The sequence below is a fragment of the Brachycentrus maculatus genome, unplaced genomic scaffold, assembly GCF_059751285.1.
Source record: "Brachycentrus maculatus isolate JH-2025_06_01 unplaced genomic scaffold, ASM5975128v1 h1tg001628l, whole genome shotgun sequence".
Lineage (NCBI taxonomy): Eukaryota > Metazoa > Arthropoda > Insecta > Trichoptera > Brachycentridae > Brachycentrus > Brachycentrus maculatus.
In genome coordinates this window covers 1-60,853 of record NW_028282247.1, presented here as the reverse complement: position 1 = coordinate 60,853, position 60,853 = coordinate 1, and the positions used below count along the sequence as shown (strand labels likewise).

The 60,853-nt window shown below is 36.6% G+C and overlaps 1 protein-coding gene across 1 annotated transcript; it reads left to right on the top strand.

Moving 5' to 3' along the window:
* Window positions 1-36,049: 36,049 nt before the first annotated feature.
* LOC148298767 (uncharacterized) lies at window positions 36,050-59,359 on the top strand. The gene is made up of 3 exons (XM_088276653.1): window positions 36,050-36,127; window positions 58,750-58,807; window positions 59,144-59,359. Exons 1-3 carry the CDS (start codon window positions 36,050-36,052, stop codon window positions 59,236-59,238), a joined length of 231 nt encoding a protein of 76 aa, XP_088132779.1. The 3' UTR covers window positions 59,239-59,359.
* The last annotated feature ends 1,494 nt before the right edge of the window (window positions 59,360-60,853 follow it).

Below are 60,853 nucleotides of genomic sequence, written 5' to 3'. Positions count from 1 at the left end.
TCCCAACCCCAACCCCAACCCAACCCCAACCCCAACCCCAACCCCAACCCCAACCCCAACCCCAACCCCAACCCCATCAAGCCTGAATCATCCCAGTCAAACATGCAAAAATAAACATATATACATGCAATCCTAAATTAATATTAATTAAAGGGTCATACCTCTTAGAAATATGTTCGATGTAGTCATATTCAGGATTGAGTCATAACATAAACACATTATCAAATTTCAATTCTTAATAATAATCACTCATACTAAAGATAGATCAGTAACAAACGAACTTATTTGTAAAAAAATCTGTTTTTCTGTTGTTTCTGTTGTTTCTGTTGTTTCTGTTGTTTCTGTTGTTTCTGTTGCTTCTGTTGTTTCTGTTGTTAATTACCTAATGAAATATTCTATTTAAATACTATAGACCATGGACATAAGATGTGTATGATGATGCATGGATTACATAGATAAATATTGTCCATATAAATATAGTCAATATTAATTATTTAGGGAGAGAAGGTAAGCCAACACTCAAAACTACTTCCTTTATTTGCAAGTTCTTTCAATCTTCAAACTCCCAACTCCCAGCATACCTAAACATAAATTCTGCAACAAAGAGACTATTCAAATAATCGTTTCATTTGTCATACTATCTTAATCACACTCTAGTTTATTTTAATTCAGATTAAAAATGGAATGTCCCTACAACTTCAATTCCACCTAGATTCACAGGTTCTCTAATTAGAAGAATATTAATGATTTTATTTAAAATGAGCATCTTAGATATGAATCATCATACGATAATTGGAACCATTAGCAAAGTAATTGTGGCAACAAGCTTGATGAGAATGTGAATTGAAGGGCCTGCAGTGTCTTTGCATGGGTCGCCTACTGTGTCTCCTGTGACTGCAGCGAGATGGGCTTCACTTTTTTTCATTCCTTGGGATTCGAAGTATTTCTTGGTGTTGTCCCATGCACCTCCTCCGTTGTTCAAGAATAGGGCCATAAGTATGCCAGTTGATGTCGAAAACATTAAGAAAGCATAAATAGCTTTGGGGCCGAGCAATTCTTGATTGGTAATTTCGCCGATCCACTTGAAAAAGAGTGACACAAAAATGGGAGCAAGAACCGACAATAAAGCTGGCTTGACCATTTCTCTCTGTCCTGCAGCTGTCACAATTTCCACACATCTAGTATAGTCAGGCTTGACTCTTCGTGCAATGACATCCGGAGTGATTTGTCTTCGAGCTTCAATGATTACATCTTGAGCTGCACTTCCCACTGCTGCTATGGCCCATGCAGCAAACACAAATACGGTCATTGCGCCTAGGAGACCTCCGACAAAGACTTCCGGAATTGTAATATCGACCGAAGATATTTTGATGGGTGACACCATATTGACCTCATCGATGAAAGCACTAAACAATAAGAAACAAGCTAAGGCTGCAGAACCTACAGAGTAACCCTTAGCATTAGCTTTAGTGACATTACCAACTGCGTCTAGTCGATCTGTGATAGCCCTGATACTCGGATCGTCAACGGACATCTCCACTATTCCTCCAGCATTATCAGCAATCGGTCCAAAACCACTCATAGCTAGCACGAACACTCCAGTACAGAACATACCCATTGTGGCGATTGCTGTTCCGAATAAACCTCCGATAAGATTTCCTTATAAATCAGTAATACCTGTAGCACGACCAAAGTGATAAGAAGTGAGAATGCCCACAGAGATGATTAGAACAGGAATCCCAGTCGATTACATACCGACTGAGAGACCTGCAATGATGTTTGTCGCGTGGCCTGTCTCAGAAGCTCTTGCAATTTTGAGAACTGGTGCATACTTATAATCTGTGTAGAATTGAGTGACAAGAATAAACAAATATGAAATAGCCGCCCCTATAATACCGCAAATGGAGAACATCACCCACGCCCTTGGGAAAACAGATGTTCTTAGAAATACGAAACAGAGTAAGCAGAATCCAGATATCCCAAAAATCACAGCAACTAGATAGCCTCTCTTCATGACATCCAAAGCATCTTCAAGTTTTGATTAATCTGTATTAAATGCATATTTACCCTTATCATCATAAGTCTTCACGAAGTATAGTCCGATTGTTGAAGCTACCAGGTCAAGTGAGTGGAGAGCTAGAGGGAAGAACATGTAAGAGACTGAGTGATAGGTGTCGAGATGGGCCATTTTTGAAAGTGAAGCTCCAAGGATCATTGCTGATATGATTTCTGCGGTGATTGATTCAAATAAGTCAGCTGCCTGCCCTGCACAATCTCCAACGTTGTCTCCCACCAAGTCTGCAATGACAGCTGGGTTTCTTTCATCGTCCTCAGGGAAATCCTTTTCAAGCTTTCCAACCAGATCTGCACCAACATCGGCAGCTTTAGTATAAATGCCGCCTCCTAGTTGTGCGAACATAGCCACAAATGAAGCTCCAAACCCAAAGCCGATCATCAAGAGAGGAATCATTTCCAAATGTCCCATAACTGAAATTCCGTTGGCAACCAAGTAATTGAAGAATACAATGAAGAGCAAAGACACTCCAAAAATTGCTAGAGCAATGTTGATTGCAGCCCCAAAGTAGCCCCCTGCAAAGGCCAGCTGAAGAGCAGTGTTATAGCTATTAGTAGCAGCTTGAGCCACTCGGACGTTAGTTCTGATCGAAACCCACATTCCCGAGAATCCAGAAAGACTAGAACATACAGCACCAAAGCAGAACGAAAATCCAATTAGCAATGCAAAGTTAAATCCAGCAATAGGAGCTGAATGTTCGTTGAGAGGGAGATTTAGAGGGTTGGATCTGATTCCATACATCACAGATATGAAGATAGCAAAGACGAATGCAAATTTAAATATCGTGCCATACTGTTGTCGGAAGAATCCCTAAGATCCTTCGAGAATAGTCATTGATACTTCATTCATTTTTTTGCTACCGGTTTCGTGCTTCAGTATCCAACACAGAATCTATACTAGCTTCATGTTTTACATAAAAAGAGAAGGCTATGGCGCTGATACTCATGAACAGTGCAGCCTTTGCATATTGGATCGGCAGTGCGTTCGGCGCAGATTCTTGAGCAAACGTAAATGCAGCACTTCCGAAGAAGACCACAGCAACAGATAGTGGTACTGTTGCAGGAATGGATTCGAAAACTGACTTACGGAATTCAAATTTTTCTCCACTCATACGTTGGTGATATAAATAAAAAATAATTTAATTAAAATTAATTAACAACCAATATAAACTCTGTGATCTGTTTATCCTCATTTATACCTTAAATTAATTTCATATTCATGAGCCCATTAGAAAATGATCAAGGAATTTAAATAAATGTCTGATTTTAATGAAGCAACAATAAACTAAAGTAAATGCATTAGAAAGAGCTGGAGAATAATATTAGGACTATTGTTTGTCATTTTAAATACGAGATTTAATAAAATTGGCAATAACAACAACAACAAAATAAAAATATAAATCGGATTGGCAACAACATATAAGATTGACAATAACATAACATCACATAACATAATCTAATATTGACAACATATAATACAGCATAATACAATATTGACAATATACAATACACTATAATCTAAAATACATAAAACATAAAACATAAATAAATAAGAATCCACAAAAATAAGCAAACCCTTCAACTTTTATTTTTGAAACCCTCTATAATCTTCTTCTGTTGTTTTCTAATTTGTTCACTCTTGCTGTAGTTTGTCTGCAATTTCCGAAACTCTATCTCCATGGTCCGATATTACTATAGCTTTTACTTTTGTTTATGGCATAATCTTTTGTATCTTTCGAGCTATTTTTGGAGATTGTTAATCTTTTTTATATCTTTCATGTTCTATAATTACAAATTCTTTGAGGAGTTATTCATTTCGAATGATTTATTGTTTAGGGATTGAATACTTTTCTTAGAATTTTGTCGCATTTGTTTATGGTTGCTTCGGTTTAAGGCTTTGTTCTGGGAGTTATTGTGTTCAGAAGCGGAGGATTTTCTTGATTTTACTGACTTTACCGAGTTGCGTAAAGATTATGTGCTCTTCTTTATGTTCATTACTTGATATTTAGGCTTATTTTACTGTGATAAATGCTTGTAATTCATTTTCTTGTTTATGTTTTAGAGCTTTTGATAAATCTGGTTATCATCGGCACTATCTTCTTCTTCTTCTTCTTCGAGCTAAGCCTGTTTGTTTACTTTGCTGCTTTTATTGTTTTCAGTTACTTTCTATTTACTCTTTGAAAGTCTTCTCAAAACAAATTCAGGTTCCTCACTATCCGAAGAACATTAGATGTCTCCCATTTTCTTTTCAAGCTCGAGTAGTTTTTTTTAGAGTTCAGATATTTCTGATTTGGCAGTTTATTTCTTATTTCCGAGGTTCCATTGTTTCGTGTTGGGCTCAGCCTTCTGCTAGTTTTTATAAACGCTACTACTCTCGAGCTCCCTATCTAAAAGTTAATGAGCAAGTCTGAGTCTATCTCTGCTCGTTGTCATCACTCGATATTTAAATTATGAGTTTGCTTCGAATTATAACGCACACTGCAATGCAATGATAAATCTAATAAATTCAATTCATATGCGAGTATAAATTAAATACTAATTTTAATTTGTATTGATTTAATGGGTTCTCATATGGATTGTTTTTACACACAGATGTAGTGCGACAGTATTAGATACTCATTTTAATGGTTGAATCTTTAAATTATCTAGGCATACCTGATAGATTGAAAATTATGAAACAACTTAACTGATGCATTACTACTTAAATTGCTCCCAATTAACGGGTAAATAGCTTCGAAACAATTGGCATGCATGCATGCATGGATTTCTTCTTCCTTGTGAGCAATACAATAGCACTACAATGTCTCGATGGTTCAAATTAAATGTCGTTCATTTAACGACTTTGGTGATTTTAATTGCTATAATTACTTATAATGCCCATTGGAGATGATCCACTGTACTCATTCAAATGCGCATGCTGCTCTTTCATGGCCAATTATATTGCTGGAATATTTCATCCTCTCTAACTGTTGAAGACTCGCCTGCAAAGTAATTTTTGTATGAGGCAGGTCATGATGGCAAGAGCTATGGGAATATAGTCCCTAAATACGAGGGCATATGGAAAGGTTTGCAAAAGATCAAAGCCAATGAAGGGGTTCAAGGACTTTATAAGGGAATTCATTTTACCATGATCACACAAGCAGGGGCTAGCGCCATATTTTTCTGGATGTAGAAATTAATCTAAATCAAGATATGAACAACGAAAAATATCTTACGAAGGGAATGGCTACAGTTCTTTAAAGGCAGCATCCCTCGCGGGAATCTAAGCCAGTGTCATCGGCACCTTCATTACCCAACCCATTTGGGTCATCAAAACGAGAGTCCTTCTCAATACTGAGCCTGGTTTTTCGTAGCTCAAAAACACAATTTCAAAAACACAGTAAATCTGGAATCAAAACAAATTTAAAGGATTTTACTCAGGACTATCAATGAATTTGATTCTTTCCTTGACAGGAGCCCTTCAAATGTACTCATATGAAGGCACAAAATTATTGTACGAATACTTTGATGTGTCGAGAACGACTTGGGGCGAGAAGAATTTTGTAAGTGGCGGGTTTTCTAAAATATTCACAACGGTAATTATGTACCCTTTTACAACAGTCAGGACAAGAATTCAGCAAAACCAATATACTGAGAATATTGCAGAACCCAAATACAAAAGTGTAAGATAAGTGGTTGCTAAAATAAGTCAGTAAGAAGGAATTGCAGGCTTTTATAAGGGATTGAGCCCAAACTTATTGCGAGGAATCCCTCAAAGAGGGATTTATTTCTATTTCTATGAAGTTTTTAAGTCTTGGACACTCAATTCTTATAAATTTGCCTGATCACTATCTCAAAGCCACTAATTCAGTATTACTTCATAAACATTAAATCTAATATTCTGAATCAGGAGGTACTTTTACACTTCTTATTGTTCGATTTTAATAAATTAAGTAATAAATATGTCTATATCTATACATTTTCAAGAGTATAATGGCGCTTATTTTCAAATATCAATCTGAAATAATAATTTCCTTCAAATATGTAAATCCGAATTGAATAAGACATTCTGAAACAAATTGACGAAAGTCCCAATAACTTTAAGCTTTTCTTAGAGAGAATCGCCGACGAGCCCATGGCAATAAAAGCTTTAGTCAACATTTTATAATCGAACCGAAACAATCTACGTATAGCATATATTGTTTTTAGATTTGAAACAAAAATGCGCAACAGCAATCAATTTTATAATCTAACAAAACTTCAAGAAAAATGATAAAAATCCTGCGTTATGGGCAAACTATTTAAACTATGTTGCAGCAAATTCCCATATCGATTGGAAAATAGCAAAGATATTTCAGAGATCTCTAACAGCATTTATGTAGAGCTTCGAAGGCTAGTTTAATTGCGTGATTAAATAAGCTTATCCCCAATTTGCAGATCATCACCGCATTTTGGCAGAATCTGCCATCATCAACGGCTGTGAATTCACAGCATAAATCCGATTTTAATTTATTCAAAATAGTCTCTCAGATTATATTCTTCTGGGTCATAAAATCTTGCAGGAATGCTTAAAGTTTTTATAGAACCAGTAGTAATAGGGTGTAATTGCGTACTTCAGTGATTATGCATTGGAGTATATGTTGTCCCTCAAATAAATCATATACTTTCTCAGAATTAATGCCAATCCTGGCTCTAATTGGTAAAATCTCATTACAGAAATCTCCACCGACAATGCCCTATTCGACATCTTTCATGGATTTCTAAACTGTGGAAAATTGACAACAAGCTATTTCACCCTGGATGGCACGCTAATGAAGAAATAAGCCTACAACAACATAAAGCAGTAAGCCTACAGCAATATGAAGCAGTAAGCCTACAATAAAATGAAATCAGTCGCCCTATAATGTATTTGTATGTTAACAAAGGCTACATATAGATATTGAATCGATACCATAAACGCTCGACAATATAGTAATTCGACCGCTTTCCAGTCCTCCAGTTCCTTTAACAACAACTACCAATGTTCTTGGAATAAATCGCAACCATCCCAATAAAGCAGCTGCAGTTAGATTATAACTAAATTCTTTGTATGTCAGCCCTTAAGTTCATCAGGAAAGGAATGGAGTTTGTGTTCATGAATAATTATCTGTATGATCACTACAAGTTTGCGTATTGGAAGGTTATCTATCCTCTGCTGAAGATCAATGATGAGGAAATTAGGGAGTTCTATGATGATTCGTAAGGGTTTATCAGGCAGACTGAATCCCTTGTGGAGTAGTTTTAGTCATCGGATAATGCTATTCAGAATTATAAAACTGAAGCTGCCATGGCTCTATAGGCATTAGTTGAGAACATTGATGGAGCACTAACTTATGTAACTCACGAAGTGCTGATAAGTCTGGAGGACCTTCTCCTTGGGCGCATTATGAGGAGCTAAGGCTGCACGAAATATCAGATACAGATTACAATCTAGGAGTGCCTGACCATTCTGTCGATTCTGAGCTCGAAAATGATTGCAGGAAGGAGAGATTTAATTGGGAAAATTGCACATTTTTTTATCGATCTATAGGCGGAAGTGCTCTCCCTGCAGAATATAGACCGGGCTCGTCTGTTCATTTATCTGAGCTACGTGTATGAAGATATATTTAAGGACTCGACAAAGGGTGAGAAATACTTCTTCCTCGCTGCGGACAGTCTGTAACAAGAAGAAACTTTGGCCAAATGCGCACTTTCCTTTTTTAAGTAATACCGCCATTTGTAGGAAGCAGCAGTAGTCTGGGAAATTCTTATCGATTTAATCTGCAAGACTGAATACTCTGAGATCCTGAGTCTCATCGCAGATATCACCAAGATACGAGTATTAGATCTGACCCATGAAGCAATAACCAAGATCCTCAAGAAATGCTTGCAAAGAATACAAAATGATTTCGACGAGCAAATGAGACAGGCTCGGATTGACCATCCAATTGCTTGCATAAACAAAAGCTGCCCACTACAATGTCTACGCGCTATAAGATATATTGCAAAATAGTGTGATCAGAGAGCTCATGGCGAATAGCTTCAATAGATCATTTGGTCGCTATTTGATGTGATGAACGGCTTCTCGATTATCGAATACGATGACGAAGTAATAGAGATATTCAATATCGTGTGTAAAAATCAATAGAAACAACGGAAAGAGTTGGGGGTATAGTATTTTCAATACTTGGAAAATTTTAAGAAGTATCACATAAAGTAAAGAGCGATCGGGTAGCTCTTTGGAACTTATATTATACTTGTGAGAAATGGCTAAAGGTATTTGTTATCGGACGCAGGGTAATAGTCATTCATGAACATCGTTGCAAATATACTCATTATTGTCGATTTCTGCAGCCAGGAGAACATTGTTAAGGCCTTGCATTTATTGCAGTATCTTGTTGTAACCTTCCCCAAACAAATCAACCATTGGGAGCTGTTTGAAAGAACCTTTCAATCCTGTAACATCATGTTCAAAACAGTCAGCTAGCAGTTCGACGAGTCCAGGATCCGTCAATACAAAAATGTATTTGGGAATTTTATGTGTCTATGGGCATTGGGCTCCGTCTTTGAAGAGTCAGCATATAGAAAGGGGGAAGAGATCTTTTGGAATTATTCGAAAAATGTAATGTTCAAGGGCTTCACCAGCAAGATTATTGCCCACGCCATCGCACTGAAAACAAAGATCCTCTGCGACTCAAAAGAAGTAGACAGAGCCATTAGATACATCATATTCGGAGTCAGGCTGGTTGATTTCCTGGGCCACAATCCCCAAAGGCAACTATCTGAGTAATAACAGCTATTAGTTGTATTTAGTTCCAAGGATGCGCATTCAGAATTAAGAGAGTGTTTCAAGGCTTGTAAACAGCATCTGAGTAGCATGGACTATGACTACCTGATGAAGTAAGTCTAAAAATAAATACCAATCGGTTCATTAAAGGAGCTGTTAAGCAAAAGCACCGTAAATGAGCAAGTGAGGAAGATTATGAAGATATCGACAGTATGAGTTATCGTTGATTTATCATTTTATATAACTTCCTCTTTGAGATGTATGTATGTAATCATAGGGTTTACTTTGTGTTTGAGGGTGTTGAATTGTGAGGAGATTGAAGAAGTATAGGATATTAAAATAGGTTCATGATGAAGATCTAGGATTGGTCACTTTAATTGAAATGTTGTACTATTCTTTATGGTATATGAAAATCATTGAATTATGCGTTGTCCTAACAGCTGGTTGGCTTGCCAGGTTCCTTTAATGATTTGCTAATTATGACGGAAAAATGACCCTGGTCCGTGGATCATATCATCGCTAAACTGCCCTTAGAATACTTCACCATTGCTCAGAACAAGTTTCCCCTTTCCATTTTTAAAATCTTCAGTAAAATGCCCTTCATAGTATTCCCAGTAATCATCTATCCTATTGAAATCGTGAAAATCGAAGCCTTTCTCATCGCCTCCTGTGATGCCGATGGGGTGTTCGTTGAATAGCTTGCCGAAACCATGAAACTTATCGTTTTTCCAATGTCCTTCATAGGCAAGTTTTCCCGACTGATAGTAGAGCGAACCGAGCCCATCCATTTTATCAAAACACCAGCTGCCCTCATAGAATCCTCCATCCTGGTAGAAGAACTTGCCATGTCCATGCCTTATCTACTTTATTTTATACCCCTCATAACGACTTCCTTGCTTATAAGTTTCGATCACATATTCAGGCTTAATTTCTTGAATTTATGTCCGACCTGCTGCCAGTTCTTTTGAGAAAACTGCCTGTTCGATTGATACTTGTTGTAGTTCTGATATACTCCATTTGTTATGACTCTAACTTTGGTGGCTCTGCAAATCAATGGAGTTGTTCATGCGTATCTATCGTGACTCCACTTCTTTTGAAATAAGTGAGTTTTGCATAATGTTGAGATCAGCCATATTTATAGGTTTGACCTATTATTTATCTAGGAACTTTGATATAGAAATGTGATTGTAAGGGGTGTGATTGTTTGCTTAGCTTCGAATCAAACCTAAAAGTTTCGGATCAGTAAACAAATTCTCGTTGTTTATGGGCTTGAAAGATGGAAAGCTATTGAAAGCGGGCGTGAATGAAGGGATGTTTGTGTTGAATATGGGGGTGAATATGGGCGTGAAGGAGGGAATATAGCTGTTATGGACATAGTTGCTATTGTAATTGTTGCTATTGTAATTGTTGCTATTAAGGCTGTTTTAGTAGTTGAAGTTGGCTCTGTCTATGTGATTCTTGTTATAAATGCTGTTGTAGTTGCTGTTATAATTATTGCTATAAATGCTCGGACTGATATACTCGTTAGGTTGATATACAAAATTAGGTGTTGGCTTACTTATCCCTGTTGGCATGAAGCTACTGCTATATGCAACAGCCTTTGGAGGGGAATAACGAGTGTTTGCTTACAATTTTTCGGCCAATTTATTCGGACTTGAGCTAAATCTAACAATAGGCTTTGCATTTGATTTCGAGTATGTTCTATTCAGAAAAACTTGATTCTGATGAACGAGGGTGCTCGGTTTGTAATTCTAATTACGAGTGTTTAATTTTGGGGTATTGGACTTGATACTATGGCTCATCGGCCTCGTATATTAGTAAATAATCGATTTGTTTTTGGCCAACGGATGGAAAATGGTCTGAGTATCGTTATCTAGTGTCTTGTCCTTTTGTGGAGAAATGCCCTAATTATTCTTTCGTGCATATTGCTTCAAATCAATCCAATCGGGTCGATCTTTTTCGTCCTTCTTCAGCATCAAATGCAACAGCTTCTCAAACTCAGATCCATACTCTTTTCCAAACTTATCAACAGACTCAGCTAAAGCAGCCTAATCCACTTTCTCATATTAGTTCTTAAAGCAGTGACTTTGTTTAGAGAGCAACCCGCACTCTAACAATATGATTGCCATAACATAGATATCATTTTTATAAGGATTCGAGTATGAGTTGCGATTTTATAGGGATTAGCACTGTTGGGGAGAGAGATAGACGGATTATGATGAAGGCGAGAGATTTTGTGTGATGCTTCTGTTGCTGTATATTCGTTCGAAGTTAGTTTGAGATGAAGTTGCGAGTGGATCGCTCACTTTGACCATGCCCTCGTTGTCAAGCAGAATCGATTGGGTTGTGAGAGACTAGTGCTTTATTTTGTGCTACTGTAGGGTGCTCATGCCGAAGATGCAGCTCGCAAAGATCGACCATAGCTATTTTTGCTAAAATTTGCGGCCATTGATGGCCCTTTCATGGACCTACTCGGATAGAAATCGATAGGGGTACTCCCATAACGCGTAAACCTTGAAAACATTGGAGCAAAGGTTATCAAACAGCTTGCCTTCCATTTCTATAAGTTACAATACAGAATGTACGGATGAGCCGAATCAGATGTTCGCAAACGAGCATCTTTCTTTTTTCGTGGGCCTTTAAGGTGCGCATGTATATGTTTTCTTGATTGAATGTAAGTTCCCTGAGCAAATACTATTTTTCGGTATTGATATGAAAAAGGTATGTCATGCTTTTTTATTGGTTTACGAGGAGAACTCTGTATTGAGCGAGTTAAGCCTTAAAAGGGGAGTACTCTGAAGTGCCCATTTGAATATAAAGCAACTGCCGAGTTTAACTATAATATTGTGCATTTTTTATAAGCCATGAAATATATTATTCAAATTTTAGGATCATTCTTATTGCATTAACTGGGCAATCAGCACGGAGTTTCAAAGTCATAAAGATGAGAATCCGAAGAATAATTAATTATTCGATGTCGGCGTGATGATAATCCTTAAAAAAATTTAAGTTATGTATGCTCAATAAAAAATATATTATTTCATAGAAATGTATAAATACATACTTTCTATATTCTGTTTAATGGACGAGTAAATACTCGCATGTATCGAAGTAACCAAACAGAATACTCTTCATTTTTCTTTTTCACTTCCCATTATAAACACAGTTCCCAGTACAGTTCAAAATAAAAATAAAAAATGACTATTTTGTGTTTTATTTATTCTTTGCATTGGCACATTCGTTTCTGTATAAATTAGATAATTTGCTTTACCTTTATTATATTATAATTCTTCCATTCTGAGTATGAAGCTGAGTTTTCTATTTCTCATAGCAGCCATTTACTGCCAATCCTTCGTCAATTTAGTTTGCAACGGGGATTTTTAGGCATATTCGGCATTCGGGATGTATTTTCAATATGGATTTCAATAATCCAACAGTTCGTGTTGGTATACTGATACAATGTAGAATTGGTAAGTGAAAATGTTCCCAGAAAGAAGATATCTATCGAAGGTAGCCGATTTAAGGACAGTTAGGAAGATTCGTTTGTGCCAAACTATCGCGCTGGAGATCGGGCATAATTACACATTGGGCTTCGATTTCTTTTCTATATAAGGTATGAGTAATATGAAATTAAGTGTGGAAATGAATGGTAAAGTGATCGTCGCCGAGTTCTTACCAAAGGAATGGACGTAAATTACGAAAAAGGTAAATATCATAGCGAACAGATAATACAATAAGATTTGCTTTCCTGAAACTCACAATATCTTCGATCCTTTTATGGGAGGATGTTTAGATAATGTCACAATGATTGAGTATCCTGTTTCTTCTGCAAGCGTCTAAACAGACCCATCAATAGATGAAAATACGACGAATAACACAACAATGAATGGAAACGCAACGATGAATAGCACAGAATTATAGGAAAGTTTGTCGAATAAATCAAATTTGGATGAAAAGATAGAAAAGCTTAATATTTCGATTAACTTAATAAGTTATGTGATGGAATTAGAAAATCTTGTGATTTTTCAAAGCGATTGTCCGTTTGACAGAATCCCTCCGCAAAGCCTTTCGAAAGACAATTTCGATATTTCCTTTGAAGGATAAATTCAGGAGAATGTTATTTTTTAGAAAGATGAGAACGGGCTGCTCGTCATTAAAGTAAAAGTGTTGCGGAGCTACGAATTATCACAAATAAAAATTATAACCAAATCGGATTTCTTACAATATATTGAGTTGATCTTCCGAGTCGATGACAAGCCAGTGCAATTCAATGTCTTATCAGAAAAATAGAAGAATCTGCTCATAACAGCATCGTTGGTCTCAGAAACTTTAGCTTAAACCGTATCGTCACTGCAAAGGTTTCTCTCAAATTCACTTAGTTCCTTTTTCATCATAAGTCTCCTCAACTTTTGGAACTTAAGTCTGATTTACTACTTTGTCCCCATCAAACTACTGCCGAGATTCACGAAACATATCTATGAGACCATGCTCAAAATATTGTTCATAAAGGGCAGCCTTCTGACGTGGATCTCTGATTTGCTTGGATACAAAATTGAAGTGAACGTTGAGGACTCACTGCCATAATATGTGTCAAAATTCAAAAACGGATATTTGTGGTTCAGAAGCTTCGGCATTTCGAGTAAGCTCATTCTGAGCAATTACGAAAACGTTGCTTTGTTGCTGATCCTCGGAATCAAACTATTGCTGGTAAAACTGCTGCTAAAACTGAACCCTTTCCAAATAGTCACGAAACTGAAAATCAAAGTCAACTTTGCGATCATAGTTTTGATGTAAGTCATTGCAATCTGCCCATTTGTCATAATCTCCTCTGCCACTGCAATTCAGTACAGTCCCACAGATTTAATAAATAAGTGCGAGAAAATAGGACACTATATCCTTCTCTTTCTAATGGCTTTATTGCTGCCCATGTTGCTTGTCTTATATTCGAAAAGTAAAGGTAAAAGTAAGTGTAATAAAAATGAAAATGAATAGTTTCACGAAAACAAAAACAAGGAAGGCAAAAGAAGTGAGTTTCGACAATCGGCTTCAAATATGTCAATGAAAAAAATATTCACAGAGATATAAGTGTAAATTCTGAGAGCTGAGGCCGTTGAAAATAGACAGAGGCGGAATGAACACTACTGCCAAATCATTGAACTTCTAATAAACATCGCAATTCCATCGCTGATGATAATTGGATCGACCGCAGCCTTTCTGATAGGGACTTCGGTGATCCTCGCCTTTCGGTTTGGCTTTTTGGTTTAAAGGAAAAAGAGAGTCGGTAAGAAGTTCTTTGTTTCAGAAGTGGCGAGCAACCTGATTTGGATGGTTCACCACGCCACTTTCTGCCTTTTGGAAATTCTCGATTGTAAAGTTTCAAGAAAGCTCCTTTCGGCGGAAGTGATGTTGGAAATATCGAAATACTGCGGGTTCATTTTATTGGGAACGGTGTTGGTTGGAGGCTCATTCGAAATCTTGAAATTCGTCCTGGGACTGTTGGAGGGCGTTTCGAATGTTGTAAAGAATGTTTATAAATTGTGTTCAAATAACTCAGTGGCTCCTTCGCTCAACTTCGAAGGATAGCCAACCCATTCATCTAAAAATACCGCTGAAGTCAAAGCATATTCTTAGCGCAATAAGTAAGAGCGAAGTAAAGATTCCAGAAAAGTAGAATAAAAGGATCGAAAGAAAAACGAGCGAAGTAAAGATTCCAGAAAAGTAGAATAAAAGGATCGAAAGAAAAACGAGTGGAGTAAAGATTCCAAAAAAGTAGAATAAAAGGATCGAAAGATAAAGGCATCAAAGGCAAAGGAGGAATGCTCTGATTAGGGAGACTAAAACTTTAAAGAGTCTCATAAACGTAAAACGAAAAAAAGTAGAAAGGATACTGACGGCGAAGGCGATAAATTGGCCGAATTAAATAATGGTATCAAATTTCATTTGACTTCGAAGAACATCGATGAGGAATCGCCACCGAAATAAAAGTCGCATAAACTCTTCCAAAGCCGATAAGTTTTATAAAGAGGTCATATCAAACCCTAACCAAAACACAAACAAAAGTAATGCATTGGGTCACAAAACACATCACTCGCAAAGGCTTTTACATCAAAAAGCATTAAAAGGTTGGATGAATTAGACAGATTAAAGGTAGCTCCGGGCGAAACGTGGCTCGTCAAAGATGTAAAAAAGATCCAAACGAAAACCGCGGGCAAAAATAATAAAGTGAAATATGACTCCGAAGCAAAAGGAAATCATCGGAAAATAGGACAAAGGCAATGATTCATTATTAAACTCATGCTTTACGACACTGAACCATGCACTCAGTAATTGCAATTAGAATTCATCTTTCATTTCCATTATTAAATTTTTATGGGGAAATGAGAGTCTGATTTGTAGTTTTGTGTGTCTAAATAGTCTGAAAAATAAATGCGATTTTCATCACTATGACAGAATTATCATATCATCAAAAAAAGGTCGGTAGATTCGGGTAATAAATTTCTTATATGACATTGACTCTTACAATCAATCATATAAATTAGAATAGGCGCATACTCCCTTCGCATTCTCTGAATTACGGCTCAATTCTATCATTTTTAGCCGACAAATTCACTCAGTTCCGTCATTGAAATAGTACAAAATTGCTCACTAATCTGAATGCGTCTAAAACAATATCGTTACAGCGATAAGCTGATTAACATAACATATTAAAACTGATAAGCATAACATATATCTATCGACAATCAATTCTGCATCTATTTATTCATCCATTTCCTCCATATTCTAGCTTAGATTTCGGTATCAAAATCCTTCTTTCCATTTTTAAATAATATCGAATGGAGTCTAACCGCAGTAACCACTCGACCTTAGTTTTAAAAACTAAGTATCGAGTGGACAGTTGTAATAATAAATATACTCAAACAAAAAAAACAATATCTGTAAAAATAGCGTATTATAGAAATAAAACATCAAATAACTATTTTGCATTTGTTTAATTATTTTTTACGTTGACACATTTTATCTTTCTAAATGAGATAATATTCTTTTTCTTTATTATATTATAACTCTTCCATTCTGAGTATGAAGCTGAGTTTTCTTTTTCTCATGTCAGCTGTCTACTGCCATTCCTTCACCAATTTAGTTTGCAACGGAGATTTTTAGGCATATTCGGCAATATCAGCCGGTGGGGATGCTTTCTTCGGGTATCAGAAATCAAACACTTCCTGTTGGTATACTGATAAAATGTAAGATTGGTAGGCGAAAGTGATCTAAGAGGCAAAGCATCTATCGAAAGTCGCCGATTTAAGGACAGATAAATATATTCGCTTGTGCCAGACTATCGCGCTGGAGATTGGGCATACTTACACATTGGGCTTCGATTTCTTTTCTGGATAAGGTATGACTAATATGAAATTAGGTGTGGAAATGAATGGGAAAGTAATCATCGCCGAGTTATTACCGAATCCATGGACGTTTATTGCTAAGAGAGTAAATATCACAGCGAACAGATAATACAATCAGATTTGCTTTTCTGAAACTCATAGCTTTTTTATTCTTAATATCCTTAATCATTTAAGAGGTGGGTGTTTAGATAATGTCACAATGATTGAGTATACTGCTTCTTCTGCAAGCGCGTAAACAGACCCATCCATAAATGGAAACACAACGAATAGCACATCGATAAATGGAAATACGACGATGAATAGCACAGAGTTATAGGAAAGTCAATAAAATAAATAAAAAAATGCTGAGAAGAGATAAAAGAAAATTATTGTGATAAATTTAATAAGCTCTGTGATGGAGTTAGAAAATTTTGTGATTTTTCAAAGTGATTATTCATTTGACGAAATCCCTCCGCAGGTCTTATCGAAAAGCAATATTAATGTTTACTTTGAAGACTAAATTCAGGAGAATGCTAGTTTTTCGAAAGATTAGAACGGGCTGCTCGTCATTAAAGTAAAAGTGTTGCGGAGCTACGAATTGTCACAAGTTGCAATTATAACCAAAGAGGAGCTCTTATTATAGGCCGAATTTGAGTTAACCTTCATAATCGATGGCAAACGAATACAATTTAATGTCTTATCAGAAAAATAGAAGAATCTGCTCATAACAGCATCGTAGGCATCTGAGTCTTTAGCTTAAACCGTCTCATCGCTGCAAAGGTTTCTCTCAAACTCACTTAGTTCCTTTTTCATCATCAGCCTCCTCAACTTTTGGAATTTGAGTCTGATTTACTACTTTGTCCCCATCAAACTACTGCCGAGATTCACGAAACATATCTATGAGACCATGCTCAAAATATTGTTCATAAAGGGCAGCCTTCTGACGTGGATCTCTGATTTGCTTGGATACAAAATTGAAGTGAACGTTGAGGACTCACTGCCATAATATGTGTCAAAATTCAAAAACGGATATTTGTGGTTCAGAAGCTTCGGCATTTCGAGTAAGCTCATTCTGAGCAATTACGAAAACGTTGCTTTGTTGCTGATTCTGGGAATCAAACTATTGCTGGTAAAACTGCTCCTAAAACTGAACCCTTTCCAAATAGTCACGAAACTGAAAATCAAAGTCAACTTTGCGATCATAGTTTTGATGTAAGTCATTGCAATATGCCCATTTGTCATAATCTCCTCTGCCACCGCAATTCAGTACAGTCCCACAGATTTCATAAATAAGTGCGAGAAAGTCGGACACTACATCCTTCTCTTTCTAATGGCTTCATTGCTCCCCATGTTGCTTGTCTTATATTCGAAAAGTAAAGGTAAAAGTAAGTGCAATGAAAATGAAGATGAAAATTTTCACGAAAAAGAAAACGAGGAAGGTAAAAGAAGTGAGTTTCGGCAATCGGCTTCGGATATGTCAATAAAAAAAATGTTCACAGAGATATAAGTCTAAATTCTTAGAGCTTAAGCTGTTGAAAATAGGCAGAGGCGGAATGAACACTACTGCCAAATCATTGAACTGCTCATGAACATCGCCATTCCATCGCTGATGATAATCGGATCGACCGCAGCCTTTCTGATTGGGACTTCGGCGATCCTCGCCTTTCGGTTTGGCTTTTTGGTTTAAAGGAGGAAGAGAGTCGGTAAGAAGTTCTTTGTTTCAGAAGTGGTGAGCAACCTGATTTGGATGGTTCACCACGCAACTTTCTGCCTTTTGGACATTATGGACCGCGAAGTTTCAAGAAAGCTCCTTTCGGCGGAAGTGATGTTGGAAATATCGAAGTACTGCGGGTTCATTTTATTGGGAACGGTGTTAGTCGGAGGTTCATTCGAAATCTTGAAATTCATCCTGGGACTGTTAGGGGGCGTTTCGGCTGTTGTAAAGAATGTTTATCAGTTGTGTCCAAATAACTCAGTGTCTCCTTAGCTCAGCGACGAAGGAGAGTTAATCCATTAATCTAAAAATGCTGCTGAAGCCAAAGCATATTCTTCACGCGATAAGTAAGAGCGTAGTAAAGATTCCAGAAAAGTAGGATAAAAGGATCTAAAGCTAAAGGCACTAAAAACACAGCCGAAACGCTCTGATTATGGAGACTAAAATCTCAAAGAGTCCCGAAAACGTAAAACAAATAAAAGCATAAAGGAGACTGACGACGAAGGCGATAAATTGACCAAATTAAAGAATGCAATCAAATTTCATTTGACTTCGAAGAACATCGATGAGGAATCGCCGCTGAACTAAAAGTCCCACGAATTCTTCCAAGGCAGATAAGTTTCATCGAAATCATATGTAAAACCCTAACACAAACAAAAGCAATGTGCAGGTGCACAAAACACAACTCTCGCAAAGGCCTTTACATCAAAAAGCATTCAAAGGTAGGACGAATTAGACAGATTAGAAACAGCTCGGAGCTCAATGTGGCTCGTCAAAGATGTAAAAAATATCCCAACAAAAACGGTGAGCAAAAATAATAAAGTGAAATATGACTCCGAAGCAAAAGGCCATCATTTGAAAATAGAAAAAAGGCAATGATTCATTATTAAGTATGTTTACTGTATACCGAAATATAAACTAAAGAATTGCAATAAATATTTATCTTTCATTTCCATTAAATTTGTATGGGGATGGGAAATAAGAGTCTGATTTATAGCATTGTATATATAAATATTATTAAAAATAAAATGCAATATTACTGCAGCGTTAATCGTGTTCGACCATTTTGATGATGGCAGATAATCATAGTTTGTCTGGCGTAAATAATGTAACTGGGTGAACTCTGAGGTAGTTACATGAATTTCTTAAATGTCTTTCTAATCTCCGAATTGATACATTAGATTTGCTCTTTGAATCTGTGGCAATTTACGAACCTATCATTGAGATTGGCATCCGAAGAAAGGGCAAAATAAATATCTTAATATGCATAGTGTATTTATAGTTTATAATGTATATTGTATAATGCGTAGTGTATAATGGAGAGCAGCACAAATATTAATATAATTCTGATAGCATGCAGAAATCAAATGGATACACTTATCTTTAATCGCTCCATCTCTCAGTCTTAGAGGCACTAGGAAACCGCAGTTTCTTGACATTGCTCACTGTAAATTATGATAACATATTAGGAGATTCATACTGAAATCAGGAGTATGTCCGCAATGCAACTACAGTAGCCGAAAGAGACCAATCTTAACGCTGAGTCGACTCACAGTCATAGTATTACTGAACTGAGCGGAATGGCAGTATAAATGGGTAGTAAAATTGCTGAATTTCTAATGGGCTCTGAACAGACCACTAAAAGAGAAAACAGCTTACCTGCATAATAATAAAAGTAAGAGCCAATCCTACGAAAATCAGAACTATTCAGTAATCTGCTCTAACTGTTGGCATCCAATTATGCCCTATTCTCTGCACTCCATTCGAAAAACAACGGGCTCTTCGCTACAATAGCTACAGCAACATTAGAAATAATGCACTGCCAAGAACATCTGACCCGCGAAGACACGAAATCGAGTGTGAGCACGGTGTACGGCCCAATAAGGAGGATGGCAGACAACTACCTGAAAATCTATGATGGACATTATTGGAATCAAAACAGACTGCTGTCTCGTAAAGTAAGCCCTCTCCCAAAATCAGATCAAACCTAAATGGCATTTATTTATCGAATGTATTTGGGGATGACAATTATATGGGCAGAAGAAAACCTCAACCATTAAGCAAAGACAGCCAAGGTTAATAATGAAGAGCAAACGGCGCAATATGCTACCAAATTGCTCAGCAGACTTTAAATTGCATAGGATAAAATTATTGTGAGTCAAAGCTGCTCGTAATTCAGTATCATTCGATAGCTGCTCACAATCGCCATATAATACTTTGCACGTTGGATTAAGAACGTCATGGACGACTAATGCAAACACAGATAATGGTAAAGCAATTGCAATAAACTAATGAAAGTATTAGTAAAGTATTCTTTTGTGGATTCTTAATACCATCTGATTCTGCTGAAAGAGTTCTCGCGCAGGCTCGTTGCCGATGCTCAGCCCATAGACTTAGTTCCGAGCAAATTATTTGGTGTGATTCTCGATCTCCGCAACAATAGGACATTTTAATAGTATGACCAGGCGATACTGTAGGCACTTACGGAGGTCATATCATCCAATTTCAGAAATCTGAAGGACCGATAAGCGAGTCAAAGCAGTCGAAATAGCCAAAGTAGCCAAAGCAACTGCGACACTCAACATCATGCTGCCATATCCAAGCTTCTCATGCGTTTCTTCCATGTGGAGTAAGAACGGCTGGGAACAGATTCGAACAAATAAGGACTGAGATGTCTGTTAGAGTGGCTGCTTCAGCTCTATCATCAGCGCGACCTCAAACGTGAATCCATTCGCTTGTTTTTCACCGTCCTCTCTCTGTCGTCGGCAGAATTGATGAGCAGTGACAACTCGGTGTTGGAGGTGTTCGTGCAATGGAGCATATCGACTGAGTAGTTAGCCTTTCAATAGTTTGAGTATATACTTTCACGCTTTTTGTCATTGAAACCGGCTGAGCTCGAGTGTGATATTCTGAGCCTATCGAATGAAACGATGAAGGCCGTCAGCCAGAGCAAATCTCCCATTGCGAACTATCTGATTGACATTGTGCTGGAGCATAGGGCCAACACGCGCGAAACTATGTCCCCAATGAAGAACCACCTCAGCAAGGACATCATCCAGAAATAATTGCTCAACGCCAACGAGAGACCCTACATATTCTACAGTGGCACCCTCATCAGCATTTTGGTATCGAGCACCCCATTGGTAGAGAGTGATTTGCTAACAGCTGTGGGCGCGAAGCCGGCAGAGACACCCAGAGTCGTCATCAATGTAACTCGCACCTTATTTTAGAACAATGCTGAAACGGTGAAGCAAGTCCGAGATGCCACTACATTGCTGCTCTTCAATGGGCATCGCAATGGGATCATTGATTAGTAGTTCACATAAAGGATACTATGGTTAGGCGCATTGCTCGAAACTGACCGCATACTCGGCGAGGATGCCACACACTCTAACGGCAATAATGCGAAGCTACTTTCCTATTATTACCGAATAATATCTCAGACGGATCGCAATTTCACACACATCCAACGATGTCTACAAATCTTCAAATGCGCCAAGAATAAGCTGCCTACCTTCTATTGCTGCAGCCTTGTCCTCAAAGTCTATGATTAGCTGTTGACGAACTAAATCGAACATTAAGAGCAAATCTCTAAGCTCAAAATGGTCTATCAAACACTTACGGTTATCTATGAATATATGCTCAACAACAAATATGCGCAATTAATTTCGAAGAGTACGCATACACTCAAAATACTTTTGCTCATCTATAAAATTGCATATAACTGCAGTGACTGCAATGGGCCGCAGTTGGAGAACAGCCTTCATATCCAAATAAAAGACATAGTAAGTAAAATGATGGGAATGTGGAGTGATCTTTGCACGCGGAGCTAAATCGACTGCATTGTGTACCAATTTGACATGCACATTTTTACTGAGCCCATTAACTAATTGCGCCTGAATAGCTTTTAGGCAAATCGAAGCAGGAGTTGCTCACAAGTGAGATAGTGTTTGGCTTTGATTTCAGAAATAGTAGCCCATAACACATAAAACGCATGGCATTAGCCGTATATTTTGCATCCCTTTTCCAATTAGCTCGAAATAATTCTCATAAACTCCTAAGATATCGTTAAAAGCACTTCCTCGAATTTGCTGCTCAGAAGTGTGAGTGAGGGCAGCCTCAACAAACATAAAATGGAACAATAGTTTATGATATAATTCAACATCAAATGCAACTTCCATTGCGATAAGCAGAGCTACATTTAGTTTTACGCAACAAGCAGCGCTGGCGAACATAAGTACCGCCTTTACTTTAAGAACAGTTCCTTATACTTTTGCGATAGGGTGTCCAAAGCCAAACTAAAGACTGTCACAAATTTCGACTTAATGTCACATTCGGAGCTCGAAACCAAAACATCTGCAATAAACTCCGCATTTCACATGAGAATAGTTGTGAAGGAGAGTATGTTTCTTGTGTTCATCAATGGCAAATAGAAAATAAAGCATTCTTATTCCTTCACTTGCCTAGAAAATGTACGGTTTAAAATGAATGGCGATATTCTGGTCTCTGAAGTCAATTGGCATACTGCAAACAAAGCGAATACTCAACCCCGTCCTAATGGCATCCACAAAGAGTTCAAGTATGAAGTGTACCCTCAGCAGGCAGAAATCAGAATGACGAACAGCTATGGCTTTTAAATGGGTTCAATATGTGACAAATTCCCATTGGAGGAGCTATGCGTCTATTTGAACACAATACTCGAATGTGGCCACTATAAAATGCAGCTGGCTGAATATTATGAAAGATGCCACAATTTATGTGTGGAGTGGATTTTTATGTATAATATAGGCGCGAAGATGAAGAAAAAGGGTAAACTCAATCCCGGCTAACAGTTTAGCAGTTCAAGGTTCAAGCAATAATAAACGTGGGAGTATTCGTACCAAAAGTTTTAATCGCAACAAGCAAATGACAACTCAAAGCTCGCAAGTTCACAGAAAAGAGCAGAACTGCTCGAAGAAGCAATTTGCTACCTCTTTCAAAACATTATTAAAAAGTTCGATGAAAGCAATTCCAAAGGATAATCCAATCGAGCAGCCCACTCTATTTAGAGTCCTCCAAGCATTCGCGGAATTAACAATAAAAACATCCACAACACTAACAACAGTATTCAAAATGATATGCAGTTCTATCTCCCAAAAAACTTAAATATCTATCACAGCAATGGCCTCACTTCCAACCCGTTCTTTGTGTTGTTTCTGGCTGCAATTTTCAACGAGGACTTCTTCAGGAAAGTTGCTGCAGTCGATCGAATGGCCATCGTGGAGCATTTATAAAAAATTGTAATTGGAAGTTAGGAGTTTATGCAAAACTTCTAATCTCGGAGCATGCGACTATTTGAGAGGATATTTACCATACACTAAACGACACACAATGATAAACCAGATAATTCTAACCATTCTGAAGACTAAGTATGCAGCAGGCTGCTTCGCATTTCGGCCTACATCATTAGCAATCATGAGCCAAACAATATCCTTCTTTAAAAGGTCAGATATTTATTATACAAATGCGTAAAGAGTTCGACTCCTGCGATCCTTCAATTCTTCTCAGAAACCATGGGCCGCATTTTCAGCATATAACCAAAAAGAGCAAATCACAATGGTGTATCCCTTATTCGAGTGGGCGAATATGTGTGCAAACATTTAAAAGAGCTGCATTTAATATTTTCCTTCTTCGATTTGAAAACAAAAATTTCATTGCTGAACTATTTGCTCTGTTCTAATGCACAGCAGCTGAACACTCTCTTTCATTAGATAACGGAAGAGTAGTTTGTTGCTCTGAGTGACTGGCTGCTATGCACTTTTAATGGACTGATGGCCGACTGTTTTGGTTTGTTGGATAACTTCAAAAAGCATAATAAATGTGACAACAAAACTGAACAGAAGAATAGTATAAAGAATGTAGCGAAGGATGGGAAATATGATCAGCTGATGGCAATGGTGGAAGGAATCATTAAATTGAAAACCATGCTACTGAGCCAATGCACATTAATCATGGAAAATGACAGTAAAACGGTCTCATAAATGCATTAATAAATAAACAAAATCCTTGTGAGCTTCTTTAAACATACGACTCAATAACTATTAGAATGCTCATCGCAGGCTTAACAGCATCTGAATGAGAAAGCGCTGTGCAAGTTATCCACCTCAAACAGACTCATTACTCTCATTGTAATGCTTTTGCGATAAAGCCAGGAATTGGGCGACTGCGCATAAAGTTGCATGGAGCTGCTTTAGCTTAGCATATCACATGTGCTGGCTTTAAGCAAAGCTCCCCAACTCCGATGCCTGACTGCCCTTCGTGTTGAGCTCAGCAGATGCCACTCAATCGAGCTTTTAACGCAACTCTACAAATTGAAATGCATTTCAGGCCATCTCCAACGAGTGTACTCGTTGAGCATATTCTTGCAAATCAGCTTCGAGTTTCTTGTGACTGTCGAGTTCGAGTGTCTGCCTGAGTCGAAGCAATACAACGACATTGGGCAATCCTTGCATCACTATTTTTAGTCTTTGTTTGATTATCAGAGCACATGGTATAAGCAGATGGTCAGGGAAATTAACGGTTGTGATTTATTTCTGTATCCTTTTCCCAAAATCGAATTCGATGATAATTCCCGTGAGCAGTTGTCTGAGTCTTACGAGCAGAAGTATCGGAGGATCATTAAGGAAATCACCGATCAATTGCAGTCGAGCGAGCAACTGTAGGAGTGCACACCAACAATGGAGATTTGTGGAGGCATATACTTCAAACTGCTCTGCATAGTGTCCAAATTGATGAATATGTATCATCGGATCGACTTCTCTCCGCAAATCAGATTCCTTATGGAAACGATTTCTCAACAGCAGCAGAAGCCCACTTCGACTCTCCATAAATAAAGAGATGCTATTTATCGAGCGACTTCTGATTTTAAGGAGGTGCGGGTCGGAATAAAAGAAAGGCATTAAATGCAGTTGATCATCAAGCAATATGAGCCGTAATATGAGAAGTACTATCTTCTCAAAGATAGTAAATGCGCTTATGTGGGAAGGGCGAGTATTTGTTCGGGGGATACTCCGAACTTGTAAAGCAAAGACTATGAAAGGATTGATGGTTAAGGCAAAGAACACTCAAACTAAGCCTCGATTACCGAAAACAACGATTAAAAGCAATCCTAACGCAAATTGGGGTCGTTCATCTCAAATAAATTTCTATCATTGACTGCAAAACCAAAGCGAGCAATACAAAACGAGCCAAAAAGTGTAATTTCCCCTAAAATTGACTACACTCCGTACTTCGTTGACTACTTTTTCATGCAAATTTGCATGTTCCTCGAAGACAATTCGGACTCCTGCGAGCAGCCCACTCTGAAAATAGTCTAAAAGTACTCAAAACTCCTCTTAAAATACTTGTCGAAGAACCAGTGCATATCCGAGGAGATGCGCTAACAAAATATCAATCATTAAATTAAATACAAATGCTTATCGCAACTGCTGGGAATATAAGATAGAGAAGAACTCGAAAGCAATCTTACTGCTAATCTGTCGCCTCGATAAATTCAATCTTTAGAAAGCATAACTGCTCCTCCTCATAAAAACAAACATTAGAGGAGAATACTGCGCAATCCTTTTAAATCTATGGAACATTTGTTTACCTCTCCGGCTCGAAAAGGGAGGAAGATGAGCCATCATTTTAATGCTGTTGAAATAAGTGATCCAAAGAGCAAATTGGGGCTGTTGGCTAATTTCTAAAATAAAAAATTTGAAAGCTGGGTTTCGTAGGCGAAGGCCAAACAATTGCATCGCTTTTTTCGAAGCTAAACCAAATAACTATTAATGACTGAACTGCTGCATGGCTACTATACTATAAAATCAGCGAGGTTAGATAGCGACAGTCCCGAAGCATTCAAATAAGACTTAAGCAACAGGAAAAAGATTCACATTTTCATGAATTAATACAATAAGAAAATCATAATGAACAGCTTTTCAGCGTAGAAATCCCGAAGTTTAATAGGATCCATCCAAACACACAAAGTTTATCCTGTGACTTCTTTGGAGAAAGTCGGAAATTCTATGAAATTCGTGAAATTCAGCAACATGGCATCTCCGTTCATTGAAATCTCTCAAATAGGCTCATACGAGCAGAGAAAAAGCTGTTCAGAACGCATTTCCTCTTTCGAGCAGAATCAGTAGCCTTCGAGCAGTCAATTTCCAGTTGCCACCCAACCCTCATCCCAATATTTGAGCAATAAGCCTGAAACCTCCGAAATTCCTTCCTAAACATCAGTTTCCTTATAAGACAGCGACCATCTTTTCAATAGCAGCACTGCAATCTCCTCGAGCTTCTTAGCAAATCGCATTTAATCTCCATAAATACGATCATCAGGAGAAAATCATCATCGATAGTCAATAGTCTGTGTGCTCTAATCATAGGGATAAATAACAGCAAACTAAAACGATGAATTCAATATCTGCGAAGTTGCAGTCCAAAAGGGTGTCTATTTTTGCCACTACGAATTCACTTCTGAGTTTCTGCTGTTCCGAACACAAAAATAGAAAAAAGTGGAAACTCCTTCGATGAAACAGCTCATCAAAAGAGGAACTCCAATTATGAGCATGCTCTTCTCCAACGCCCCTGAGACGATCAGCATCGAACTGGCCAAAATTACTGAAATATTTTATAGGAAATACAACCAAATGCAAAAGAGTGCGCTATAATTTTTTATGAGAGACAACACTTCGTTCATTATTGTGCTGTACTGCGAAAAGCGCGTCAAGCATTTTCTATTGAATTGGGAGAGCAAATGGGAGAGCGACGACAGTTGCGTTGCTGCTCCAAAACTCAATTACCCTAACACAATTGGCAAGCAAGGCAACCAAAAGGCGAAGAGAATAAAAATAGTCGAAGACTTTCAGAAATAGTTTTAGAAACAGCAATACACTGAGAGCTGGGCAAACGGCCTGCTCTCGAACTTCGATTATCTGATGCTGATCAATAAATATGCAGGGAGGTCTCTCAGTGACATTAATCAGTACTATGTCTTCCCCTGGGTGCTCCAGGACTATACCAGCAAATAGCTCAACATCAACGATTAAAAGATATATCGGAACCTGAAGAAACCCATTGGAGCGCTGAACCCTGCCAAGCTCGAGCGATACAAACAAATAATGAGTACCCATTCAACACGCTCATAGTAATAAGCGGGAGACTCTTTCCTGTATGGTTCTCATTATAGCACATCTCTTTTCGTGCTTTACTATTTAGTCAGATTGGAGCCATTTACGAGCTTACGTAATTTTTCATTTATGTGCAGATCGGGAAATGCAAAGTGGTTCGTTCGATTCGCCTGATCGAATCTTCAGCTCGGTTTCCATTATGTGGGACAGCCTCATGAACGAGATGAATACGAGTGATATCAAGGAAGCGATTCCTGAGTTCTATTACCTCCCTGCATTCTTAAAAAATGTGAACCAAATCGAACTCGGCACAAAACAGTCCAAGCAAATAGTCGACGACGTGTAACTGCCTCCTTGGGCGTTGAATTCGGCGGAGCGGTTCATTATGGCCATGAGAGCAGCCTTAGAGAGGTATTCATTCCTTAAAGTAGCGACCACGTCAGCATGAACTTAAATTATTGGATCGACTTGGTCTTTGGAAAGCACCAGCTCTCAATATAGAAAAATAATGTCTTCCATCCCCTTTCCTATGTTTAGAATATCAGCATTGATCAATTACCGCCGGAGAAGGTTGAAGGAATGATAGCCCAAGTATACTACTTTGGGCAGAACCCCTGTCCCCTTTTCGCCAAGGAACATCCCCGCAAGAAGCTCAAAATCGGACGCGAACTGCTGAGTCAGTAACTAAAGCTGGTTCGAGATGAAGAAACATTGGAGAAGAAGTTCTATTTTGATTTACAGTTATTTGAGAGTTCGGGAGCGGAGAAGGAAGTTGCCTTAGTAATAAACTCAATCGGGAAGTCTAATTCAGAGGAGAAGGGCTATACAGTCGTGTTGAATTTGTCTGAGAAGTCTCCTCAGAGCCTCATACGGAAATTACGCAGTGATTTTGCAGCTAGGAACTCAAACATCTTACTGAAAAGGACAAAATCCCTAGACTTCAGCCTTCTTCCTCCGAGAAAGAGCCCTGAAATGTCAGGCTAGATAAACACCGGGTCCTGCTAGCTCAAAATAACTATAAAGAGCGAGTAGTGGGAGGAGATAATTCACACAATCAAACTTCAACATCCCTTTACAAAATTCAAACTCAATTAATCGCTACTCGCAGTTTACGGTGCTTCGGGGTGCGGAATTTCAGTTTATCCCACAGCATACAGAAGCTAATCTCGTGCATTCTCGAGGCCACTTCTGCACCACAGTTGCTCCGAAACAGTCAGCGAATGCTACCTATAAAATGGATACTTCTTTTATCTCACATCTTCCGGGATGCTGTACTTATGTGAGCTGTTGAGGAATCGCAAGAATAAACTCCTATGCTCCATAAAAAATGGAAAGAGGACCAAAACAGCGTCGATGGTGGTTTCAGTCGGAAGTAAACTGCCCACAAAATTAAGTAAGTTATATTATAAGCTTAGATCAAATTGAATACAGATTTTTGTTGGTTGGGGATCTGAGGAATATTGTAGTGATTAATTATACGCATCAGGTTAGTCTTTGATACTTCATAGTCATATGATTGCTTATGCTTATGTTTATGTTAATGTTTATGCTTCTGTATTTGCGCTTTGATAGTTTATTGTCGACATATGATACATATGATATAAATCCGCACATAATGATTATCGATGTACTGAGCAGAGTTATTTAATGAAATTTAATTATGCAAAGCCTTAAGTAATTATTTATTTATTGTGCAGGTGTGAGCTAACACTTTCCTACAATATTGCCTGCTTATTAAACTATGCATTTCCGACCAGTTATGGTATGCTGAAATTGCCACTCGCAGGATGGATGGGTCAACTTTATTCATTAAAACATACATATTTATAAAATGGATGCTGGTAGCTCAGATCCCTCCCTTCGCAAGAGTTCGATTGAACACAATAATCTGCAATCGCAAGTAACGCCTCGAAGAATATTTTGATTCAATTCCTCGCTCACTCGCGAATTAATTGGAGCGGGGCAAATACTTACGAAGATATGGCCTCGACTCGAATATTTTATCAGTATAAATTATTGTTGAATTCCGTACAATTGTAAATGGTACAATTGTAAATCGTACAATTGAATTGTAAATGGTACAATTGTAAATGGTGCAATTGTAAATGGTACAATTGTAAATCGTACAATTGTAAATGGTACAATAATTTTAATATCTTTATCGAATCTTATATTCGGAATACCTATGATGGATGCCAATGCTAAGAACCATTGCACTGTAGGCCGGCTCTTCCAAAGGAAGAAGAGGATCTATGAGCCAGATCCCACTGCCAAGATAGTCCCACTTCCCGCCAAGCTCGAAGAATACATCTGCGAGCTCAAGAAGAAAGGGCTCAAGGTCAGCGGTGTCCAGTATGCTCTATTCTCGACGAAAAACGGACTTCCCTACCCTGGTCTCATCGCCACTCGCGACCTTAAGGCCAATTAGATATTCGTGAAGGTGCCCATGGAGTGCATCTTGTGCACAAGGCATGCCTTCAATAGCGAAATCAGGAAGTACTGATGCTTTTACTTAGAGTCTTCGAGGATAATGCCCATTTCTATGGCCGGAATAGCAGCCGCAGCTCCTGCATTTAACAAGACAGCTCCTGCATTGAACAAGACAGTTCGAAGCCCAGTCGGAAAAGGAAGCAAAGGGGGAGCAAGAACAATAAGTAGCTGTGGCAAGATCGCATCCTATTGACCTTCCTACTCTTCGAGCACCGGAAAGGGAAGTGCTCGGAGTGGTACCACTTGATCAGAAATTTGAATAAGGAAATTGACTACGCGATATTCTGGCAATAGCAATAGCTGTCCATTGCCGAAGATCATAAGCTGATGCAGGTCGTGAAAGTAGAGAGAGATCACTTCGAGCAATAGGCTCAGACCGTCATGCAAATCATTCAGAAATATCCAACGTAATTCCAAATTAAGACTGAACTCGATACTCAATCGCAGTAGCAACTCAGCAAACAATTATATGAGGAAATCAAATGGCTGTACTGCCACATTGTCACGCGATGCTTCGGATCGATATTTTAGTATACTACCATGGTACCCTTTGCTGAGCTCTTCAATCATGAAAATACCAATGTAACCTATAGCCTCGTCACTGAGCAACCCCAACCCTTAGCATACGAAGAGACGCAACCAATGACAGTGCCCTTGGATCAAAGGCATGGCGAAGATGAGAGCAGTGACGAATCGATCAATTAATCGGATTACGGACTCAATGAGGGTGATTACATATAATTAGAATTGTAAAAATGTAAGGACTCCCCTCAAAGCCAATCTTTGACAGATCTGAGAAAAAACAATAATTACAACCTGCTCTCTCGTCTTTAGAACATCAAACAGCAGAGTCTGACACTCATAAACTTCAGCGACCCTGTGAGCATCGGCTATTTGTGTGAACTTTTCAATAGAATTGCATAATTTGAGGAGTTTCTTGGGTAGGAGCCAACGGAACGCAAAGGCACTACTGAAAGTATTTAAAGAGTTAAAGAGGACATGCTGCTGGAGATCGGCCACATCAACAACAAGTACATTAGCAGAAGGAGAGGGTTTCGCTTAAAAAATAATCCCAAAAATAAAGAGGTCTATTTTTTGTATCAGAAAAGGAAGCGGGCCGAAGAAACAATGAGTGTTTCTGCCTCTGTCATTACAGACTCGTAAGCGAACATCTCTAAGGAAAGTAAATCGTAGCTATCCACAAAATTGTTGGGTACAAAATAAGAAGAGTTCCCCTCAATTTGGAAGGCCGATGTTCTGAACACCTTTAACATGCAAAGCTCAAAAAACGAGCCAACATTCAAGAAAAACTCGCAAGTGTATTTCAACTATAACCGACTCTCCAATAGCCTCCTTTTGATTCGGTATGGCATCGCCCTTTAATACAACAAATACGATCATTGCTTCTTCAGAGTTAATCTCGAAGATGTTATGTATGGAAAATCAGAGCAATCGACGTAGCCGGCTTCACATGTGAAACAGGAAGGGGAACAACAACACTATAGCATAACTTTGAGCATTTCTCTGAAGCTCAAATATTTTAAAGCATTGAGCGCTACTGCACATATCTCAAAAGTAGTGAGTTTCAAGCTAAAACGCACAAAGTTCTGTATGTAGCTGATCGTTTTCATTCGCGGCCTATTATGGAAATGGGAATAGGATTTGCCCTCATACTTCAACATCACGGACATAACCAAATAAAAGTATGTGCTATCAGCCATCAAGGATCAACTCATAGCATTTTCCAAAGAGAGACACCGACACTCCCTCGAACATAATTAAAAATAACTTTCTAATCAGAGTTTAGGGTACCACGAGCACTTTTGTTTGATTTATAAGGTCGAACAGCAGCGTATCATCGCCCACCACATCGAGATGATCGAGTATGCTCTCAAAGTCCTGGAGAAGGTTCAACAAGGGAAGAAAATGCACCTTGTGCTCTCCGCCGAGAAGGATCCTGAAAGGCTCACAATGCAAATTCTGTTGACCCATTATTTTAGGAGCTTGGATTTGAGGAAGGGGCCTTGCATAAATGAAAACAGTACTCTGAGTCAGTGACAATTGATATTTATTTATCCTCTAAAATGTGTCTATGCCTATGCAGATAATAGGATCATAAAATTTTATGCAATTTACTTTATGTGTAAGTATGGCTGACGATAGTGCATGTGCAATGGCGATTATGCTTATGCTTGTTATTCATCGCCTGAACTCTTCGGTTACAGGAGCCAAAATCCTCGCAAAGTGCAAAAACAGTATCGAATTGATTTGAGCAATCCCTGGCTGCTGACTATTGCACGGTCAATGTTCGGTTGATTCTAACATATTTTCTATCTGAAGGCCGCAACGAATGACTAATTTATGTGAGCAGCCAGCAAATGAGATAAATAATTCAACTCATTTTTGTAGTGATGGGAAAATAAAGGAAATTTTCAAAGCTTTGAAGGCTTTTCGGTTTTCTGAGTCGCGGAAGATGAAAAAGAGAAAAACTGGAAGAAGATTCTGAAACTCCTACCTTTTCAGTGATATTATGCAGAAATCCAACTATCGAAATTCATTAGATTTCGAACCTATAAATCGAAGATCACAGTTAACAATAATAATATCTGCATTAAATCTGACTGATATCAACAAAATAAATTCACTCAGTTCAGCCATTGAAATAGTACATAATTGCTTATTAATCTGCTCGTCTCAAACAATATCGTCACAGCGATAAGCTGATAAGCATAACATATTAAACTGAGAAGCATAACAGATTTAATAATAATATAAATCAAACAAATATATGAGTAAATAAAATTAAATAAAATTGTCATTTTTATTTGTATTGATTATTCTTTGGGGTTGGGGTTGGGGTTGGGGTTGGGGTTGGGGTTGGGGTTGGGGTTGGGGTTGGGAATTATAATTCTTCCATTTTGAGTATGAAGCTGAGTTTTCTATTTCTCATTGCAGTCATTTACTGTCAATCCTTTGCCAATTTAGTTTGCAACGGGGATTTTTAGGCATATTCGGCAAAGACAAATTATGCGAATGTTTTATATGGGTTTCAGCAATCGAACAGTTCATGTTGGTATGCTGATAATCTATGGGTTTGGTAAGTGAAAGAGTTTCCAGAAAAAAAACATTTATCAAAGGTAGCCGATTTAACGACAGATCGGAAGATTCGTTTGTGCCAAACTATCGCGCTGGAAATTGGGCATACTTACACATTGAGCTTCGATTTCTTTTCTGACATAGGTATGAGTAATATGAACTTAAGTGTGGAAATGAATGGAATAGTGATCGTCGCCGAGTTCTTACCGAAGGAATGGATGTATATTGCAAAGAGGGTAAATATCACAGCGAACTAATCAAACAATAAGATTTGCTTTTCTGAAACTCACGATATCTTCAATTATTATTATGGTGGATGTTTAGATAATGCCACAATGATTGAGTATACTGCTTCTTCTGCAAGCGTTTCAACAAACACATCCACAAACACATCCACAAACACATCCACAAACACATCCACAAACACATCCACAAACATATCCACAAACACATCCACAAACACATCCACAAATACATCCACAAATACATCTACAAACACATCCACAAACACATCCACAAATACATCCACAAATACATCTACAAACACATCGATAAATGGAAATACGACGATGAATAGCACAGCGTTATAGGAAAGTCCATAAAATGAATAAAATAATACTGAGAAGATAGGAAAGCTTAGTATTTCGATTAATTTAACAACTTCTGTAATGGAGTTAGAAAATCTTGTTATCTTTCAAAGCGATTATCCGTTTGACAGAATCCCTCCGCAAACCTTTTCGAAAGACAATTTCGATATTTCCTTTGAAGGTTAAATTCAGTAGAATGTTAGTTTTGAGAAAGATTAGAACGGGCTGCTCGTTATTAAAGTAAAAATTTTATGGAGCTACGAATTATCACAAATTGCAATTATAACCAAAGTGGAGCTCTTTCAATATATTTAAATAACTTTCAAAATCGATGACAAACCAGTGCAATTTAATGTCTTAACTGAAAAATAAAAGAATCTGCTCATAAAAACATCGTAGGTATCAGAAACTTTAGCTTAAACCGTATCGTCGCTGCAAAGGTTTCTCTCACACTCACTTAGTTCCTTTTTCATCATCAGCCTCCTCAACTTTTGGAATTTGAGTCTGATTTACTACTTTGTCCCCATAACGCTACTGCCTGGATTCACGAAACATATCTATGAGGCCATGCTTAAAGTTTTGTTCATAAAGGGCAGCCTTCTGACGTGGATCTCTGATTTGCTTGGATACAAAATTGAAGTGAACATTGAGGACTCACTGCCATAATATGTGTCCAATTTCAAACACGGATATTTGTGGTTCAGAAGCTTCGGCATTTCGAGTAAGCTCATTCTGAGCAATTACGAAAACGTTGCTTTGTTACTGATCCTCGGAATCAAACTATTGCTGGTAAAACTGCTCCTAAAACTGAACCCTTTCCAAATAGTCACGAAACTGAAAATTGAAATCAACTTTGCGATCATAGTTTTGATGTAAGTCATTGCAATCTGCCCATTTGTCATAATCTCCTCTGCCACTGCAATTCAGTACAGTCCCACAGATTTCATAAATAAGTGCGAGAAAGTCGGACACTACATCCTTCTCTTTCTAATGGCTTCATTGCTCCCCATGTTGCTTGTCTTATATTCGAAAAGTAAAGGTAAAAGTAAGTGCAATGAAAATGAAGATGAAAATTTTCACGAAAAAGAAAACGAGGAAGGTAAAAGAAGTGAGTTTCGGCAATCGGCTTCGGATATGTCAATAAAAAAAATGTTCACAGAGATATAAGTCTAAATTCTTAGAGCTTAAGCTGTTGAAAATAGGCAGAGGCGGAATGAACACTACTGCCAAATCATTGAACTTCTAATAAACATCGCAATTCCATCGCTGATGATAATTGGATCGACCGCAGCCTTTCTGATAGGGACTTCGGTGATCCTCGCCTTTCGGTTTGGCTTTTTGGTTTAAAGGAGGAAGAGAGTCGGTAAGAAGTTCTTTGTTTCAGAAGTGGTGAGCAACCTGATTTGGATGGTTCATCACTCCACTTTCTGTCTTTTGGACATTGTGGACCGCGAAGTTTCAAGAAAGCTCCTTTCGGCGGAGGCGATGTTGGAAGTATCGAAGTACTGCGGATTCATTTTATTAGGGACGGTGTTCGTCGGAGGCTCATTCGAAATTTTGAAATTCGTTCTGGGACTGTTGGGGGGCGTTTCGGCTGTTGTAAAGAATGTTTATAAATTGTGTTCAAATAACTCAGTGGCTCCTTCGCTCAGCTTCGAAGGAGAGCCAATCCATTAATCTAAAAATACTGCTGAAGCCAAAGCATATTCTTCGCGCAATAAGTAAGAGCGAAGTAAAGATTCCGGAAAAGTCGGAGAAACAGATCAAAAGAAAAACGGGCGCAGTAAAGATTCTAGAAAAATAGGATTAAAGGATAGAAAGATAAAGGCACTAACAACACAGCCGAAACGCTCTGATTATGGAGACTAAAATCGCAAAGAGTGCCGAAAACGTAAAACGAATAAAAGCATAAAGGAGACTGACGACGAAGGCGATAAATTGGCCAAATTAAAGAATGCAATCAAATTTCATTTGACTTCGAAGAACATCGATGAGGAATCGCCACCGAACTAAAAGTCCCACAAATTCTTCCAAGGCAGATAAGTTTCATTGAAATCATATGTAAAACCCTAACACAAACAAAAGCAATGTGCAGGTGCACAAAGCACAGCTCTCGCAAAGGTCTTTACATCAAAAAGCATTAAAAGGTTGAACGAAGACAGATTAGAGACAGATCGCGGCGAAACGTGGCTCGTCAAAGACGTGAAAAATATCCCAACAAAAACGGTGGGCAAAAATAATAAAGTGAAATATGACTCCGAAGCAAAAGGAAATCATCTGAAAATAGGACAAAGGCAATGATTCATTATGAAGCTTATGCTTTACGACACTGAACTATGCACTCAGTAATTATAATCAGCATTCATCTTTCATTTCCATTGAATTTATAATTCGAAAAAAAGAGTCTGATTTATAGCTTATTGTGTTTAAATATTATTATAAACAAAATGCAATGCTATTGCAGAATTAATTAATGAGTGCTAAATATTAAATTATTTATGAAATCCCGGCTTTCAAGCAAGCAAACGCAATAGTAAAGATCACACATCCCGCTCTCCCATAAAATAATAGAGACAAACTCATAGAACTACGAAGAAGAGATTTACATAGAAAAGCACGAGTCATTTAAAACTTTTCCATATTCCCCTCAGGACGAAAATTTCGCACATTCTCCCTCTTCGATATCAGAGGGAATGATCGCTGATGAACTCATCAAATGGCTGCCTGTTTAATCTTCCTTGTCTGCCACGATCACGTCAACATCCATCGCAAACAGCATGGCCAACTATTCTCGAGACATCGACAACCTCGAGGAGCCTTGCTTCTGTAACCGATCATTGACTTATGCTTTACTGGTAACGAATTGGTTTGCCCCGAAAGCATTTGAAGAATTGTTCCGAGACCGCAAAATAAAATCGCGTTTGCTGTACGAATATAAGGTTTTGTATAATGGAAAAATAATAAAAACTGCAATTGATTCTTATATGCCCTTTCGGGAGGGTAAGCTGATCTTTGCTTAGAATGTATCGAACTCAATATTTCCATGTTTGTATGAAAAGCTTCTCGCGAAAATTTACGGCAGCTATGAAAATATTTCGCATAGTTTGGTGGAGATTCTGCAGATATTTACTCGATACCCCAGGCAAATTATACCTTATTATAAGTTTGTGGGAGAAGGAAAGGCAGAAAATCTGCTTTAAATTATAGATAGCGCATTTAAGAAAAAAAGCCTAGTGTTCTTCCAGACAAGGAACAGCGTCAGACTTGAAACCGTAGGACTTATCACCGGCAACGAATATCTTCTCACACGCATCGTAAAAATTCACAATAAAACTTTCCTATAATTCTTATAAATTGACGGCATGTCGTGGATCGGCAAATACTCAAAAATGCGCGCATTTTGGAACCTACAATCATCTATAGACTTAGAGAATCTCTAAGTGAACATCAGTCAGTTCAGTCGATAAAACTATATTGAAATTAATGACTTAGTTAATGTCACTCGACATTTTGTGGTTCTTCATAACAACTAACATTTTCACAAGAGCTCCATATAAGTCCAACCCAAACTGACGATAAATATCGAAATAAAAAAAGTTTAATGTATCAAAAGTATTCGGAAGAATATCACAAAAGACAATGAGCACAATTCCATGAAATAACAAATTAGACGCCAATAGGAATACAAATAAAACTATTTTAAACACCGAAGGCAGTATAAGCTTACTCACAACAAAATGCCACCTAATAATAACACAGAAAAACCTAATTAAATAATGATAGAAATAACTTTAGGCAATCGCATCAATTGCCGAAGCTTAATCATTGTCATCAGCCATTAACAATAATAGTAAGCCCATTTATATAACGTATTAAAGCCGAACAAATATCAGATAGTTGCCAGTAGCCACGTCTCGAACAAGTTTACAAATTTCATAAAATTCTATTAGCAGAGCAATAAACAATATTACCTTATCATATACTCAGAAGAAATTCCCATTAAACTATAAAGCAAATCAGAAAACTCAGTGCTCTATACAATTTTTATCAATTCCAAAATGAGTAATGTGCTTTTATTGTAGCAAAGTCACATTGAGGCGTGCGCTCGGATCGAGAAAATGGCTTATATTGGGATGATTATGGAAGCAGAAGGGGCTGACACACTACTCACAGATAACCAGAACAATATTAATTCTTATGGGTTACCCAGCTTCATACGAATAAAAGCTTGTCATAAAAAGTTTGGCCTCGGGTTTGTTTATATAATCCTGACACCCGAATTCAAGGACAAAATAAGCCTCGAAATTAATAAGAGCATCCTAAAGACTGAAGAAATCGAACTCATCAACAATAAGTATAATTAATAAGGTATTTATGAGTTCCAGGCCCCATATTAGGACTTGTACATTTTCAAATTTAATGGGAAGTATGTCGATGGTCAATGTTTCCCTCCTCAACAGTCGTTTAAAATCAAGGTCATAAAGCAGGGGAGCATTCAACGCTCCATTTTCAACTGATGGGCAGCTGTTGGCATTTGGGCACATCATCTGTCGGATGTTTGTTTCTTCTTTTAAATTTATTTATCAATAAATAATCTGATAATTAACGAATTAACGAATTAGCGAATTAGTGAGTTATCGGGATTATTGTATTTATTTATTGGTTTCTGAATTATTGATAATACTGCTAAAATATAATGGAATCAATTTTATTTGAGATACATGAGCATATCATTGAAATATTATTCGAACATCATTCAATATCATTCAACATTATTCAATATCATTCAATATCCTTCAACATTATTCAAACACCCTTCAGAGATACCAATTTAAATCAATATCATTACTAAGCATACTTGATCTAATTTAATTCAGTTAATTCAGTTGGATATATTTACAATAATGCATGTTCATTGTGAATCATCAGTTGAAGGATTTCGCAGTTTATATCCATTTTTACAATTACTGCACTTTTTTCTGTCGGTCGATATCATCGATTATCGTCCCAAAGATCTCCTGTGTTAGCTATAACGATGATTTTGAGGCATTTTTAAGTGTGGCTTCCTTGGCGTTATTATAGTAAGTCTGATAATCGCTCAAAAAGTATGTGGCGATCACATTATCGAGAGGGTCTTCAGGCTATGGAGTCAGAATCAGCCCATAAACACAGTCCATTATATGCCTGAATGTTAATGCTGGCGAATAGTTTCGATCGAATACACTATGGCAGATCCTACCTTGTTGGTTCATATTGCAATGATAGATTGGGGTGATGAATCTCACTTCTGGGCATCTGAACGGGTAGTCTCCAGGGAAGCTGGCGTATAATAAAAATAATCCATTTTCGTATGGGGTTTATTTCGGGCCAACTAACAAGATTTTCCAAATGTTTATATTTTCGCATGGGAAAATGGCTACAAAGGGATGTGGGTTATCTGAATAATTCTGAATCTATTTGGCTATTCTTTTCAAGTTTGCGTTTCCTGAGATTTTCTTTTGACCTTATGCGGATTGATATTTTTTGATTAGGTCAGCAGAATTGAGTCCTCCTTTGATTTATGGCATTTTAAACTCATGGAGGTCATTACTTAGATCAAAGGGTTTAAATCCAGCCTTTTAAAGCCCTACTCGGATTTATTCGTCCGATTTCCCAGATGTCAATGGCTATACTTTTCTCGATCTGACACTCAATACGGTTTCTTGCTCGAATAGTTTGAGACTTTCATCCATACTTCTTGTTAAATAACATTTCCCGCCAGTTGCAAGAGTGATACTTTTCAAACCCACACAGTTTGCTCCTACAGCAAACGAGTCCATAACAATGTCATTCGAAATCACAGCTTTAGCTGCATCAAAGATAGTATTAGAAGAAGAGGTGTCCTAACCGTCAGTTAAAGCAAGTATTCTCAAGATGCATTCCGGATATCTGGCTTTAAAATCCTTGAGCTGTTGAGAAACTTTCACGATGGAGTCATACAATTTGGTACCTCCTCTAGGATTTGCAGCAGATATGAGTCGATTAAAATCGTAGATGGCTTCAGTGAAATCGCATTGAATTTAAATTTAATCGTCAAAGAATACCAATGAGACGACATGTTCGAAATTGTATGCAATAGTTCGATAGGCCAATGCCTCGAATAGCAGTTTGCATGCTCCAATTCTGATAAGATCGGGCTAGTTAAAGAATCGGCCTCCCATGGATCCTGAAATATCGAACAAGACAACAATAGCTTATTTGGGCTCTCTTGTGATGACTGGCTTTAAATCCTTGATATCGACTATTTATTCCAAGTTTTACGTCTTGCCCGCTGCTGACAAGAGATCTAGGTTCACAGACTCCTCTTTGCCACTGATGACATCGAAAATAATATGCGGCTTACTGATATCTTTGTTACGGCCTAGATAGATTCTGATAGACTGTTATTTGGTATTGAGCATTAAGTAGTGTTCAGTTTTGTTTTTAATTTACAAAGCTTGGAAGACTTTCAATGCGCTAGATTATGCAACGATGGTTGTTTAATATTTGTTGGATTCAGTTACAGCAGGTAAGATAAACTCAGCATTTTTCACATATTTATTATTGGCACGAATAACCATTGTGATTGGGGCACCAGCGAGATCTGCTTGATTCGACATGAAGATATCGAAGTTCTACAGTAGTTCGTAATTATCAAATATGTCCGTTTTTGCTGGTTTTTTTAGCAATGGAAAGGAATATCCCTTATCGATCTGCTCCATAAGTTCGTTGCGATCGATCAGAATAGTGGTTGTTTGATCATCGGATTTTATAAGACTTGGAGTTTTTATTGGTTTTGTTGTTAGCCCGCACAGCTTTTGAATTATTATTGTGCGCTCTGATTCGTTAAGTTCTTCGGCGGATAGGTTTATTGATTTCATCGCTTCGAAAATGTAACCGAACAAGTCTCTAATGTGCAGGAATATATTTTTGGGCTATGTCGAAGGAATTGGGCTGCATGCTTTTAGATAATGCCATAGGGTCGTGTATAATCCTTATTATAAAGCAATTCGATGAGCTTGAGAGAGAAAACCTGCATTTAACAACACCCTAAAAGCACAGACAAGAGTCTCATTTGATGTATAATACTTTAAAAAAGCAAGAACTTTGTTCTTGTTTTCATGAGTAAGGTGATGTCCCAAGGCGAGCAAATGAGATTTCAAGACACGAAGCGACTATTATTCCTGGGGATGAATCAATTGAACGTCCTTATAGTAAAACTTATCAGAATAAGAGCCAGGGACTAAGTTCGAAATAAGCCTGAAGTGCAGTTACAGAATCGAGTCAGCTTTAATGTTGTAAGTTTAGAGCGCCTCAACGTCATTAGTGAGAGGATTATTGGCAAACTTGATGATCTGATTTGCCGGATGTACTGCAGTTTCTAAGAAGATTTTATATTTTAATGCTAAAAGAGTGCCTTTTAGCGATGTTTTGATACTAAAATTCTACTCAGTGTCCTTCTATATTTTGAATGTTATTTTGATTTCAATCTAATTTTCTTTACTTTCGTTAAGTGGCTCCTAGGGAATTATATCGCTGAGAGTCTTAGTGGTCGTGAAGATAATGTTGTAGCTTCTAGAAAGATCGAGCTTGGGCATTTTTTTATGGATTAAATCCAAGTTGAACAGTAAAGGTTGGCCTTCTTGAGTGTAAATAAGAGCTTTCAAAGCGGAATCTAGATTTAGTTGTTTAATAATGACTGAGCTGAATTACCAGAAAGTTAAATGCTCTATAATTGAGGACTCTATAGCAAAAGGGGTTTTTTTAATTTGTGGGCATGAGAAAGTGAATATTTTGTTTTTGGGGTAGTCTTCGGGCAGAATGGGGAACTTACTGTTGCTCAAATCAATAATGGGCACATTTGTGACAGATATATTTTGTGCAATATTGCTTTGTTTTTGTTGTAATGGTATCTGAGCATCTTGCGAATTAGAGCTAAGTATTTGTGGGGGCAAGTTGGCATCTTTATTGGCATTGATATTGTTGGCTTCTATATGTATTTTAACTTTGCTATCAGTGAGGACATCATCAACCTAATCGTCAGAAGCCAGCTAAAAATCATCATAATCTTTAATCGCAATCTTTTATTAAGATGCAATTTGTTTTTTGGCAACAAGTTTTTCATGGATGGATTATTTGAGCTCTAAAACTTTGGTGGCGGCAATTACAAACTTAAACTTTCCTTGCAATGAGCCATCTGATTTAAAAAGTTCGATCATATAGGGTTTTCCTTTTTGGGCCTACATTTTGGATTTTCTTGCTTGATAAATTATATATCTTATTCTATAACACACATATAATGGCATTATAATTGTTTAATTCTGGTCATCACATTTAACTTATTTTCCCTATCATATATAAGCAATATTGTCTTATTTATTGTTCCTAATAAAAGCTAATGTGAGTATCGGCAATAGAAAAATGCAAACGCAATACTTTAACTTGTTTGCGGAGAGACAAAAAAATTATCTGTTAACATATCTAAATCAGAATCTCAGAAGCATATCATTAGAACTTTTTGATTATTTCGGCTTTATTTTCAGTCTTCGGGCAGTTTTATGAAATTTGTAAAAGCATCGCAAAAAGAGACGATTGCCTTTAAAATAAGATACAGGAAATTCTGCAGAAAGGCGAAGCCATAATTCGATATAAATATATTGAAGATCCTCTATTATAATTTATTCGTATCTATCTGAAGAGAGAGAGAGTCGTAAATTAGGGGGTTGGGGTTGGGGTTGGGGTTGGGGTTGGGGTTGGGGTTGGGGTTGGGGTTGGGTTGGGGTTGGGGTTGGGATTGGCGTGAATATGATCATAATAGCATATGATTTTTCATTGATTTTTCAAAATGCATAGATGAGCCCTTGAATTTAAGTTATGTGCACTAAATATAATTTTATATGAACAGATTACCAAAAATATGGGGGTTGGGGTTGGGGTTGGGGTTGGGGTTGGGGTTGGGGTTGGGGTTGGGGTTGGGGTTGGGACGAATGGGATAGGGGTTGGGGTTGGGGTTGGGGTTGGGGTTGGGTTGGGGTTGGGGTTGGGTTGGGGTTGGGACAACATTCGTTTTTATGCCAAATTTGTCCTTAACGATCAATCTGCTCCTTTAAAATCAAAGCATTATTAATAAGAGGGAAATAGATCAATTTCTTCGCAGTGTAGAGTCCAGCCAAGACTAATATAGTACAATAATCTATGGAATAAGAGGTAAAAAAATAGCGTTATTCATAATAAAACTAAAGATAATCGGACAGACATTTCGACGCATGGAATTGATTCGGGAAATTTTGTGAGAACTTTAAAGTAGTTAGAGTAAATGAAACCCTAAAAGTTCGGAAGTAAAATTCTGATGCATTCAAGGAGCGTAACTGAGCCTCGAAAAAGACAAATGAAAACTTCATTGGAAAAATCCAAGAGCTGTTCTAACTCAAATCATTTGGGCAACTGTCCTACGAGGTCATTCTTAAAAACAAAACTATAAAAATGCATTGAGAGAAATTCGATAAAATCATCTTTTGGACCAAAGAAACAAAAAACAATGAAATAACTGACATATTTTGCATAGGTGCGTTAGTAAAAACAGACAAAATTACTGAATAAATTAAGTAAAGCCTTAAACAACGTTAAATTGATTCGAAATCTTCCACTTTAAGCCGATTGATTGCTAGTATATATTAAATAAATATGTAGATAAATGCTATTATTTATTTTAATGATAAATTCTCTTTATTCATGAATTAGTTTGCCATTAACAGAGGTAGCAATCCTGCAGAAGAGGACTTCGACTCTCAACGTCGGTTTATGTTTTATTCTGAAAAATACGACCCGAAAGTTGCAAACTATCGCCACGAAGCTTACATAGGTCTTCATGAAGAAAAGTCAGTTGATAGGCCAAACATCTCTGATCGAATCAGCGTGTTTTCAATCTCAAACCCTGCAATAGTGGCCAATTCTCTCGATACATATAATGAAAATGTCCTGTTTCTATACTAAATGCTGGGCACCTTTATCTTTGTGTATGGTCAGACTTGTGTCTATTCAAATATCGGAAACAGTGTTCAAATTTCAATCCTTTTGGTGGTTTTAATACCTTTATGTGGCCCCTTCAGTGGAGCCCACTTTAATCCGTCAGTATCATTAGCCTTCTGTCTCCGCAGATTTCAAAGCTTTCGACTCAACATTCTTTGGCTGTATTTGAAAACTCAGGTTGCGGCGTCATTCATTGGATACATAATCGGATACTGGTTGAATTCGGGAATGTTAACGGACAGCTTAATCGCGACTCCTTAGAGAAGCCTAACCCAAATTGTATTCTCCGAGATGATAGGCACTTTTCTGCTGATATTTTTTGTGTTGTATCTATCAGACTCTGAAATCAGTCCGACTCGAGATTCGGCCGCTGCAACAAACTTAGTCATTCTGCCATTAATTTATATGGCGAGGAAGTCAGCGAGCCTTTCATACTTATCCATCAATCCCGCCCTTGCCCTGTCGAGTGGACTCATTCAGCTATTCGTCAATCTTAGTTTGGAGCCATTGTACGCATATTTCTTTTTTACGATTGGAGATTTGGGAGGTGCGTTGCTGGCAGTTCTGTTTTACAATAAACTGTATTTTTAAATAAAGCAGGAAATCCTTGAAAAACGCAGGCAGAGGCAGGCATAGGAATAACGGAACATGCAATTAACGAGTTTAAGTCCTTTGGCTCCACATAAAGCAATGGTATGAAATTGTATAGTTTGCGAAATATATCTATCATTGATCTATCTGAAAACAAAAAAGTATGCTCATATAAGATTAATACAAAATTTCGATATAGAAGCATGATTGATGAAACTGATATTCCTACGCTATTATATTAAACTAATAAGTATAACCTATAAATTGCTGTGTACATAATAAACTGATATTCATATGTTTGTTTTAATTTACTTTCCATTGGTAAATTCAAAAGTGTAATTTTTAAATCATATAATTGACTTTGCCTTTATTAAATTATAACTCTTCCATTTCGAGTATGAAACTGAGTTTTCTTTTTCTTATGACAGCCACGTACTGCCAATCATTCGCCAATTTAGTTTGCAACGGAGATTTTTAGGCGTATTCAGCATTCGGCTTAGGTCTGCAGTGGGGGTATCAAAAACCAAACATTTCTTGTTGGTATACTGATAAAATGTAGGAATGGTAAGTGAAAGTATTCCCAGGAGCAAGGGATCGATCGAAGGTAGCCGATTTAAAGACGGATGTGAATATTCGTTTGTGCCAAACTATCGCGTTGGAGATTGAGCATACTTACACATTGAGCTTCGATTTCTTTTCTGAAGCAGGTCTGACTAATATGAACTTAAGTGTCGAAATGAATGGGAAAGTGATCATTGCCGAGTTCTTACCGAATGAATGGATGTATATTGCTAAAAAGGTCAATATCACAGCGAACCAATCAAGCAATAAGATTTGCTTTTCTGAAACTCATGACTTTGGATTTGGGAGTTTTTATAATGGTGGATGTTTAGATAATGTCACAATGATTGAGTATATTGCTTCTTCTGCAAGCGTTTCAACAAACACATCCACAAACACATCCACAAACACATCCACAAACACATCCACAAACACATCCACAAACACATCCACAAACACATCGATAGATGAAAATACGACGATGAATAGCACAGCGTTATAGGAAATTCCATAGAATAAATCAGAAAATATTTCAAAAAAATAAAAGAAGATTGTTGTGATTAATTTTACAAGTTCTGTGAAGGAGTTAGAAAATCTCGTGATTTTTCAAAGTGATTTACGATTTGATTAAATCCCTCCGTATGTCTTATCGAAAATTAGTTTCGATGTTTACTTTGAAGGATAAATTCAGGAGAATGTTAGTTTTTATAAAGATTAGAATGGGCTGTTCGTCATTCAAGTAAAAGTTTTGCGAAGCTACGAATTATCACAAGTTGCAATTATAACCAAAGATAAGCTCTTATTATAGGCCGAAATTGAGTTAATCTTTAATATCGATGGAAAATTAGTCCAATTTAATGTCTTATCAGAAAAATAGAAGAATCTGCTCATCACAGCATCGTAGGTATCAGAAAATTTAGCTTAAACTGTCTCATCGCTGCAAAGGTTTCTCTCGAATTCACTAAGTTCCTTTTTCATCATCAGCCTCCTCAACTTTTGGAACTTGAGTCTGATGTACTACTTTGTCCCTATCACACTACTGCCTGGATTCACGAAACATATCTATGAGGCCATGCTCAAAATATTGTTCATAAAGGGCAGCCTTCTGACGTGGATCTCTGATTTGCTTGGATACAAAATTGAAGTGAACATTGAGGACTCACTGCCATAATATGTGTCCAATTTCAAACACGGATATTTGTGGTTCAGAAGCTTCGGCATTTCGAGTAAGCTCATTCTGAGCAATTACGAAAACGTTGCTTTGCTGTTGATTCTCGGAATCAAACTATTGCTGGTAAAACTGCTTTTACAACTGAACCCTTTCAAAATATTCACAAAATTGAAAATTGAAGTCAACTTTGCGATAATAGTTTTGATGTAAGTCATTGCAATCTGCCCATTTGTCATAATCTCCTCTGCCATTGCGATTCAGTACAGTCCCACAGATTTCATAAATAAGTGCGAGAAAATAGGACACTACATCCTTCTCTTTTTCATGGCTTTATTGCTGCCCATGCTGCTCGTCTTATTTTTTAAAAGCAAAAGTAAGTGTAGTAAAAATGAAGATGAAGAGTATAACGAAAAAAAAAACGAGGAAAGTAAAATAAGTCAGTTTCGGCAATCGGCTTCGGATATGTCAATAAAAAAAATGTTCACAGAGATATAAGTCGAAATTCTTAGAGCTTAAGCTGTTGAAAATAGGCAGAGGCAGAATGAACACTACTGCCAAATCATTGAACTGCTTATGAGCATCGCCATCCCATCGCTGATGATAATCGGATCGACCGCAGCCTTTCTGATAGGGACTTCGACGATCCTCGCCTTTCGGTTTGGCTTTTTGGTTTAAAGGAGGAAGAGAGTTGGAAAGAAGTTCTTTGTTTCAGAAGTGGTGAGCAACCTGATTTGGATGGTTCACCACGCCACTTTCTGTCTTTTGGACATTGTGGACCGCGAAGTTTCAAGAAAGCTCCTTTCAGCAGAGGCGATTTTGGAAGTATCGAAGTACTGTGGGTTCATTTTATTGGGAACGGTGTTAGTCGGAGGGTCATTCGAAATCTTGAAATTCATCCTGGGACTGTTGGGGGGCGTTTTGGCCGTTGTAAAAAATGTTTGTAAATTATGTTCAAATAACTCAGTGTCTCCTTCGCTCAGCTTCGAAGGAGAGTCAATTCATTAATCTAAAAATGCTGCTGAAGTCAAAGCATATTCTAAGCGTGATGAAAACGAGCGAAGTAAAGATTCCAGAAAAGTAGGATAAAAGGATCTAAAGCTAAAGGCACTAAAAACATAACCGAAAAGCTCTGATTATGGAGACTAAAATCGCAAAGAGTGCCGAAAACGTAAAACGAATAAAAGCATAAAGGAGACTGACGACGAAGGCGATAAATTGACCAAATTAAAGAATGCAATCAAATTTCATTTGACCTCGAAGAACATCGATGAGGAATCGCCACCGAACTAAAAGTCCCACAAATTCTTCCATGGCAGATAAGTTACATCGAAATCATATGTAAAACCCTAACACAAACAAAAGCAATGCGTTGGCCCACAAAACACAGCTCTCGCAAAGGTCTTTACATCAAAAAGCATTAAAAGGTTGGACGAATTAGACAGATTAGAGACAGATCGCGGCGCAACGTGGCTCGTCAAGGATGTGAAAAATATCCCAACAAAAACGGTGGGCAAAAACAATAAAGTGAAATATGACTCCGAAGCAAAAGGAAATCATCTGAAAATAGGACAAAGGCAATGATTCATTATTGAACTTATGTTTTAGATATACTTAATTATGTTCCCTAATTTTTTTATCCTTCTTTACAAAAATAATCAGTATAATTAATTATTAGATAATCAATTAAAGCAGATTCTGAATTGCCAGACATACCAAACTCTAATTGCTCATATGAGTACTTATGCAACGATCGCATGGGGCCTAAGAAGATCAAAGATTTACAAAATTAATAAAATTACCCAGCTCATTTTCCCCGAAGTCTCTGCTTCTACGATCATCTCTTCCATTTTGGCAGTAGTTTAGTTTTAATTAGTTTTAAATTTGAGATTAAATTCAATAAATTCAAAACCATAGATAAAAATAATTGAAATAACTGATGTGAATAAAAATAATATTTCTTTCATTTTTATTTATTAACGAGATATATTTGTTGAATTCAAATTGTAAATCGTTCGATCTCAATCTTCGATAATCTCATCTCATCTCATATAGTTAATCATTCAATCAAATAAGTTACCTTCCGTCATCTGATCTTAGATTCTCGAACCTCCAATCACATAATAATTCGTTAAAAGCAGAATATATGAAGAAATTTATCTATTTATTTGGTGAAAAATATTCTTGGTCCTCATTTTTTAATTAACTACTTTACTTATTAATTTCAAGTTTATATAAGAATTATGATATGTAATTAATATATATATATACAGATCATTTTCCCATTCCCTGTGAATTTATATGACTGTGCAATATATTTTAATACTAATTATTTTGTATTGGGATGGGAGATAGTTACACCCATAACCCCCATTTGAAGCGGGATCGCCTTCCTGTAGAATAGAATAATAGAATAATAAAATAATGACCTACTTTTTTGGTGCTTTTATGGCGCACCGCCGGAATAACAATCTCCACATCTAACTTCATGAGTTTAACCTCACTCCATTATAATATGAAAATTATTATTATGTAATTAATAAAGTATAAATAGTATTTCTTAATTTTTATGATACGACGCAAAATATGCTTTCATATAATCATTTTTTTATTCTGAGATAATTCCCTTTTTCCTATCTGTCATATTTTATTTTATTTTTCCTGCTTTAATTATTTGATGTATCTTTCACTTGCTATTTTTGCAAAGCAGCCTAAAATTTTAATTGATAAGTATGATAATTCTAAAAGATAAATTTTTTTGGGTCTTTTCTGCTTTCTTATGTATTATTTTTAATTATTTTCGAGAACAACTTTTTGTTTATCAAAACATTGAGCGATTTATCCTATTAATTTGATTATTTTTTATTGGAACTTTCAGTACTCTCAATAATTTTCTCCTTATCCTTCTTAGAATTTAAGTTTCTTCCTTTATTTATTTTACCAACGAGCACATTACTGACATATTTGATGGAATTTTCATTAGAATTGTATAATTATTTCTGGATGTTTTATTTATTATTATTCAGGTAAATAATATTATTGGCAGATATTTGAGGTTCATTAATTTATTAGATTTATTTTCTTGGCTTTTTTGGTTTAATCGATTATTATTAGAGTTGATGGGGGAGCTGTTAGTTGTTGGATTAAGGTAGGGGAGCAACTGAATTTTTTGAAAACAGTACATAAATTTTTTTAAGGACATCAAAAATGCCCTCCAACAGTCCCTGAACAAATTTTAGGATTTCGAATGAGCCCCCGGCCAACACTGTTCCCAATAAAATGAACCCGCAGTATTTCGATATTTCCAACATCGCCTCCGCCGAAAGGAGCCTTCTCGAAATATCACAATCAAGGATTTCCAAAAGGCAGAAAGTGGCGTGGTGAACCATCCAAATCAGGTTGCTAATTACTTCGAAAATAAAAAACTTTTTGCCGACTCTCTTTCTCCTTTAAACCAAAAAACCAAATCTAAATGCGAGGATGATCGAAGTCCCTATCAGAAAGGCTGTGACCGATCCTACCACCAGCAGTGAAGGAATGGCGACGTTTAGGAGAAGCTCAATGGCTTGGCAGTAATGCTCATTCTTTTCCTGTCTCTCTTCGGATTAAGCCGCCAAGATTTCGACCTCTTACTCTGCAATCTCTTTCTTTGATTTTCCTACATTGCTTCCTTTATTTTCCTCACTTTTTATTTCGTCTTACGAAGACTTACTTTTAAAAAATAAGAAGAGCAGCATGGGCAGCAATAAAGCCATTATAAAGAGAAGGACGTAGTGTCCGACTTTCTCGCACTTATTTATGAAATCTGTGGGACTGTACTGAATTGCGGTGGCAGAGGAGATTATGACAAATGGGCAGATTGCAATGACTTACATCAAAACTATTATCGCAAAGTTGACTTTGATTTTCAGTTTCGTGACTATTTGGAAAGGGTTCAGTTTTAGGAGCAGTTTTACCAGCAATAGTTTGATTCCGAGGATCAGTAGCAACGCGGCGTTTTCGTAATTGCTCAGAATGAGCTTACTCGAAATGCCGAAGCTTCTGAACCACAAATATCCGTGTTTGAAATTGGACACATATTATGGCAGTGAGTCCTCAATGTTCACTTCAATTTTGTATCCAAGCAAATCAGAGATCCACGTCAGAAGGCTGCCCTTTATGAACAATATTTTGAGCATGGCCTCATAGATATTTTTCGTGAAGGCCGGCAGTAGTGTGATAGGGACAAAGTAGTACATCAGACTCAAGTTCCAAAAGTTGAGGAGGCTGATGATGAAAAAGGAACTGAGTGAGTTTGAGAGAAACCTTTGCAGGGTTGAGACGGTTTAAGCTAAAGTTTCTGATACCTACGATGCTGTTATGAGCAGATTCTTCTATTTTTCTGTTAAGATTTGAAAATTCACTTACTTATCATCGATTTTGAAGACGAAATCAAGATTTGCAAATGCTTTTTTAAATTATTAATTGCCGATAATTGATATTTGTGAGAGATCATAGCTTCGCTGTATTTTTATTTCGATCATAAGGAATCCATTTTAATTTTTCGAAATAGTGACTTCATTCTGACGTTATCCCTCAAAGTAAACATCGATATAAAAATTTGTTAGTACGAATTATTAAGCCTCAGTAGGGGGATAATCGCTTTAAAGGAGAACAGTGTTTTATAACTCAAAGACAGAACTCCTGAAATTGATTACCTTTTGGAGTATATATGGAATCTTTGTCTCACTTATTGTATTTATTTCACTTATTGTATTTGTTTCACTTATTGCATTTGTTTAATCAGTTTAATTCATTTAATTCGTTTAATTCGTTTAATTCATTTAATTCATTTAATTTGTTTAATTTGTTTAATTTGTTTATTTTGTTTCATTATTTTCATTGATTATCCCTTTAGGGATCGATGCGCTACTTGCACCACCCGATTAATTGTTATTCGATTAAGGAATGGAATATTCAATAAGTGTGATATTATCAATATTGCCGCCCTTAGAATACCCGAACAAATCGAATGAAAAGTAATTATGAGTCTAAGAAAAACAAAGTTGATTATTTTACTGCGTTGCAGTCAGGTTAAGTGACTTTTTGATGGTTGTGTTTTAATTTGGTAAGAATGCACTGCCGATGACTTCCCCATTCATTTTTATTTTTACGTCCATATTTGTCATACTCTTTAAAGAATAGAAATCAAAGCTCAGAGTATAATGATGTTGAATCTGCAGCATTACATTTTGGCACAAATTGATGGACTATGTAGTAATTAAATCCGCTGTTTTTGATCTGAATCTCTCGTCTAAAAACATTTTCACCTAAAATGCTTTCATATCACTGCAATACCAACAAGAAGTATTGGAAGGTTAGTTAGAATAGATTTCCTTCTTATCTACGAAACCCACTTGATTGAGTACATATGCCTAAAAATCGCCATTGCAGATTAAGTTGGTGAAGTTGGCATAAGTTTGAGAGATGGCTGCGAAAAAAAGAATAAAAATTGGCCTCATACTTTTTGTTTTGAAATAGAATATTAAAAATTAGAAGAAAGCGTGAATTTATAATGCGGAAAGAAGAAGAGCAAACTCTGAATTGCGAAATTGGGGAAATAAAATAATAAATCATAATCATAATGAGCTCTTTCATCATCCCTTGGCCTAATAGCAATGGCTGCTAAGATTTTAGCATATTCCCATATCTGCTTATCTATCTTTTACGATGTTTTATAGATGCATCAGCATGAACTAATAAGGCTATCATAAGACCAGCTTTTAATGATTAATATGAAATTTAAACAAAATTTCTGCCCTTTTATCCCGAAGTCTGCATCGACGATCATTTCTTCCATTTTGACAGCCGTTATAACGGTTAAAAGAAATTGATAAATTTAAATATATATCGAAGAAATTAATATATGTCTAGAAGTATATTATTAATTTATTTCAATTGTAATAGAAAGTGTGCTAGAGTATTATAAGTGTTAAACTCTTGATTAAAAAAATTGGATGAAGGTGAGCGGCAATATAGTGATGTCTATCGGTATTTAGTCAGTTCACTCTCATTCAACAATTATTTATGCTTATAGGGATTTGGGTGGTTTGGGGAGGTACGTTGCTGACAGTTCTGTTTTTACGATAAATTATATTTAAATAAAACAGGAAATCCTTGAAAAACGCAGGCAGAAGCGGTCATATGAATAGTGAAACGAATTAACGAGTTTAAGCTCTTTGGCTCCTCATAAAACAATGGTATGAAATTTCATAGTTCGCGAACTATCATAAATCTGTCTTGAAAACAAAAAAATAGACTCATATGAGGTGAATACAAAATTTCAACATGGAAGGGAAGCATAATCTATTAAACTGATATGCATATGTTAATACTTCTTCTTAAAACATATCGAATGAATTCGGAGGACTACAAATAATTATTCAAACCAATAAAGATGGACTTATAGGAGAATTTGTCGAAAAATGAAGTGATGGGAAACATAGAAATATTTTAAATTTGAGTAGCTTGAAGGACGAACACATGAAAAAGGCGAAGATTGCTGATTGATAAAAATTGATAATGTAATTTAATGATGAAGAATATGCAATAAATAAAAGAAATAAAACCAAGGAGCAGTTTAGGGAAATTATTAGGTCCCTCTTTAAAATTGTGAAGCCAAAAAGTCCCCTAAACCTAAATTAGGACTCATTTGTATTTGTATTTATGTGTCGCATTTTTAATTTCTAATAATATTTATGCACATAAAACTATAAATCAGACTCTTATTTTCGAAATACAAATTCAATGGAAATAAAAGATAAATGTTGAATGCAATTACTGAGTACATAGTTCAGAATCGTAAAGCGTAAGCTTCATAATGAATCATTGCCTTTTTACTATTATCAAATGATTTTCTTTTGCTTCGGATTTATATTTCACTTTATTATTTTTGCCCACCGTTTTTGTTGGGATGTTTTGTATATCTTTAATGAGCCACGTTTCGCCCCGATCTGTCTCTAATCTGTCTAATTCTTACAACTTTTTAATGTTTTTTAATGCAAAGGCCTTTGCGAGAGATGTTTTTTGTGGGTCGATAAATTGTTTTTGTTTGTAGTTTGATTAGAATTTGATATGAGTTTTCTATAAATCTTATCTGCCTTGGAAGAGTTTGTCAGGCTTTTAGTTCGGTGACGATTCCTCATCGATGCTCTTCGAAGTCAAATGAAATTTGATTGCTTTCTTTAATTTGGCCAATTTATCGCCTTTTTCGTCAGTCTCCTTTATGCTTTTATTCGTTTTATGTCTTCGAGACTCTTTACGGTTTAAGTCTCCTGAATCATAGTATTTCGATTCTGTCTTTGTTGCCTTTATCTTTCGATCCTTTTATCCTACTTTTTTATAATCTTTACTTCGCTCTTACTTATTGCGCGAAGAATATGCCACTGAGTTATTTGGACACAATTTATAAACATTCTTTACAACAGCTAAAACGCCCCCCAACAGTCCCAGGACGAACTTCAAAATTTCGAATGAGCCTCCGACCAACACCGTTCCCAATAAAATGAACCCGCAGTATTTCGATATTTCCAACATCGCCTCCGCCGAAAGGAGCCTTCTCGAAATATCACAATCAAGGATTTCCAAAAGGCAGAAAGTGGCGTGGTGAACCATCCAAATCAGGTTGCTAATTACTTCGAAAATAAAAAACTTTTTGCCGACTCTCTTTCTCCTTTAAACCAAAAAGCCAAACCGAAAGGCGAGGATCGCCGAAGTCCCAATCAGAAAGGCTGTGACCGATCCTATTATCACCAACGAAGGAATGGCGACGCTTAGGAGAAGCTCAATGACTTAGCAGTAATGCTCATTTTTTTTCTGCCTCTCTTCGGTTAATGCCGCCAAGATTTTGACCTCTTACTCTGTAATCTCTTTCTTTGATTTTCCTACATTGCTTCCTTTATTGTCCTCACTTTTTTCTTCGTCCTATGAGGGTTTATTTTTTGAAAATAAGACGAGCAGCATGGGCAGCAACAAAGCCATTAGAAAGAGAAGAATGTAGTGTCCTATTTTCTCGCACTTATTTATGAAATCTGTGGGACTGTACTGAATTGCGGTGGCAGAGGAGATTATGACAAATGGACAGATTGCAATGACTTACATCAAAACTATGATCGCAAAGTTGACTTTGATTTTCAGTTTCGTGACTATTTGGAAAGGGTTCAGTTTTAGGAGCAGTTTTACCAGCAATAGTTTGATTCCGAGGATCAGTAGCAACGCGGCGTTTTCGTAATTGCTCAGAATGAGCTTACTCGAAATGCCGAAGCTTCTGAACCACAAATATCCGTGTTTGAAATTGGACACATATTATGGCAGTGAGTCCTCAATGTTCACTTCAATTTTGTATCCAAGCAAATCAGAGATCCACGTCAGAAGGCTGCCCTTTATGAACAATATTTTGAGCATAGCCTCATAGATATGTTTCGTGAATCCCGGCAGTAGTCTGATGGGGATAAAGTAATACATCAGACTCAAATTCCAAAAGCTGAGGAGGCTGATGATGAAAAAGGAACTTAGTGAGTTTGAGAGAAACTTTTGCAGCGATGAGATGGTTGAAGCTAAAGTTTCTGATACCAATTTTACCGTTATGAGCAGATTCTTCTATTTTTCTGATAAGACATTTACTTGAACTGTTTTTTTATCGATATGGAAAGTTAAATCAATCGATTTAAAGAGCTCCTCTTTGGTTACAATTTCTATTTGTGATAATTCGTAGCTTCGCAACACTTTTACTGTAATGACGAGCAGCCCATTTTAATCTTTCTAAAAACTAACATTCTCCTGAATTTAACCTTCAAAGGAAATATCGAAATTGTCTTTCAAAAAGGCCTGCGGAGGGGCTCTATCAAACAGAAAATCACTCCGAAAAGTTACAAGATTTTCTAATTCTATCACAGAACTTGTTAAATTAATCACAATAATTGGTTTTAATTTCTTTTCTGCAAAACTAGATTTATTCCAAAGACTTTCCGAGAAAACTGAGCTATTCATTGTCAAGTTTCCATTTATTAATGTGCTATTTATCGGATTTCCATTTATTAATGTGCTATTCATTGTTAAGTTTCCATTTATTAATGTGCTATTTATCGGATTTCCATTTGTGGATGTGCTATTCATTGTTAAGTTTCCATTTATTAATGTGCTATTTATCGGATTTCCATTTGTGGATGTGCTATTCATTGTTAAGTTTCCATTTATTAATGTGCTATTTATCGGATTTCCATTTATTAATGTGCTATTCATTGTTAAGTTTCCATTTATTAATGTGCTATTTATCGGATTTCCATTTGTGGATGTGCTATTCATTGTCAAGTTTCCATTTATTAATGTGCTATTTATCGGATTTCCATTTGTGGATGTGCTATTCATTGTCAAGTTTCCATTTGTGGATATGTTTGTTGAGACGCTTGCAGAAGAAGTTGTATACTCAATCATCGTAACATTATCTAAACATCCACCCCTTAAATGACCAAGGAAATCGAAGATACTAAAGTTATGAGTTTCAGAAAAGCAAATCTTATTCTCAGATTGGTTCGCTGTGATATTTACCTTTTTAGCAATATGTGTCCATGGATTCGGTAATAACTCGGCAATGATCACTATACCATTCATTTTCATACTTAAGTTCATGTTAGTCATACCTTATCCAGAAAAGAAATCGAAGCTCAATGTGTAAGTATGCCCAATTTTCAGCGTAATAGTTTGGCACAAACGAATATAATTACTCGTCCTTAAATCAGCTACCTTCGATAGATAATTTGCTTGGTAGAGCACTTTTACCTACCAATCTTACATTGTATCCGGATACCAACAAGAAATGTTTGGTTTTTGATGGTCGTAGAAAGCATCCACACCGACTGACGTTACAGAATAGGTCTAAAAATCTCCGTTACAAACTAAATTGGCGAAGGAATGGCAGAAGGTGACTGCCATGAAATAAAGAAGACTCAGCTTCATAATTGAGATGGAATGGAAGAGTTAGGGTTAGAATATAATATAACAAAGGTATAGAAACTTATATAAATAGAAGTCATTTGAGCAGTGGCTTCGAATGCAATATAATCTATGAAAATCAATTACTGCGAATCTTGATGAAGATAAAAGAATGGGACTATAACGAAGCAAAGGTCTTGTTTTTTGTAAATATATAAATATATATATTATTATATTAATTCATATATTTATATATTTAATTAATTATCTGATTCGCTTGAGAAATTATCTGAGCAACAATAAATTCAATTTGGCTTATTTGCTAACTGTTTTCAAACATCTGATATTAATTAACGTGGGTGTGAATACATCTTAATCTATACTTCTTCTGCGCAGAATATTCGCAATAAACACAGTTTAAATACTTTATTTTACCTTTCAGGAATTTATTATGTCTCATTTCGTTACGATACTCCATTCATTTTTAATTCTGATGTGTTTTTTTAATGAATAGTCCAAATGAAGTTAGTTTTGATAAAGATTATGTGGGATTGTTTTTTAATATGGCCAAAAGTGAAGTGAAACGAAGCAGCTACAAGCTGCATTTATGGGCATTAAGATTATTATGTGAGGATTCTGATCTATTTTCGTATAATTTCAAATGAAATCTTTAGCTTTAATTAAATAGTTTCATCGCTGCAAAACTTTCTCTCATCTTCACTAGTTCTTTTCATTATTAGCCTTTAAACTTTTGGAATTTGAGTCTCAATTCTATTTCCGATTTTGTCCCTATCACACCACACTACTGACATCCTTCACGAAATTATCGCTAAGGCCATGTTCAAAATTATGTTAATAATAATGTTAATATGATCAATTAAAACTAATAATAAAATAAATAGGAGTTTAAATGATTCTGAAAAGAACGAGCTGAATGAAATGATATATAATTTTATCATTTTCCTGATTTTTATCTAACAATTCTATTTACTATAAACCAGAATTGAGAACAAATTTTAAAGAGATAAAATATAAAATAAAGAAGGATTCAATGCTTATATATTAGTCCAGATTCATTTATAGACTTATATATATTTATGCTATTATTATATTCGATTAAATTTAATTCAAGATCAGAACTCAGACGATACTATCTTGTTTGAATCTCCCATGGCATTTATAAAGTAGCCTTCTTCCTATGAATGAACCTGCTGACCTATGCATGGTTTGGATATTGTCCCAAAGAACAAGATCTCCTTTCTTCCATTAGTGATCATACCATTCCATTTCGTTTGTCAGCATTTATATGATTGAGGGAATAAAGGTCTTGTCTTAAGTTTTGGTCTTTTTGTCCCTGAGACTATGAAAAGAGAGATATATGGCTTCCATTCCATTAAAGCTGTGAGTACTGAATATTTTATGTTCGGTCAGTTTGGACTTGAGTTCAATTTCAGGCTCTCCATAGAGATGGAAGTCAGGAATAACATCGAAATTAACGATTCCGTCGCTATTCTGTAGTCTTTCATAAATTTTGGGATATTTTTATTTTATGAATGTCGCCGCTTTGACAAGGTCCATAAAATGTGTATTTCCCCCTTTTTAAGGCTGTTCCACGGAGTACAAAACGTTATAGATGGATTTGAAATCTTGGCCCCAAAAGTTTCCGTCACTATGCCAATAGGTTGCCTCCTTTGCCGAATCCTTTAAGCTGCCGTCATTTAAAACATTTCCTATCCGAGATACTTGCTTGTACAGGATCAACATTTTTAAATGCCATCGCTTCGGGTAAAACGATCAGCTAATCGAAAATTCCACTTGTGAATTCAACCATATCTTTCGGCTTAAAATTGGCCTTCGGAATACAAATGATCCCATGTTCTTTTAAAGCACTTAAAATAGCTGGTTTTTGTCCGACAAGAAAGTCGACCTAACATTTCGGGAAGACAAGGGAATAACCGAGCTTTCTCATTTTATAGAAATAAATTTTATTAAAAGTTGATTGTAGAATGATTTAATTATAATCAAATGATTTGTTTAACTTAATTATTCCTATCCATATAAACTACCATTAAAACGAAAAACTCAATAATAAATAAAAACACTATAAATTTTAAAGTCAGACTGAACGAAAGACATACTAAAAATTTTAGTTTGGGATCGTATTAGTATTTTACTATTTAGAAGAATTGGCATTAAATTCGAGTTGATCAGAAATTTTATTGTTTGGATGGTTTAAATAAATTATCTTGAATTTTAGAGTATTGTTACACAATGACAAGTTTCACGATTTTATTTGCAATAATTGCCTTGCTTTTCGTGCTTGCTGGACTCATCTATTATAAGCTGGTTGCCGGGCCCAGGAAATTGATGAAGTGGTATAAAGATACTCTCTAAGGGATGGGATACAAAGTTTAAATGTATGACCATGTGGCAATTGGAAGCGGAGCCGTCAGCCGTATGATCAAAGACACATCAGAACACTGGGATCAGTTCTATACAATGAAGAAAAATGCGACTGGACTCGATATAGGAATATTCAATGTTCTGAGCATTGTTGTAATTGAACTGTATAACCCTGAACTCATACAATAATTTTTCAAGCCAGAACATCCTTATCTATATCACAAATTTTAGTTTATGATTGCCAACATTCGAAGATCTCTCGGGCACGGAATTGCATTCAGCGAAGGTGGGTAATGGAAAAAAAGACGAAAGATTATGAACACAGTATTTAACTACGACTTTTTAAAGGCAAATATCCCGAAAATTATTCGTATTTGCAATGAAAATTTTGAAAGAGTTGAGAGCTAATCGTTTGAGAAGTACCCATAAGACAAAAAATCTGTAAAGATGGATGTTCTTGAGTTATTTTCTTGTGTGTTCTCGAATGTCATGATGGAGTGTTTCTTTGGAGTCAGCTCAACATACTAAAAGATCTAAGGGCAGTTAGTTGCTATGTTTCTTTCCCAACTAAATGTTGATATCACAATTCAAGGCTTTACACCCGTCGGAATGTTACTAGGAAGCAAGTTCTTGAATTTAGGGCTGAGAGAAAAAGACAGGTCAATAAATAATCGAATCAAGATTTTGAGAGCTCTTGCAAAATAAAAAATAGACCAAAGGATCGAATAAATTAAAAAGAATGGACCGAAAGAGAAGTATGAGGATATCATTGAAGCCTTAGTGGTCACAAAGAAGATATAACTAAATTCTTCAAACAAAGACAGCTACGACTATAATGAGCTTATTGAATAATTTTGCACATTTTATACTGCTGGCACAGATACAACCTCGCATTTTATTCAAATGATGATATACTATATGATCTTGAACCCCGAAATCTAAGCGAAAGCCCGGAAAATAGTTTGTGAGATTATCAAATCAGATGCCGATATAACAGTCGACAATCTCAAACAGCTCACATACGTGGACTGGATTCAAAATGAGACAACGCGAATGTATGGGCCAGGCAGTGGGATATTCATCAGGAAGGTTCAGAAGGAGCACTATATCCGAAATATACCTTTGCTTTAAGGAATCGGAATTACTATTCAGCCTGTTGCTAGTCATTTCAGCGAAAAGTATTATAAAGATCCAATGATTTTCCGACCAGAAAGATGGAAAAATTAATGTGATTAAAACCATATCTACGCATTTGGAGGGTTTAGTGGAGGGCCTCGCAGCTGCTTAGGTAAACATCTGGCCCTTCTCTAAAGCAAAATCGGCCTAGTAAAATTCCTGATCCGCTATAAATCCTGGAAACTTCCCAAGACTAAATTCAAAATGTAAATGAAGTTCTTGCCATAGCCCGAACCAATGAATTTATCCGTAGAACTTCAATGATGTGTACCCTGAATATTGCATAAATAAACATATATTTTTTAGTATCAGATTTAAGATATAAACAAAGCCATACATACATACATAATTGCCATCATAAAGTTCCTCATGGACTAATAAAAGAATCGTAAATCTTTCCATGCAGCATTATCGAATTCCTCAGGATCAAGGGACAACGGTCGAAATTTATTCACATTAATTGGAGAAGATATGATGGAAATGAAACCATACAAATCTAAATTCTAAATGTAGATATGTTTAAATCAAGAATGAGTATAGGCTCAGGAACCAGCAGGATCTCACGCGATTCAGATTTATTAAATAGACTCTGCAAGGAAGATTAATCTAAATCATCAAAATCGTTGAGTAGGAATGTAAGCAATTCCAACATACGCAATCGCTAGTTTCTTAATTCTTCGAATTAGAATTCAATTGTCTCTGAGGGGTCCAGAAAAGGCGAGGCCCGAATCATAATTATTAAGTAGCCCCCAAAAATCCATAATTGTGTCTGCTATGCAGCAGGGTAATGTTTGTCTTACAATTGTAACTGCTTTCTCTCGCCATTCCCTTGCGCACCTTAATGCTGTTCGAATTGCCTCAATCTCAAATTAAATCTGCCAAATAAAGTGTCGAATATGATGTGCTCATGCAAAAAGACAAGATGCCTCAAACTATACTGCGAGTGTCTTGCTAAGGGCTAATACTGCTCAGTAATGTGCCGATGCGAGTTATGCTAAAACCATGAACACAGTGCGAGCAGGCAGTAATCAATAAGCTATCTGAACCAAACAAATACGACTTTGAAAGGGTGTTCATGCCAAAAAAGTAAATGCATTAAAAAATACTGTGAATGTTATGCATTGGGATTAAAATGCACCGATAAATGTGCTTGCTTGAATTGCAAAAACTATATCAAAATAATAAAAAATGAAGACGCAATGTAAGAATAACTGATCAAATATTAGACAAAAAAGTAATCGAGTCAAATGTAAGAATAGTAAAACTAATTGCAATTTGACGATGTTGATTTTTATAGTGGGAGAATAATACGGTGATTGCATTGATTTCATTGATTTCATATTTATATCATATTTGTTTATAAGTATGTGTGAAGAAGGTATATTTTTATGCGATTACTGATGAATTAAGCATCGGATTCGAATAGTAACAAATATGCATGAATAGAAGACAATCAATCGGCTAAATAGTATAGTAAATATATGAAAATAGTTTGTTACTTATTGAAAACACTTATGTCAATTAATATGCTAAATGTTAGATGTTAAATGGAGGATATATACTATAATTACATAAACATTCATTCGGTTAGGGGTTGGGGTTGGGGTTGGGGTTGGGGTTGGGGTTGGGGTTGGGGTTGGGGTTGGGGTTGGGGTTGGGGTTGGGA

Excerpts from the sequence above, each read along its gene's own strand:
- LOC148298767 (XM_088276653.1), top strand. The coding sequence starts at position 36,050 with ATGGCCAACTATTCTCGAGACATCGACAACCTCGAGGAGCCTTGCTTC. Across the intron at positions 36,128-58,749 it reads CATTGACTTATGCTTTACTG|AATGGACCGAAAGAGAAGTA; the intron begins GTAACGAATTGG and ends TAAATTAAAAAG. Across the intron at positions 58,808-59,143 it reads CTTAGTGGTCACAAAGAAGA|GAATCGGAATTACTATTCAG; the intron begins TATAACTAAATT and ends CTTTGCTTTAAG.